The 71,943-nt window shown below is 41.9% G+C and overlaps 2 protein-coding genes and 2 pseudogenes across 2 annotated transcripts; 3 read left to right on the top strand and 1 right to left on the bottom strand.

Moving 5' to 3' along the window:
* The first annotated feature begins 13,255 nt into the window (after window positions 1-13,255).
* On the top strand, window positions 13,256-13,846 carry LOC147861158 (uncharacterized). Its single transcript, XM_087323349.1, has one exon. It carries the CDS (start codon window positions 13,256-13,258, stop codon window positions 13,844-13,846), a length of 591 nt encoding a protein of 196 aa, XP_087179475.1.
* Window positions 13,847-15,151: 1,305 nt separating this feature from the next.
* LOC147861157 (putative germin-like protein 8-1 pseudogene) lies at window positions 15,152-16,254 on the top strand (annotated as a pseudogene).
* A 1,849-nt stretch (window positions 16,255-18,103) lies between these two features.
* On the bottom strand, window positions 18,104-50,741 carry LOC147861156 (putative germin-like protein 8-1). Its single transcript, XM_087323589.1, has 2 exons — window positions 50,554-50,741; window positions 18,104-18,825 (listed from the first exon to the last, which is right to left on the bottom strand). The coding sequence occupies exons 1-2, from the start codon at window positions 50,711-50,713 to the stop codon at window positions 18,245-18,247; spliced, it is 741 nt and encodes a 246-aa protein (XP_087179715.1). The 5' UTR covers window positions 50,714-50,741; the 3' UTR covers window positions 18,104-18,244.
* An 11,288-nt stretch (window positions 50,742-62,029) lies between these two features.
* Window positions 62,030-63,075, top strand: LOC147861155 (germin-like protein subfamily 2 member 4 pseudogene; annotated as a pseudogene).
* The last annotated feature ends 8,868 nt before the right edge of the window (window positions 63,076-71,943 follow it).

Genomic DNA, 71,943 nt, shown 5'->3' with positions numbered 1-71,943 from the left:
TGACTGTAGGTGACATACTTGTCGCAACAAGATGCCATTTCCAATCGATAGGAATCATAAACTTCTCGACGTGTATAATTGTCAGAAAGATGCAACCTACCGGTAGTTGGCATTATCTCACAATTGAACTTGAAGTATGTCTTCATCCAGGAGATCGCATTTCTACCTGATGCACCCTTCATACTTGGCAAATTATCATCTTCAATGGGATTGTTGCCGTTTAAAACTCTTTGTCGCACTCTATGTAATCTTATGTTGCTAACACAAAGTGCGATCTTGAATGCCACTCTACAACATTGTCGTGCCGTAAAAAGGTAATACTCGAAAGAGATCGAGATATCTGAGGCTTTGTCTGACACCATTTGTAAGTGTGTCATAAGATAGGTGTCTTGTTCATCACCATTGAGTGAAAAATAGTAACGTCTCAAAGACCGCAAGTTTTGCTTTCCAATACAATTATTTTGATATTAAGTAGCACGTTCAGTACAATTATTTTGTGATTGGAGGATCTCACTTGGCGGAGGCAAGACGACAACTAGTCCACGAGCATTCCACAACGTTCTTCTTCAAATATGCGGAATGCAAAATTTATGTGGGGTTAACAACTGAGGAGGCGAAGTTGTTAGCATGGGACCACAATAACGACAATGACTACCGGCAGAAGATGTCCTCCATCGAACGCATTAGATTTTTTCACCATGAGTACCTCGACGGGAAAACCAAATTTGGAGCGAAATTATATCCAGCTCTACGACGTCAATGTCTCCACGAAGTGGGAAGTGTGGTGGACGATGCGGTGAAGTATGATGGAATCAGAAAGTATGAGCCGTGGTTTCAACTTGCATTTAGGGATGGAGGAGTCTGGGATCTTCAAGATCAAATATTTACGATGTGGGAGAATAAGGAAGTGAAGGGTCAAAGACAAAAGTAGTCTAAAGTTGACCCTCAATTAGAATTGAAGAGCTTAGCTGCGAAGAAGATTGAGCTTACCATTGAGGAAGCGGCAGATGATATGAAGTTGTCTTTATGGAGGGCAATGCAAGGGATCAAAGATGAGCAACTTCTTATATATGTGCTTTCAAGAGTTGTAGTGAAGGAGCTGAGCCTAGAGGAAATGGTTACGGAGTTCAACAAGTAAGGTGTTACTAAATTTTTTATGGTTGATCTTGTTTTAAGAAAGGAAATTTTAATGTTGGTTTATAAATTTTCAGCCACAAAGTCTATATGAAAATACAAGAAGTGATGATGAAGCAACTAGGTTGCTTATCGTGGGAACAAGTGACTGAAGAATATCCGATAACGTCTTCGTACAAGGCATTATCGGAATATTTCATTGCATTTAAGGATTGGGTGAGTATAACTCTTTGTTTGATCAATTTGTGGTGGTCCATCCTGTGTATCACTATAACTTTGTTGATGTCTTATTTTTTTTAGAAACCATGTCGGAGTAAGAGGCCTGGTGAAATAAAGGATATACATGACTTTCCAACATCCTTTCTTGCGCATCTTGAAAGGGCCAGAAAAGAGAAGGATCGACACTTGGTAAGGGTGTATGAGGTGGAAGATGACGACACCTTCAAGAAGTTCAGCCACAAAAAGGACATAACCAGAGATCTGTACTACAATGTTTATTGTGGTGATGTGGCTGACATGATCCAGAAGCTGCCAAAGAAAGAGTATACGTTAATGGTAGCTGATATTCCATACAGTTTTCGTATGGCTGGTTCAATCTACGATGAAGAACCTTTTAGGTTCAAGCAGTTGGAAAAAATTGTAAAAGATTTCGCCGACTTGACCACCACTTCCTTGTGGAGAATTGTAATATTTCATAGCATGAACCAGGGATATTCCGTGGCTCAAGCGTTGAGATCTCGTTGCCATGGAATTGAGAACCTGGCTTGGTAAGGATTTTATCGAAAGCACTTTATTTCAATAGGAATTATATATTATAATTTAAACTGCTTATAACTTTTTTCTCAATGATCAGGATTAAAACCAACGTAAATAGGGGACCGACTTTTTGGTTCGTCAACGCAATGGAATATATAACAGTTGGTTATTATGACGAGGTCAAGAAGCAAAGAATCAAGGAGCATTCGAATGAGGTGGGATGCTCAAACCTGCTCGTATACCTAGCCATGACATGGAAGCTTCGACATGTGACCACGACTGAGCGTGGGCTTGTGAATCCCTACCAGAAGCCCCAACGTTTAATGATGTGCCTTGAGGAGATGTTTTCAAATGAAGATGACTGGATATTGGACTTGTTTTCTGGCACAGGTAAATGGTCGAATAATTTTCCCAATGTGTTGAAGGTTTTATTTATATTTAGACATATGATAATACTCATTATTTCTTATTTATGGTGTTTAGGCACCACTTCAGCATGTGCTTTGAAGCTTTTCCGAAATTCGGTCGCATTGGAGAAAGATGAGGAGCTAGTGATCTTTATCAACATGAGGCTTCGTGCGCTTTGGGAATGCCCCGATCAAGATGAGGAGGTAGGGGCCAAACATATGGCAGATACCGAACGTTTTCAGCCTGCCTCCCGTGAACTGATTCCTCCTTTGGCTGGTGAACCTGGGGAACTCGTAGAGCTTGACGATGACTTAATGGAGGACCCCACGATAGCGAGTCTATCTGGAGTAAATACTACTGCGGTAAATGTGGATGATAGTTCACCAATTGATGATGAATCCAATGATATGGATACTCTCCTAGCGATGTAGTCAGAGTTTATAAAACAACTTTGAATGTATTTACTTCTGATCAAAGATCCTTTAATCAATTCTATTTCCTAAGATGATCCAATTTATTTGTTTATATGGTGTTATATTATGTTTTAATTAATGTGTTGCTATGTTTATATCTTGTGGCACATATTTATTAAATTTGTTGGCATATCATATAAGTATATAGTTAAGATGAAAGAAAATGTATGTTCATTCTTCATATTTACCCATCAATTGTGTTTATAAAACTTAGTTCCATGTTTACTATTGCAAATCACTTTTTAAATTTATTATACTTATAGAATAACTATGATAAATAATATTTACTGGGACTGAAGGAGGCATTTGTAGATATTGGGGAGTATTTGCTTTATTAGAGGGGATTGTACAACAATAATCATGTTTTTATGGTTGATGGTTGTCTGGACTGGATGTATGGAGGGCTATGAATGTGTGATCTGCATAGATTATTATTACTCCATTTGTATATATGTGTTTAACCTCTTGATTTAGTGTTTATGTGTAGACAATCAAATGAAAATTTTAATACATGATTTAACGTTAATACCAAAGAGTTATCTCTATTATGGCACCCAAAAATTTAGCACTGCCTATACCATAATAATAGTCATATATGTTTTGGGTATATTCTTGTATGTCTAATGTAATGTAAACTAATAGTTATGAGTACGCTTTCTACTTCTAATTTTCATGTGTTGCCATGAACATATACATTTGGTATTATATCCTAATGATCTTTACTAACTATTAGTCATTATGTATTGTATTCAATAATATGTAAATATCAATTTCTCAAATAGCATATACACCTCTCTTGGAAAGTTTAACCACTGTAAACCTATGCACTTTACATCTCGTGAAAATGGAATTCCTGTTTGTTAATGCTTTAGTCAAATAATTAATTTGTATAAAATGAATGCGCGGTAAAAACCAACCCTAAATTTGTAAACATTGCAAGAATAAATCTAGTACATTTATATTTTCTCAAATAAATAGCATGTTCTCTTGGTATAAAGATGTATCCGATTAATAAATCAATAAAAACACCCTCTGTGGTTTATCATGTGATACTGGTGCACGTCATATTTCACAAGAAGCTAAAATTGTGTAACTATAAAGGGAATCTAAAAGTGGAATGCGTGATCCTTCCACTTCTGAACGCGAACGTGTTGGTATACTCGATAAAGGAAGTGACTTTAAACTAATCCTAATTTTATTTCCACCCAAGCCTCTCGAAAAGAAGTGGGGGGTCAAAGGGTTTTGATGTGGGTGTGACCCGTGGTTCCAATGTAGAGAGTGCCCTAGCCATGGCTTCTAGGCGGTGTAGCTCATGTTCCCTTATTTTCATTATTGCTGCCACACCACATCGAGTCGCTTTGAAACCCGGAACCCGAGGACGTCTGGTTCTTCTTTGGTTTTCTGCCTCATCAAGGGAAAGGCCGAGTGGTGCAAGTGTGTCGACATTTGTTGGCTCCCCCTGTTCCTGAAAAACTTCATTTGTTACATGTTGGTGAACATTAGCAACATTATTGTCAACATTTTGTAACTTATTCTCTTTGTGTTGTTTTAGCTCTAGAATGTATTTGCCTAGTTTCTTTATATCTAGAGTATCTAATAGTTTGGGGAGGGTGGGAGAGGAACCAAGTATGTCTTGGTATTTTGCCCTTATCTCGGCGTAGATTGGGCTCTTGCATGTAAAGTGATACTCATCCTCTATCTCTATGTGACATAACCTACATATCCTTTCCTCCCTAGGGACTCCATTAGTACGACCATTCTCAATCTCAAGTTGGTGAGATGATATTCTAAGTTGTCCAATGGCAACCCTTAGTGCATGTGGTAAGAATACATCTAGATATTTTGGCCGCGTGATAAAACCTAACTCAGAGAAGTGCATGAAGTGTTCCTTATAGTACAACATTTTAGATGGGAGTGGCTCTCGTGCGGTGATCCATTTATACCGAGTGTAAATTTGCCATATGTCTTGGCATATTACTTTATTGCGGTCCTCATGAGAGATTAAAGTGTTACCAATCGTGTGGTTGTACCTAAGGGGAGGTAGGTTATTAATGTCTAGACCATTCACAAGAAGCCAACTCACCATCATGCCATACCATGAGCTAGTATAGCCGGACTCATACAATGATCGAGAGGCCTTAAAGGCTTGATGAGATATTCTATCATGTGGTTGGCTATGTATCCTATGAAGAAAGACTACAAGCTGGAAAAGTGCCTCTACTAACATTGGGGGTAATGTGAACTCAGCCCTAATAATGTCATGTGGTACTGTCGATTTGCTTCGGAGTCGGCGTGATAACATCATCACGAATGGTCTCTCTAATTGCGTCCACATGAAAGAGAGAGAGTCGGAAACCGGAGACATGTAATGTTACCTACCGGCGACAACACGCATTCAAATATTTCCGATATACTATTTATTAACATAATTGTATATTTTCACAAAAAGGACACAGAAACTAGAATGATTAATTTGACCATTTATAAAGGAAAGATTACAGAGGTGATTGTTGTGAGCGTCCAATGCCCAAAATGTATGTATTATTCAAACGGATAGACAAACAAATATAGTATGACGATGAGGTACTTTATGCTGGAAAGATTGATTAGGTCATGGTGCCGCTTGTTATTGATTGTACGTTCATACTACGGTACGAGTATTCAAGCTACTACGTTGGCCTTCTTCACGCTGGCGGCGAGGGCGTCCACTTCAGACTGCTCTATGCCGAACGTATTTTGGAGCACCATCCCTGGCAGTGGTGGGTTGGCGGCGAAGAGGGCCACAACGAGCTGGGAGAGTCCTGGATTCTGGCTGTTCAAGGTGGCGATGGCCAGAGCTGGATTCTTCTTGTCCAGGTTGATCTGGAAGTGGACGAGGCCGCGGGGGAAGACGAAGAGGTCTCTAGGGTAGAGCATGGCCTGGAAGAGCGTGTTGTTGGGGGCGGTGGAGACGAAGCCGACGGTGAGCGTGCCCTGCACCAGGAAGAGGACCTCGGTGGCACGCGGGTGGACGTGGGGTTGGTTCAGTCCGCCATTGGGCAGGAAGTCGATGCGAGCCATGGACAAGCCCTGCGTGTTGAGGCCAAGGTGACCATAGCCACCTTACTGCCATTGTTGTTGCGCTGGGAGCCACTAGTATAATGAGAATCATATGTGGCTGCTACTGCAGGTGCTCGCAGCAGCGTGGACGTGAAGTCCTGGGCTATGACTTTTTCAGATGGCTTGCAAGCTACCACATTGCTGGTGATGGCTGCAGCTGCATTGGCATCGGCCACACAGAAATCATAAACCTACAGAAACAAAGGAAGGAAGAAAAAGTAAAAGGCCTTCCTTCTTCAATCAATTGACTGGCAAACAAGACAAACATCTTCTCTTTCTCCTTTGAGAGACACATGGTTGGAACTTGCATAGTATGAACCATACGTACCATACGTACATTCGCATTCGCGAATGGTTCAATCATTCGCGAAAGAAAAACACCCTCAAAGAATGATAAATACCATACTTTTGGATTAACTATTTATTATGAGGTAGATAAGCCTAAAAATGAAAAAAAAAACATTAAAAAAATGGGAAAAAAACAAAAAAAAAAACATGAGAATGTTTGGATAACATTCGCATTCGTTTTCTAACGTAGGAAAACGAATGTTATACTAGACGAACACGAATTGGAATTATCGTTATTTATTGTTGTAGTAGATGTGTGCCTTTCTTCGAATATGTATATGGATGTGTGCAGCACGATATTTGCGAGCACAACATTGATCACATCCTACATGTGACTAATTCTCAAATGTGTTTTGAGAGTTGCAATGCTATGAACATAACATGCGAGACGCGAGGGCACATGCTTGAATGCTTTAGAGTCCCTTACTAACAATTTGCCTATTCCGTTTCACATATCAACACGATTTTGTCACGATCGAGGATATGCTACACATTAAAATGTAATAGGCTATATTGGTAGCATATTCTATAATGATTCCACCTAATTATGTGATAACAATGGACACGTGATGTAGAGAGTTGCAAGGTGGCAGTCATTAATGGTCTATCGTTTGCATACATAATTTTATAGAAAGCATGCCCTCTTACAATTTTGTTCTCAAGAAGCTCAACAACCAACCATTCTATTTACTTGTCTTTCTCATTGCTCGTGTATCTCCTTTTTTGTGCTTTTGTGATATTTTATTCACAACTCATCTCACACTTTGGATGTCATTTCACATCCCTACCATTTTGAACTTCGTCTAGCATCATGATCCCTATTACGAACCTTATTGACATTATGGCAAACTAATCAATTACAATTGGAAAGTGTTGTGCTTCGTGAGTCCTTCCTATAAGAACATTGCCCTTCTGTTGCACACAACCAAAGGCACAATTTAGTCTGGCCTCTCGTTTGGACCCAAATGTAGGATTTAATGATAAACTTGATGGCAATTAGAACCTTATACATGGTTTCATCAAACAAGTTCCACTTATTATGTGTCTCTAACCCTAGTGTATATTGACAATTTGAATTCCGTAGGTCTTGCCAATACACTCCTAATAGGGCCAACATAGGTAGGGTCTACTTCGTTCACAAAATCATCATCAACATTGTTGGAACACTTCCTCATGTTTTTGGCAGGCTAAGAAGGTACTTTCGGTCAAAATTACAATTCATATCTTGCAGTCAATAAACACTACCACCTACAACAAGGTTCTTCAATCAATTGGATTGAACAACCCCTTCTAAGACAACATGAACAATCCTTACCAAACCAATTACACTCAAATTTGTGACATAGGGATGTGTAATGTTCATTGTTTTAGAAATGCTTATTTGGGGGCTATCATACTGTAATATCTGAGTCGTCGGCTTTATTGGACTGACCTAATGTGTGTCATAGGGTACCCCGCACATGATTGGTCAGGTAGATGTCATTACATGGCCTAGTTCCTATAAATAGGGGAGACTCTCCTTAGTTGAGAGAGAGGCCCCATGAGTGGTTTAGACGAAGCTCTCTTTGATGTGGACTAGTCATCTACCAAGGTCTTGACGTGGAGATCCTGGCTGGTATGGGACAAATCGGGATTCCTCGTTTGCCCTGTCCACTCTGGCGCAGGGGCGGATGGGTGGTAACGCGTATTTTCAATATGATTGTGTCATTTATATCTTTATTTTAGGATTAATGATCTTGGTTATTACATATGGTATCAGAGCGGTTTTAATCCTAAAAAAATAATGTTTCATTGGATTCGCGTTATGTACTTTAGGACGGGAAAATATGTATTTTTTTTTTTACGTACTAATGTATGTTAAATGATGGATTGGGGAAGTGTCAAAAACGTCATAGAGATTCCGTGTGGGAGTGATATGTTGATGTGCGGTATATTGTAGGGGGTTATGTATAATGAATGTATTAAGGTTACCTTATCACAACAAGATTTATGTGATGGGTTGGTTAGTATATTCTTGTTCTAACCTTAAAAGTAAAGGCTATGAGTTTGATCCATTGATGCAAAAATAAATAAATATAATCAAGGGGTTAAAAAAGTGTTATTATTGTTATATGTTTGTTTTAATATATTTAGATATTTAATATATAATTATTCAAATAAATTCACCGTAAATATATTTATATTTTATTTTTTGTATACCCCTCTTGATCTAATGGCTATGCCCATGAGGCGGCCTTATGTGTGGAAATCGTAACTCTAGAGGTCGGCCACCTAAGATACCATAGGTGATGCTTGATCGTCGAATTTTCCAGGAAATAATTGATGATCATCATATATATGGATAATGATCATTCATAATCAATTTAATTAAAATTGGCCAATAGAACTAGGGTGATGATCGTTGATTGGCGATAATCAATTGATCATCGACCTTAAGGTTTATTCGAATGGCCATAATCATCCATTACCACGGGTGCATTTTGATTACGCGATGATGGATGGATAAACAATAGATCATTAGTGTTTATGGATGGATTATATGGGTGATATATGGTTGATTATAGGATTATAGGAATAAGATCATCATCAATTATTAATTGATGTAAAGGAGAGAGATAAAGAGAAAAAATTAGTTCTCTGAGAGGGAAGCATGACTGTGAGATGGATGGGAAGAATAGGGGGATGATGATTGAAGGGATGTTTTGATCATCACTCCTGTTTGTTAGCAGTGATTCTCGTGGATCACAAGCTATTCCCACCGACTTCCAAAAAGGGGGGATGTTTATTCCTAAAACCTAAACTAGGAATTTTCTTTAACTAAAAAAGGAGAATTTCCTAGTTTGGAAGAATTTGAGGGATTATCTTGAGAAAGGTGGTGACCGACTACACATCACCAACTTCCTAAAAAGGGGGGTCTTATTTCCTAATGTCTAATGTAGGAATCAAAATAGATAAAAAGGGGATAATTTCCTAAATGGGATATATCATAGGGGGATCTTTTATCCTCACCGACTTGAATGTAAAAAGGTATATAAGTATTATCTCTCATGATAATATATCATATTTCACTCCCTCAACCAAATTCTAAAGTCTTATAATACTTTAGTACTTTAGACTTTAGTATACTTATTTCCTTCCTCTCTCAACTCTCCTTATTTTTCATGGCTTCCTCCTCTTGTAATTCCACACATCACACATCTCCCAACCATCATCCCACATCTCCAACCCATCAAGGTCATCCAATTTCTCCTATGCGAGATGAGGACGACCGACCAATATCTCTAGTCCATGACGAGGATATTAACGACGATATCGAATTTGTCACAAGGGATGATTTCCGCAAAACGCAAGATGATATTGTCAAGTCAATGACAATGGTCACAACTCCGTTCTCCTCCAAACTTGAAGGGCTTCTTGATGCCAATAGGCATCAATTTGAAAACCTTCAACAACAAATTTTGGAGCTAAAGGCACACGCTTCCACATCAAGCAATACGAAGAAGCCTTCATTTACTCCTCAACAGTTCTCCGGAAAGGATAAGCAACGCAACCACGAGTTTGTGAGTAGTTGGATAAACCGATGGAATGCTCACTTTTGCCTCGAGAATATTTAGAATGACTTTGAAAAGATCGATATGGCGGTTCGTGAGATGATCGGTGCCGCAAACTCATGGTGGGAGCGGTTGGATAGAAAACCGGGAACGTGGGAGGCATTTTGAAAAGACTCTTAGGATGGACTTTGTTTGTCCCAAGACAACTTCTCAAGTGATACAAGATATGTGTCACTTGTCTGATAAGGGTAGGACTATTGACCAATTCAATCAGTATTTCTGCGACATGATAACAAAGCATGGACTTTTGTCGGCATCTAATGAGGAAATACTGATAGGATTATATATTAATAGTTTCCATAATAAAGATTTTCATTATGAGATCCACACTCATCAACCCAAGACCTTGGGAGAAGCGATGGAATGTGCCCGCATTCTGTTTGACACAAAAGCTCGTTACCAACCAAAAGAGTCAGAAGGAGAAAGCGGTAAACGTAGATACCAACCTTCTCCGATAGGTCAAGGCATCAATACGAAAAGGCAAGTAATAATCGGCAACTTTTGTAAGAAGCCTGGGCATAAAGCCAACGAGTATAGGCGGAGAAAGGAGAGCGGTAACTCCAACAATCCGCAAAGAAAGCCATCAACTTCCAAATAATCCAAGTATGTTCTTGAATTATTTGAATTCTGTTAGTTCTATTGCATTACAGAAAAATATTCTTGGACCACACGATTTACTTAAAACTTATGGGACTATCCACAATCATAGTGTAACTATACTATTTGACTGTGGTAGCACTCATAATTTTCTTGACTCTAATATGGTGCAGATGTTACGAATAAAAACCAAAACTGACCACGACTACAAAGTCCTTACTGCGGGAGGCCATGTTCAAAGGCATTCATTGATTGCACATGGTGTACCCCTAGTAATAAATAACTACATTGAAAAGTTGACTTTTCATGTAATGCGTTTGCGAATGGTAGATGTAGTTCTTGGTTACATATGGTTTTATAATAGACATATTCTTTATATCGATGGCCGAATCATACTATTTCTTTTGAAGTAAATAACAACCAACAAGTTTTTATTCATGGGATTGCGATAAACAATTTAATGTATGTTAATCCTCTTTATGGTTATGATCAAAATGTTGATGCACAATTTTATGCATGTATATTAGAGCCCAATGATCCTCTGTATCAATTTATAGATAAGAGTTCATTGGATGATTTTGAGAAAGAGGCTCTACATGACATCTTGTCGAATTTTAAGGAGATATTCCCGAATAAATTACCTCAAGGGCTACCTCCTTCTCAATCTATAGATCATAAGATAAACTTGGTTCCAGGCGCTAAACCTGTGAGCATACCCCCATATTGGTTGAGTCGAACCGAAGAGGATGAAATTACCTTACAAATCAAGGAGTACTTGAGGATGGGACATATCCGGTACAGTAAATCGCCATGGGGAGCTCCTATTATCTTAGCCAAGAAGAAGGATGGAACTCAATGGCAAATGTGTGTGAATTACAAAGGTTTGAATAAACTCACCATTCGCAATTCCTACCCTTTGCCTCGTTTTGATGACTTGATAGATAGACTCCAAAGTGCAAGATATTTTCCTAAGATAGACTTGCGCACTGGCTATCATCAGATCAGGGTTTCGGAAGAACATGTTTCCAAAATAGCTTTCCGAACCCGTTATGGTCATTATGAGTTTCGGGTTCTACCATTTGGGTTGACGGATGCTCTAGCCACATTCCAGCAATTGATGAATGATATATTCAAAGATCAGATTGGTGATTTCGTGGTCGTATTCCTTGATGAAATCATGGTATATAGTAATACATTTGACGATCATGTGCATCATGTCCGAATAATTTTGGACAAGCTTTGTGAATACAAGCTATTTGCCAAACTATCTAAATGTGATTTCTTTCAAAAGGAAATCACGTATCTTGGACACCACATATCTAGGTCGGGTGTGTCTATCGATAAATCTAAGATAGAAGCGGTATTAAATTGGCCACGACCTTCAAATGTTAAGGAGCTACGATCTTTCTTAGGATTTGTTGGATTTCTAAGAAGATCTCTTCAAAACTATTCATCCTACACTGCACCATTTACGGACTTGTTGAAGGGTATTACAAGAAAGTCCACTAAACCTATTGAGTGGAATGCCTCTCTTGAAGAAACCTTCAATAAGTTGAAGTCGTTAATTGTCAATGCACCTACTTTAACTATACCTGATCCTAATCAAACATTTGAAGTTGAGACGGATGCAAGTGATTATGCTATTGGGGCTGCATTATTTCAAATTGGGAGACTGATTGCTTTTGAAAGCAAAAAATTGGATTCGGCCCAAAGAAATTACTCGGTTCAAGAAAAAGAATTATTTGTTATCATTTACGCCTTAAAGAAATGGCGACATTATTTGTATGGTAGTAAATTTACTGTTTTAACGGATCAGAAATCCTTGCAATACTTCCTCTCTCAAAAGAATTTTGAGGGTCGAAAGGCAAGATGGGCGGACTTGATGCAAGACTTTGATTTCGAAATTAGATATCGAAAAGGGGCTTTGAATTCCGTTGTAGATGCCCTGAGTCGTATTCTAGAAATTAATGCCCTAAGTTTCGTGGAATTTAACGACGACTTATTTGATTTGATCCGGGGTAAACAAAAATACCTTGATGACAGAACATTTTCGAAGTTCTGGAAGAGAGCCGAAACAGGTATTGACGTCGATATTGGAACCACATCTACCCCGAAGAACCTTTACTATGTTGCGAATGGGTTATTGTACCGCAATAGTAAGGTTTGCATACCACATGTAAAGGACATAAAGAATAAAATTCTATATGAATGTCATGATGCCCCTTTTGCTGGACATCGAGGTGTGCAAAGAACATTAGCTTTGATTAAAGCTAAGTTTTTTTGGTAAAAAATGAAAGCTGAGGTAGAGTCCTATGTTATTCGTTGTCCACATTGTCAGGTCATTAAGGCCGAGCGACAAAAAAAAGCTGGCTTATTGCAACCTCTCGATATTCCAGCTGAAAAGTGGCAAAGTATATCCATGGATTTCATAGTTGGATTACCTCGTTCCATGGAGGGAAATAATGCCATTTGGGTGGTTGTTGATCGGCTTACCAAGATGGCAAAATTCATTCCAACGAAATCCACAATTACCACAAAGCAATTGGCTATTAAGTTTATTAAACATCTTTATAGCTTATATGGTCTACCGATGGAGATTGTAAGTGATCGAGACTCCAAGTTTACAAGTACATTTTGGTCAGAGGTTATGTAGAAATTGCAAACAACTTTGAGTCTCAGTTCTTCTGATCATCCTCAGTCAGATGGGCAGACTGAGAGAGTGAATCAGATATTACAGGATATGTTGAGAGTATATGTAGCGCAGAAACCCTCATTATGGGAGACTTACCTTCCTATGGTGGAATTTGCCTACAACAACGCTAAATGTTGATGTATGGTTATACACCACGTCCTCCTATTGATGTTTCGTTTGATTCGCATACTCTGGATAGTACAAAGGATTTTCTCTCTGATATGCTTGAAGCACATAAATTGGCAGAAGAAAACCTTAAGATGGCACGAGACAGAAATGTCTTTTATGCGAATCATGATAGAAAACCGAGGGAATTTCATGTAGGACAACAAGTTTTTCTACGAATTCCTAAGGACTCAGAAACATTGAGAACAAGACCGTGTACAAAATTAGCCCCACAGTATTGTGGACCATATAAAGTTTTAAAATGTATAGGTCCCAATGCTTATCGTTTGGATTTGCCTTCCATTGTTATGGTTCATCCCGTATTCCACGTGAGTCGATTAAAGGAGGCAATTGGTTATGATGATAATGTTGTAACACCGTCTAATTTATCGACATTGGAGGATGATCATTTTGCTCCACATGAACCTGAGAAAATCCTCGACCATAGGTCTAGAAACCTAAGGTCAAAGGTTGTTCATCGCTATAAGGTTAAGTGGAAGGATAGATTGGAAGAAGATAACATGTGGGAAACTGAAGAGACATTACGCAAACATTTTCAATAACTTCCCATTGCAAGAGTGCAATTAAATGGAGGGGGGGAGTATGTAATGTTCATTGTTTTAGATTTGCTTATTTGGGGGCTATCATACTGTAATATCTGAGTCGTCGGCTTTATTGGACTAACCTAATGTGTGTCATAAGGTACCCCGCACATGATTTGTCAGGTAGATGTCACTACATGGCCTAGGGCCTATAAATAGGGGAGACTCTCCTTAGTTAAGGGAGAGGCCCCATGAGTGGTTCAAACGAAGCTCTCTTTGATGTGGACTAGTCATCTACCAAGGTCCTAACGTGGAGATCCTGGCTGGTATGGGACAGATCGGGATTCCTCATCTGCGCTGTCGACTCTGGCGCGGGGGCGGATGGGTGGTAACGCATATTTTCCACAACCTTGATAATGTCATTTACCACAACCTTGATGGAACAATATTGGTGGTGCCCATTGTGGGAGAAGAATCAAACTTTCCAATAATTGGTAGGTAGACAACCCAATTTTGATAGACATCCTGATAGTTGAACATGTGCATTTAGGTAATTTGTAGAGGCCACTTATATGTTGAAAGATATTGCCTGCGTTTGTGACATTGAATGCAATTATAGCCGAGAGCCATGCATGTTAGATGTATTTACTATAATTGAAGAGGACGTTCAAGTTCTATCTTATAATGTGAAAAGTAAAAAAACTAGGTTACATGCTCCATACATAGTCTGATGGGATCTATAAAATGATGAGGGTGAGATTGTGTATTCTTCGTAGTGGAATGTAGGGGCATGCATTAGGAATCAATGTACAGTGGTTAGCAAGCCGGCAAGCAAGTACACACCTCACCCACACACCACTCGTCGACATAACCAATACACTATAGATGCCTTAAGCTTACAAATTCACAAGTATTACATGTAAAGCATCCGATACACCACGAAAAGGCTCCTCTTGAATGTTGTCAAGAGAGCTGCCCAAAAAATGGTAGAATATCTGAGAAAACATTTTGGTCCACCATTGATAAGAAGCATCTCAAGAGACGGAGACAGAGACACACACTTAGAAGTTCGGCCACACATTTCTCTCTCTCTCTCTCTCTCTCTCTCTCTCTCCCCTTAGATTCCGGACGAAGTAAGCAAACAAGTACGCACCCACCCACCCCCATCGCTACAGAAACACAGACACTCAAGAAATACAAGAGTATACGGCACTCAAGAAATACAAATACGTATATATATACATCTCCTAACCTCCTCGTCCATCATCCACCATTACACTCTCTCTATCTCTCACACTCCCCCAGCAAACCCTTCCACTCCTCTCGCTCTCCATCTCTGCCATAGCATAGCATAGCTTAGTGCATATACAACACATTGCTCCTATTATCCGAGAAAGTGAGGATATGGCTTCCCTCCCCAATTCAGTATTGCTAGCTCTCAGGCTTCTATTTGTAGCTTTATGTGTCACAGCTCCAGGACAGCTTGCGGGCGCAGCAGATGAGGATCCGTTGCAAGATTTTTGTGTGGCCAATGATGATGATGATGGTTATACGGCCATCACCATCAATGGGCGCACATGCAAGCCCTCTTACAAAGTCACAGCCGAGGACTTCACGTCCACCGTGCTGCGATCATCTGCCGCAGATCCTGGGCCCAACAATGGCATGCAGGCGATCGTGACCCTCGCCTCTGTCGACAACTTCCCAGGGCTCAACACGCTGGGCCTGTCCATCGCTCGCATCGACTTCCCGCCAAAGGGACTCAACCCTCCCCACGTCCACCCCCGTGCCACCGAAGTGCTGTTGCTAGCTCAGGGCACGCTCACTGTCGGCTTCATCTCCACCAACAACACCCTCTTCCAGGCCACACTGTATGCGGGCGATCTCTTCGTATTCCCCCGTGGCCTCCCCCACTTCCAGATCAACCCCGACGAGAAGATTGAAGCGTTAGCCATCTCTGCCCTGAACAGCCAGAATCCAGGGGTCTCTCAGCTTGCGGCCGCCCTGTTTGCCGCCGAGCCACCATTGCCAGGCATCGTGCTTCAGAACACGTTCGGCATTGACCAGTCTGAAGTGGATGCCCTCACCGCCAGTGTGGAGGCTACGGTGGGTTGAGCTAAGGTGGCTCAAATGTCATATAGCATGATGAGCATCATCATATACGCACCATCTATCCACTGAATAAATGATTACAGCAGTCTTGATTGGGGATCGTCTACCATTGGTAATTGTGGTTTATGAATGAACATCGTGGTTGTACTTGCATTGAATAAGACAGCCACAGGCCTCCCTTGTTGCTGACATACTACTGTAGTTTATGATTGACGTGTGCACATTCAATGAGCAACAGATATAAGTTATAACCACATTTTATTATTGTCTTCTAAAGTCAAATATCACCATATAGATTGCACATTAGGATTGTTATACATTTCATTGCTACATTGTTATACATTTCAAAGTACAAAAAGATACAGATAACATATCAGCATAACTAACTCGAAAAGATAATAAAAATACAAAAAATAAATATCGTTTTAATGTTTTTAAGCCAAAGCGCAAACAAGATATGTATCAATAATCATAATCTATTCTTGCAAAGTGAAAATTATACACATTGAATACTTATTAATCATAATATATTCCGTAAAGCCCAAAATCATACAAAAATGCTTATCATACCATGACTCGTCATACTAAGCATTGTGCAATATGTGTCTACTTCAATGATACCATCCTTCTCTCTTTTTCTTAAAACCAAAGGTTAAATATATCGCACCAACAAATGTTAGATGTCTCTTGAGCATTTAAGGATATAAACATCAAAGCATCTAAAGTTTCCAAATATAAACCATTTCTAATATCTTTTTTTATGATATTTTGACGTGAAAAGCCCCGTTCACATACAATTGTACTAATGGGCATAGTCATACATAGTTGTGACAATTGCATTATACCCTGAAATAATTGCCACCAAGATCGTGGTTTGCTACAAATATCCCATGCATTATGCATTCCTCTTCCTTTAGCAATTCTTACAAGCATACCAACAAAATTGTCGCGTTCATTGAAGCATCTTTTCACGCCAACAATTTGGTTCTCGATATTAAGATTCCCAATAAGTTTGTGCAACCATTCCTTCGTCTTTTTCTATCTTTCATTTTCCTCAATGGGATATAAAGATGGATTAAACAACTTGACAACATTGAAAAATGTAACATTTGGGAAACGATTCTTTAAGGCAGCAATGACATGTTGGACAAAGGTGACATATATATATATAATATATATGACATGGAATATAAAATTTGAGCAAGTCATTTAACATGTATAATTTTTATGGGCCTTTGACATGAAAATGAAAATTTAAACTTTATATGTCACTTGATGGACATTTTTATTTGGTGTATATTTTTTGTCGGGCAAAATGACCTTTAACGAGAATGACACTCGTCAAATTGTGGTTTTTTTGGTGTACTCTGATTTTCTGTCTTGTGGTTTCATCTATTGTTAATTGTGTTGGTAATCCAAGCTTATCTTGATTTAGTCCCATATTCCTAACAACCCAAAGCCCTTCCAGGATAAATTGATGAGATTTTTGAATAAGGCTCCATACACCATTCAAAATCTTTGAGAGGGGCACCTATTTTTTCCTTTATTCACGAAAAAGAAGATGGATTGACATTGTGAATACATGTATATTACCACAACCTAACCAAGAAACAGTTAGTAATCTTTCTTTCTTAACATTGATTGCTCCAAGAACTTCTCAAGCGATTATAGACTAAAGTCAACATTCAAGGAGCTGATAACCTAGTCCCAATCAAGCCTGCTCTCAAGTGGATTTTTTTTTTTCCAATTTCTATGGTACAACCATTTTGAGTACATTGTGATCTTGTTCTGCCTCACAAATAGACGGACCGGTCAGGTTGAACAGAATTTTGTGGGAAAATACATGATCCATTTATTGTCGTATTTTTACTCATACGCATAGTGTCTATCACGTGCACATATTGTGTAAGTTGGCTTTATTCTTTGTTTATCCATAATCTGTGTCACATACCTCGACATGCAATTACAACTAGAGCATCTGCAGGTTTGCAGATATTATTGTCTCGATTACGGCCATATTGCGATTGTAGTGTTTTTGGCATACACGTGTTACCATATGTACTTTGTTTGTTTGTTTGTTTGAGAGAGAGAGAGAGAGAGAGAGAGAGAGAGAGAGAGAGAGAACATACATAATGAATGATTTGACCATTTATAACGGAAGATTACGAAGTGATTATTGTGAGCACAATATATATATTATTAAATCGAATTCATTCCAGCGGACAGATAGATAGCTACATAGGTCGATGGTATAAGGATGATGAGGTTTATTTGCTATATTGTACGTTCATACTAGACTACAGGTATTCAAGCTACGGTAGCCTTCTTCACGCTGGCCGTGAGGGCATCCACTTCAGACTGGCCGATGCCGAACGTATTCTGAAGCACTGTGCCGGGCAGTGGTGGGTTAGCAGCAAAGAGGGCCACAGCAAGCTGAGACACCCCTGGATTCTGGCTGTTCAGGGCCGCAATGGCCAGCGCACGATTCTTCTTGTCCAGGTTGATCTGGAAGTGGGCGAGGCCGCGGGGGAAGACGAAGAGATCTCCGGGGTAGAGCGTGGCCTGGAAGAGGGTGTTGTTGGGGGCGGTGGAGACGAAACCGACGGTGAGCGTGCCCTGCACCAGATAGAGCACCTCCGTAGCACGCGGGTGGACATGGGGTGGGTTTAGACCACCGTTGGGCGGGAAGTCGATGCGAGCGATGGATAGGCCCAGAGTGTTGAGGCCGGCGAAGTTGGCTACAGACGCAAGGGTAACATTGGCCGCCTTACTGCCATTAGTATAAGAGGAATCATAAGTGGATGGTGGTGATCGCAGCAGTGTGGATGTGAAGTCCTGGGCTGTGACTTTGTCGGCTGGCTTGCAGGTGCGGCCATTGATGGTGATGGGTGCAGCTGTATTGGCATCGGCCACACAGAAATCTTGGAGCGGGTCCTCGTCCGCTGCGCCCACAAGCTGTCCTGGAGCTGTGATACATAAAGCGACAACAAGGCTGAGGAGGATTAGCAATATAGTAGAAGAGGAGGGCAGGGAAGAAGCCATGTCTAAGAAAAGGAATAATAGGAGTAGTGTTGTAACTTTGATTATATGCTCTAGGCTATGCGATATGCGATTGCAGAGATTTAGAGAGAGGTTGGAAGAGTTGGTGTGATTAAAGAGAGAGTAGGTATATGCGTTGGTTGGATAGAGCTCCTGTCCTATATATTATATATAGACAAGACACTCACTCTCTGTCTGTGTGTCGTGCCGTCTACGCTGTAGACCAACGGCCACGCGCTGTTGATTTTTGGCTAAAGGATGGGGATGTACCAAACGTCGCGAGATGATGAAGAAAAAGTAAAAGCAATGGCGAAGGAAAAAGTAAAAGGAAAATTGGGGAGAAAAAGGAAAAGAATTGAGCGAGTTCTTTATCATGGAAGAAGGAAGACGACATCTTCTCTCTTTTTTCTTCATGACGTCATAGTGTGACTCTTGACTTTGATTCTAGATTATTACCGTACAGTTTCTAGTATGTACGTATCCGAGAGAGAGGGGAGGGGGGCACCACTATAAACACGTTGATGCTACCCAAAATTCTACACGCCGTTGGTTTTGAAATCATATTATCCCACCAAACAAGTTCTATTGCATCAACGATCGCACCCCACATGTGAGACGAGAAACTCTCATCAATTATTTTCTTGCATGTGTAGTTGCAATTATGGATGTGTCCTTTACAATGCTTTGGAGCACAAAGTATATTCTCATATGGCATTGGACTATACATTGATCAATTGTCATATGTGTATTATGAGTTGCAAGCTTATGATGGTAGCTTGTTAAACGACACATGATTGATTGATTCACACTCAATTAATAACCACTTCACCTCTACCCATGTGCTCGTTGTCACAGATCATTATAATCCTTCTGCGAAGAATAGAGTTGTTTCAAGATACATATATGGAATGTCTCAAGTCGTTTCACCCCAACCCTTGTCGAACTGTTCGCCTCTCTATATTTAGCTTTAGAGATTCTTGCAACTCGTTTACATAAATCAATTTATGTGAAAAGAGTCTAGATCAAAACATCTCAAGTTGGATGTGCTTGAATGCTTAGTGACCTGGTAATTATCATCTGTCCCTTTCCACATGCATGATAGTACTACAAATCGAACAAAGGTTCATGATGAGAAGATGAGGAGACTGAGATAGTAGGTATCATTATTTGCAAGTGTGAACTAGTTTTCGAAGTTGAAGGAGATGAAGAGGAAGAAGTCCTAAACAACTTTTGTTCTTGTGAAGAGAAATAAGAGGGAGAATGTGATGAACAATAACTTTTCATATCAATGTGGGGATTTTGAAGGCTATAGTTTGTTAAAGAGTTGTATGAGATGGTTGACGATATGGTTGTGCGGCAGGAGTTCCAGTTCGTGTCGTTTGATTGTTCTTCAAAGACGTCGGTTGTAGAGCATTGTGACTACTCAAAGCTATGCAATCTTCTATATGAGGGCTCAATTTTCATCATTTCTAGGATTCATCCAAAGAACTTTGTTGTTTCTTTGTGTTAGTTTCAAAAATTGAGTATTAGATGTAGTACACGAACTTTAGGTTTGATCTAATATTGTGATGGTTTGTTTTTTCGTAAGTTTTTGTTGTTGCATTAGTTTTTGGTGCGTCCTGGAGGGAGTCTTGAGTTATAGTCAAGTTGTGGTTACATCTTGTAAGCTGTCATCGTTCATTTGTTCTGATGTTGGGTACATTTTTCTCATTGCATTTTCTTGTTATACGTCGTTTTGGGATTTACATTTTGATTTGAAATTTGTGTAATGAAGAAGTTAGTCTAGGAATTCTGCAAAGCGCTGAGTAGTAACAACAGTTGGAGTTAATTATTAATGTGGAAGCTTGTTGTAAAGTAATCATCGAGTTTCGTATTCCATCTATTTATGAATTCGATCATTCAGGCATCATTTTTCATTTTTCAAGTTTAATATAGTGTATTATCATAAGTTGATTTCCATTGGTTTTTTGGTTTGAATTGATTTTGTAGTTTAATCCACATTTTCACGTGATGGTTCAAATTTCCGTATTGTGTCAGCCTGTTGATCTTCAAGGTGAGACATAATCTCCAATTGGGTTGCCAGGTCTTTCTCTTCCCATGCTTCAAAGATGGCCAGCGATGGACAGGCCCAGGGAGGGGAGGGATGCCAGGGCTTCTGCATTAAACACAAGTATATATACACAGTGAGAGAGACAGAGACTCTGTCTGGTGTAACGTGTTTGTAGAGGAACAACGAGGTGAGTGAGGGGATGGATGAGGCAACGCGTTATTGAATGGAAAGTGGATTGGCGAGGGAGGGACGGAGAGATCGTGATTCGTAACTCTGCAGAAAGAAAGGAAGGAAGAAAAAGTAAAAGCCTTCATTTAATTGATTGGCAAGGAAGACGAAATCCTCTCTCTCTCCCTTTTCTTCATCCCGTCACGTCGTGGCTCTTGATCACAATGAATGCGTCAAGATTTATATCCAAACTCAAGAAACTTGCTGCTGGTTTTGAAATCTTGCTTATTATTGTCACCGCGTTTGACTACGACCAACAAAAGCTATGTGTGTGGTTCGATACTTTGGATTAACACAAGCTATACATATTCTCCCACAATGTCATCGAATTGTCTAATGTGCATTCCAAGTTGTAAGATTATATATAGCCTATGACCAAGAGATAACTTGCTTGAATGCATGACTTTGTGATGACCAACAAAACACTACACATTTTGTATGGCTCCACCTAAATTATCTTATCAAAATGGTCGCATCATCAAAGTGGCCACACGGTGACTTAATACTCAATCAAATGTAGATGGAATAAATATGAAGGTAATATAAAACATTTATTTTATGTATAGAATAAATTTAGAAAAAACAAAATAAATTACCCATGTTTTTTCTTTTAAACCCATGAAATTTTACAAATAACTTGTGAGGCATGTGCTTGCTCTTGTATTCTTCCCTACCAAACTCCCCTTCTCATATGTGTCCAAGGCCTTTCAATAGCTTATGAAGAAGGGGAGGGGAGGAGGGTGCGCACGCATGCCTCTGTAGATGCTCATGCTCTTTTCCCTTTTTTCTATATAAAATGTCAATGCTATTTCTGGAATTACTGGTTCACACCTTCGTTACACATATGCATTTTGATTTTACATTTATGTATGTTAACTACCTTATAAGACTACCTTACGAGTATAAGTTACGAGGTTCAAACATCACACCCTATATATATATATACACATAAAATTTGTTTACAAATTAAATTTTACATATGCAAAGATCCCATTTTTTCTGTTGTGCACCACTAGCAACATGACAATAAGACCTGTAATCCTCGACAATTCAAACAAACACATGATAGACAACGAGGCCTAATGCATACAAGTAATGACAAACAAGCATTTGATATGCCTTAGACCAATGTTGATGTTGATGAATATTGGCAACATATTAAAGGTAATCCTAAGGAGAAATGGGTGGATATACAACATATATGGTTTTGCCTGCTACTTGTTATACTACTTCGCAATGTAGTTCATGAACAAGGGAGTGGTATTAGAAATCTCCTTGGCAATGGGGATAATCCTTTCAATTTCAATTTGATTCACTTGGTTGCGCTGTAATTAGTTTTTGTCAGGCAACTAGCAAAGGACCTAGACAAAAGGTTCCCATAGGTAGCCCTCCGCAACTTTGGAAAAATTCTTTACTCTTTTTCTAGCATCAATTACTCTAAAAGAGAAAGGGTACCAATGAGATCATAGATTAATTAATGGAAGTGGTAGCATGGAATATGAAGGGGCAAAATGTACATTCTATCTATCAAGTTTTAGTTCACATGTGAACTTTGTTTTGGAAAAGAGTTTATGAAAGAGGGGGGTCAGGGACAGTGAATTGCATTATGAAGCCACCAACAAGCTCATAGGCTTCACATGAAAGCCTTTCTAGGCACAACTATTGAGAAGCAAAAACATTTGTTTTGTTAGGGAACGTATGGAAACATACTTTCTTCTAGGACAAGTGGGCCATTCCTCGTCCACAATAGCCCACCACAAATGAAATTCTTGGTGAGGCTCTCTAAGAGAGAATGCATTGGGGTAATGTAACTTACATCAACAATCCATTTAGGGTTCACACTATTTATTTACGTAATTTTCTTTTCCCTTTGTGCCCAATCCTATACAACCTTAACCTGTTACACACTCTAATAATAATGGAGGAGGAGCTTCATGCTCCCAATATATCCACAAAACTAACTTAGTAAGCAATGTATTAACCTTCCTCATCTCAAAACATATTCAAAAAATTTAAATTAAATGTGTAAACTTTTCAATCCACAAACTCTAAATTTTATTCAAAAAATTCTAAATCAAATTATATGCGTGACTATTCCAAATCTAGGTTGCTTGAGTCATTTTGTAAAAAATGTAAAAAAAATAGGTACAAAATGAATAACTCTACTGGAATTTTAATAAGAAAGGGTAAACACCATACAAAACAAATCACGCAAGTATAAGGCATGCCGTAATGGTTGTGATCACCATAATAATGACACAACATATCATAATGACCATAATTGCAATGAGAACAGTGGAGACTCTTTCATTGCCTTTTGTTGGGCCCTTACTTCACTTGATCATCCTTTGACTTCCATGTGTATCTTCGGATCTAGGACTTACATGTCACCTCGCATCAGGGGTAGAATGGCTTAAAGGTTATAAGAATCTAGAATATCCCTTTGGCCTAATATCTAGCAATAATAGCATTGAATACACCCTCTAACAACACACAACCTATCTTGAACTCTCTAATCGTGATTCGTAACCTCATTGAAGTCAAAGAAGCTCATTAATCTAAAGAAAAACTTAATATTTCTAAATAAAATCACAAATGATACTACATCAATAAAACTTTATCACAACCATTACATCATTTTCCATAAAACACCCTTTGATCAAGGTTATGTAGTTAATTGTCCAGACAAGGATGTCTTTGCTTATTAGGTCGCTCTATGGCATTTGTTGAAGAAACATATCATATAAACACATCCTGCTATGATACCCTATTATAGAATTATCAATTCGGTGACTTGAACCATTAGACAATGGCTCACATTGCCAAACATAGCCATTGGTTTTACTTTACTGCAAAAATCCAAACTATACCTTTGTGAAGGGTATATTTTTTATAAGCTCTCTAACTCCCCCTTTCCTTCGCATCCTAAGATAACAGTCAAAGTGCTCCAACTCGTATACATGAATATATATGGCCCAATTATTTGATTAAAATGCATTAGGGATAGATTTTGTTGGGTTGTATATTTGTTAACCTTTAGCAATGCCTTTACTGATTTCACAATGGCCACAGTCTTTCAAAAATACAAAATCTGTTAATCAAATCCTTAAAAATTTCAAGGTCTATATCATTACTTGTGGCAACCCAACAACATTGACCTTTAAAGCACTTTCATAAGAATGGTGAAGAATCTAAATCCCAAAATTTCCAAAACTATTTTTTAAAAATAAATTAGATTCAACAAATATTTACAATCCTTATACTCCTCAACAAAATTCAATCGTTGGAAGACAAACTAGCCATATATGGATATCATCAACGATCATTGTGTGCTCCCCATTGCAAATCTTTCTTGAATATATTGTAATGAGGCTTTATTGAATGCTTGTTATAATTCAATAGGAAATATAGTAGATACATTTTTGGACAGCTTCGATGCATTTATGGTTTGGAAAAAGACTAGATTATGAAAACCTAACAAATATTTGGATGTTTAACTAGTGCACTAATACCCTAATATAACCAATCGAAATTTGACAATCATGTGATTTGTAACGTGTTTGTTTGGTTTTGGGGAATGCTACAAGGGTTATTGATTGTATATCCCAAAAGCCAAATGATTTATATTCAGTGGGTGATTGATGTTTGATAACGATAGCTTAATACCTAGCACTCACACACACCTAGACTAAAAATGATTCAATCTATAAACACCCTACCAAACCCCTCAAAAACTAAATCGAACAAGTAAACAATACCATTAGCTAGTACTTCTTTAGAGCTTAATATTGATAAAGAAATGGAGAGTGTAGGTGATCTTGTGCAATGGAAGGAAATTGTGTGTGTGTGTGTGAAAGACAAATAGAGAGAGAGAGAGAGAGAGAGAGAGAGAGATAGAGAGATAGAGAGAGAGAGAGAGAACACAAAGCTATATTAGCAAGAAATAGTTATAACAAAAAATACATCCGACAATAACTAGGTTACAAAAGAGTTGGTTTAAATACCAACTAACTTAGGCCAATTGCCCTTTCTATTATTTACAAAATTAGCTTGAACCTAGTGTGTCTATTTACATCCTCAACTTGTTATACATGTTTGGGATGACAGAGTGCAAACCTGTGTCAACCCCTCTAGATCGAAACTTAAACGTCGATGCCGACTCTATGACAGAAGAGTGTGAGCCGACCAGGTATTGTCAATTGGTCGGTAGTTTACTCTATCTTACCATCACACGACCCAACCTCAATGATTCAGTCGTTCTACTTAGCCAATTCATGCTAATACCTCAAAATATTCATTTGGATTGCGCTAAGATAGTACTCAGGTACGTTAGTGGGATGATGGATTATGACAACTTCTATAAGTTGAAAACAGTCGTTTGACTCTAAGGGTACACAAATGTATACTAGGTCGGCTTCAAGGCCAACAGACGATCGACCTCGGGATTTGTCAAGCATAGAAGCAAAAAGCAGCCAATAGTTCCATTGTCAAGCATAGAAGCCAAATATAGGGGTGCAGACGTTGCATCATGTGAAGCCGTTTGGCTGAAGAGAACATTCAAGGATCTGGGCATTTGCATCAAAGATCCGATTCCCCTTACTATGACAACATGAGCAATATTCATCTGGCTCGGAACTCGGTGTTCCATGTAGGCACGAAACATATCTGTCAAATATGGGTGTATAATGGCTGTATTCACATTGTTCCTTAGGATAAACTAGGTTTAGGACAATTCTGTAATTATGTCAAAGGGCAACTACCCTAGCCCAGTTAGTATATAACTAGCTTTGTAACCTAGCTCATGTTGTTGTTGCCTTCATTTTGTTGTAACTCTAAGTTTTACTAATATAGTTACATTGTGTGCCTCTTTGCCTCTCTTTCTCACACTTTCTCCTTGATCTTGTTTTAACTAGCTAACTTGGTGATCTTCTTAACGTAGATGTTGTTCTTGTTTCTACACCGACAGTCTCAAACTCCAACATCTGGTATCAAAGCCACGTTCTTCAACTCACTGCCGACCGACATCTGTTTCCAACAACATCCTTCCCCCTTCTTCTTGAAGACCCTAAGTTTGGCAACCATCAAGAGAAGAGAAGAAAGACGTTAGTTGGTCTGCACTCCACCGAGCTAGATCACCTCCCAAGGAGGCTAGTCGGCCAAAAGTGCAACCTAATGGTCAAACCAAATGAACCCTCTTTTCGTAGTAGGCCCATGTGGCCCATCACATGGTTACGTCATTATGAATGCCTTTCGTAAGAATGATCTCATGGTGGCATCACATCCATGTGATGAGGGAGGGATGTTGGATATGTGTGTCATAGGTGCGACCTTACATGAAGTGGGTCAAGCCCTACGTTCTCAACATTATTGTGGCTATGATCGTTTCGTTATGTAACGAAATTGAAGAGACCACCGGGGATGTCAACAAAAAAAATTGTTGAAAAAAGGATGGTGACTATGCCATTCTCACAAAAATGTGAGGACGGCCACCAAGATCCTTTCCCCGAAAAGGACAACATTCGATATAGAAATCAAGTAATAATTAATATACACATATGTATATTTATCACATATATAGCCAACAATGATGTAATTGAGATACGTAATCGAGGCATATAACGTCTACGCACACGAAACATCCAATAATAAGGGTAATACACAATTGAGGTATTGACCTCTTACGCATACGACAACAAACACATATCATTTACTTTGTGTCATGATAACACTCACATCATGCATCGAAAGGATCATGACATTCACATTATGACTCGAAAGGATTTGAACCCAGGACCTTGTTGTACACATGTCAAATCCTTAACCATTGTATTAATATTCTTATATGTATAGTCTCTAGAATATGAAATCTAATATCATAGGAATATTCTATATTACTCTACATTCTAGAATATTCTAGAGTGTTCTATACCACTAGAACCTTCTAGAATACTCTAGAGATCTTCTAGATTACTCTACATTCTAGGATAACCTAGAATATTCTAGAGTGTTCTCTATTACTTATAAATAGGGATCTACCACCCATCCCAAACCTAAATTGGTTCAACGCCATTTTGTAGCCTACTCTTTGTAATCCATTTTACGCTTCAATATAATAATTCTCTTTCAATTATCTCTCTATCTCTTTTTCTCTCTCTTTCTCTCTCTCAGTCTTGACAGTTTGAACCAATTTTTGTCCTTTCATCTCTTCGTCTTCCACAAATCCTAACAAGTTCTCTTCTTCCTTCTCTTCTCCCCTCGTAAGCTATGGAGTCCGTGAGCAAACAAGAATACATGCGTGTTCTTTTTGAGCTCGACATGCTCCCGAATAAATTTGTGGCATTAGAGCATGAGAATCAAAGGCTACTTGGAGATCTACAACACGTGAGCGCTGAAAAAGCTCAACAATATGAAGAGTTATCACAGCGGGTTCATCAACTTGAAGCGACTATATTGTCATTACGAGAGCAAGCGTCAGGAGCTCAGAACTCCCCTTGAGAGCCAGATATCAGCCTCCCTGCCAAGTTTGATGGTACGAGGTCTTTATTTCGAGGCTTTTTGAATCAAGTTCGTCTAGTTATTCATCTACATCCCAATCGATATCCAACTGATGCTGCTCATGTGGGATTAGTGGGAACTTTGCTATGCGGTACGGCGTTAGCATGGTTCACACCACTTCTCGAGAAGAAATCACCATTGTTGGAGGATTTCGAGGCATTTGTTAAAGAGTTTCAAGCTAGTTTCGGAGACACCGACAACACTAAGACAGCGATAAACAAGATTCGAAGGCTCTGACAAGGAGATCGTTCCGCGTCGTCTTATGCAGCCGATTTCCGTCTCTTGGCATGCGATATCCCTTGGGATGAGGCAGCTTTAATGGATCAATTGCGTCAAGGTTTGAGAAATGATGTCAAAGATCTTCTTCTTACTTTCCCTGAAGATCCGCAGTCACTTACAGAAGCCATTAGTCGAGCTGTGCGATGCGATAATCGCCTATTTGAGCGACGTTCTGAGTGCCAACAAATGTTACGCTGCCAACCTGAGCAGACTTATGCTTCCGTAGTCGCAACACCTCCACAAGTTTCTAGACCCATTACAAGGGATGGCCCAACTCCGATGGAAATAGAGTCAACACAACGTCGTGGGCCGTTATCAGATGCTGAGAAGCAACGACGTCGAGCGCATCGCCTCTGTCTGTATTGTGGCGGTCCAGGACATATAGCTGTAAATTGTCCACATAAACCTAGGCATCAAGTATACCAAGTAAGTGCCCATGAAATCCCTACATCGAGTTCTATTGTTACTTCTAATAACATAAATAAGCCTCATAGTCCATGCCATGAGAATAGATTCGATGTCTTGAGTCAATTAGAGGATGTGTTAAACGAGTAAGTCCGGCCAAAATAGGAGCCATTTGGCTGGACCATCCTAGCTATGTAGAGTTAGTTCCTAGTCGTGGTTCCATTTCATCAAATCAAGTGAGTCGAGTTTTTTTAGCACCAGTCGAGCTTACCCCATCTGCATGTCATCGAGTCCTAGCCTTTGCCCTTCTAGATTCTGGAGCCAACTCTTGTTTCATGGATCGTGAATTTGCCTTGTCACAAAACATCCTCTTGAATAAGCTTCCCAACCCAGTAGCCGTAGGAGTCATTGATGGACATCCCATAGCATCAGGAGATATAGTCGAGGAGTCTGAGCCAATTAGGATAGTTCTTGGCAATTTGGCAAGCATAATCTCTTTCAACATTATTCGTAGTCCGGAACACCCAATAGTTCTAGGTCTCCCCTGGTTTGAACTCCATAACCTGAAGATTGATTGGATGAAAAGAACAATTGAGGAGACCCGGGAAAAAAGCACAAACCCTACATCACTCTCTCCTACATGTGATAATAGATCCCCGGAGTTATCGCCCATCTCTTTACGACAGTTGCGGGAGGAAGGGGGGAACGAGGCCATGTTCGTCTTCACAATAATAGCAACTCCATCATCTACTTCACGTGAGGCGGATATTAAACTACTAGAGAAATACAAGGAGTTTCCAGATGTCTTTGATAAGGTGAAGGCCAATACATTGCCGGAGCATCGGCCATATGACTGCCCTATTGACTTACAACCAGGGAAAGAACCTCCATGGGGCCCAATTTATAATCTCTCCCCTATAGAGCTAGAAACTTTGCGGGAATATATTGATGAGAATCTGGCAAACGGATTCATTCGGCATTCTAGATACCTTGCTGGTGCACTTATCTTCTTCGTTAAGAAGAAGAATGGGACTCTTCGGTTGGTCGTGGATTATCGAGGGCTAAACAAAGTGACTATCCGGAATAGATATGCTCTACCATTAATCCCGAATCTTTTGGAACGTCACAGTGGTGCAAAATATTTCACGAAGTTGGACCTTCGCGGAGCATATAATCTAGTTCGGATTCGCCCGGGGGATGAATGGAAGACAACTTTCCGCACTCGCTATGGACATTTTGAGTATACAGTGATGCCATTCGGTCTCACGAATGCACCTGTTGTTTTCCAACATATGGCGAACGATATTTTTCGATTTTCTTGATATCTTCAATATAGTTTACCTAGATGATATTTTAATCTACTCAAAGACCCAAGAGGAGCATGATGAACATGTTCGTCAGGTACTGCGTCGACTCCGAGAATATGGTCTCTACGCAAAATTAGAAAGTGTAGTTTTGGCCAGAATCAAGTGGAATTTTTGGGGTATGTTGTATCGTCAACTGGTATTGCTATGGACCCCATGAAGGTACAAGCAATTTTAGAGTGGCAAACGCCTCTTTCAGTGCGTGATGTGCAATGTTTTCTCGGGTTTGCAAATTTTTATCGAAAATTTATTAAAGATTATTCCAAGGTTGTGCTTCTGCTTACTCAGCTCACACATAAAGATCGACCATTTATATGGAGTTTAGATGCAGCCAAGGCATTCGAAAGCTTAAAACGAGCATTTACAACGGCACCTATCTTAGCATATGTCGACCCAACAAAACGCTTCATCCTCGAAGTTGATGCATCCGATTTTGCAGTAGGGAGTGTCCTCTCGCAATTTGGAGATGATGGACAACTACACCATGTCGCCTTTCATTCACAAAAGTTTGAAGCTGCAGAGATCAACTACGAGATCCATGACAAAGAGCTTCTTGCAATCGTGGATTCGTTTCAACAATGGTGACATTTCCTAGAAGGTTCTTCTCAACAGATCATTGTCTACAATGATCATAAGAACCTGACTTATTTCCAAAATGCTCGAGTCTTGAGTCGGGGACAAGCCCGGTGGGCACAATTTTTGACTCACTTCGACTTTATCATCATATATCGCCCTGGGATGCAGCAAGGCAAAGCAGATGCTCTTTCTCGGCGCTCTTATATGGAACTTCGTCTAGGGGAACCTGCATTTGAGCATAAAAAATAAATCCTTTTGGGTCCTAATCGATTACAATTAATGGTAGTTTACGCCATAACAACTCTTGAAAATTCCACTCTTCTTGATTCCATTCGAGATCACATGGCCACTGATGATTTCGCCAAGGATGTTTTGGATCAGATCATCCCGGATCGTGCTTCTTGCTCACGGTCGAAAAATCCTCGTAATGACTATTGTCGGTTCTATTGGCATGGTGGTTTTCTATTTCGACAAAATTTATTGTATGTTCCTGATGGTCCCCCATGGCTACAAGTTTTGCAACATTGCCATGACTCACCAATGGTTGGTCATTTTGGAGTTCACAAGACTCTAGAATTAATTTCTCGATGCTATTGGTGGCCTCGCCTTCGTCATTTTGTTGAGGAGTATGTTCGGAGTTGTGATATATGTTGTCGATCAAAGAATCCTCGTCACAGACCCTATGGCTTACTACAACCACTTCCCATTCCGGAAACTCCTTGGAAGTCTATATCCTTGGACTTCATTACTGATCTCCCAGTTTCAAAAGGTTTTGATGCAATTCTCACAGTGGTTGATCGATTTACCAAAATGGCACATTTCTTGCCATGTACAAAGTCGATTACTAGTCAAGAGGCGGCTGATCTCGTTATGCTGGAGGTATTTAAGCATCATGGTCTGCCGGATGATATTATTAGTGATCGTGGTCCACAATTCATCTCAAATTTTTGGAAGCACCTGTTCAAACTTCTCCACATTTCAGTTAAGCTTTCCTCAGGCTATCATCCTGAAACAAATGGCCAAACAGAGCGTACCAACCAGACATTGGAACAATATCTTCGTTGTTTCATCAACTATCAACAAGATGATTGGGTTGCTTTTTTGCACTTGGCAGAATTCGCTTACAACAACTCAACCCATTCTTCTACAGGATATTCCCCATTTTTCGCAAATACAAGCTGTCATCCTCGGTGGACGATGAATGTGCATCCAGAAGTTCCTACGAACCTTGCTGCCGAGGATCGTCTTAGTCGCCTCCATGAAATTCAAGCTAACATTCTCCACAATTTGCACGATGCTCAATTTACACACAAGAGGCTTGCCGATCGTCATCGTCTAGACTCCTCAAAAAAGTTCCGCATTGGGGATCATGTATGGCTTCTCCAACACAACATCAAGACCACTCGACCTTGCAGTAAATTGGATTACCAACGTTTTGGCCCTAACATGATCACTGGTAAGATAAGTGATGTTGCATTTCGTCTTGACCTCCGTCCGCACATGCATCTTCATCCGGTGTTTCATGTATCCCTTTTGGAACCTTATACTACAAGTTCAATTCCGGGCCGACTTACGACACCCCCACCACCTGTCGAGTTCTTGGATGGGCCTAAATTTGAAGTTGCTGCCATTCTTGATTCTAAAATCGTGCGCAACAAGCTGTATTACTTAGTCGATTAGCTAGGTTATACCCCCAATGATCGAACTTGGGAACCTGCCGCAAATCTTTCCAATGCTGCAGAACTCGTCAATGCATTTCATCGCCAATATGCTTGTAAACCAGGTCCTAATACAAACCTTACGACCCATGAGACGTGTCGTCGAAGAAGGGGGATAGTGTCATGATAACACTCACATCATGCATCGAAAGGATCATGACATTCACATTATGACTCGAAAGGATTTGAACCCAGGACCTTGTTGTACACATGTCAAATCCTTAACCATTGTATTAATATTCTTATATGTATAGTCTCTAGAATATGAAATCTAATATCATAGGAATATTCTATATTACTCTACATTCTACAATATTCTAGAGTGTTCTATACCACTAGAACCTTCTCGAATACTCTAGAGATCTTCTAGATTACTCTACATTCTAGGATAACCTAGAATATTCTAGAGTGTTCTCTATTACTTATAAATAGGGATCTACCACCCATCCCAAACCTAAATTGGTTCAACGCCATTTTGTAGCCTACTCTTTGTAATCCATTTTAGGCTTCAATATAATAATTCTCTTTCAATTATCTCTCTATCTCTTTTTCTCTCTCTTTCTCTCTCTCAGCCTTGACAGTTTGAACCAATTTTTTTCCTTTCATCTCTTCGTCTTCCACAAATCCTAACAAGTTCTCTTCTTCCTTCTCTTCTCCCCTCGTAAGCTATGGAGTCCGTGAGCAAACAAGAATACATGCGTGTTCTTTTTGAGCTCGACATGCTCACGAATAAATTTGTGGCATTCGAGCATGAGAATCAAAGGCTACTTGGAGATCTACAACACGTGAGCGCCGAAAAAGCTCAACAATATGAAGAGTTATCACAGCGGGTTCATCAACTTGAAGCGACTATATTGTCATTACGAGAGCAAGCGTCGGGGGCTCAGAACACCCCTAGAGAGCCAAATATCAGCCTCCCTACCAAGTTTGTGTTACAAATCCACGCTCCGATTCACCTTCACCGTTCGGCCACAACCGAGAAATCACGAATCAATGCAGCAGAAAATAGGAAACACAGAGAAAGACACGATAACACAGGGATTAACGTGGAAAACCCTATACGGGAAAAACCACGGGAGTGCAAGACTCCAAACCAAAACTATGCACAGAGAAATATACAATGGCGAGCTGCAAGGCGACGACCTTGAGCTCGCTGTCCTCGCCACAGGCGGCGGTATTACACAGAGGCGTCGACCTCTTCCTCTCTCACGCTCTATCTCTCTCACGGCTGCTCTCTCTTCACTCCTCTAGAGTGGAAAAACAGAAAAATGAGTAGCAACATAAAACTGTTTGCCCTAAGTCATATTTATACACATATGACTTTAGGGCTATTTACAAATATAGCCTCCAGGGCCCTTGGCAAAACATATTCACAAATATGTCCCCGCATCCGGATCTCTCTCCGGGTACATTCATCATCCGGCTCCGTAGCCGGGTCTTCATCATCCGGCTCCGTAGCCGGGGTCTTCATCATCCGGCTCCGTAGCCGGGGTCTACATCATCCGACTCCGTAGCCGGGTACTCTTCATCCTCCGGTTCCGTAACCGCAACCGGGCTTGCTGTCATTCATCTCCGGACATCCCATCCGGAGGGACCGAAAATCCCAACAAACTCCCCCTTCACTTCGGCATGGGATGTCTCTCCAATCCGATCCTCTTCCGGCATGCTTCCAGCTTGTCGGGTGTGAGCACCTTGGTCAGCATATCCGACCCGTTCTCGTTCGTGTGGATCTTCGTCAGCACGAACTCCTTGTCTTCTATCCTTTCCTGGATCCAGTGGTATCTACGCTGGATGTGTTTCGTCCGGGAATGGTAGGCCGCGTTCTTCGCAAGGTGGATGGCACTCTGACTATCGCAGTAGAGCCGGGGCCGCGTTCTTCGCAAGGTGGATGGCACTCTGACTATCGCAGTAGAGCCGGTACTCCTCCTGCCGGATACCGAGCTCTCTAATGAATTCCTTCATCCATATTATTTCCTTGCCGGCTTCAACAGCCGCCATGTACTCCGCCTCCGTGGTTGACAACGCAACCGTCTTCTGCAGCCTCGACTGCCACGAAACAGCTCCCCCTGCATACGTCATCACATACCCTGATGTGGACCGGCTGGTATCCGCATCAGCCGACATGTCCGAATCGGTAAATCCATCGAGTTCGGGCTTACCGGAGCCGAATCGGAGGCACATGTTCGAAGTGCCCTTTAGGTATCGGAGTATCCATTTGACCGCGTTCCAGTGCTCTTTGCCGGGATTGCTCATGTACCGGCTCACCACTCCGACTGCATATCCTATGTCCGGTCGGGTACACACCATTGCGTACATCAAGCTCCCGACGGCAGAGGCATATGGTACTTTCATCATGACCTCCTTCTCAGCCTTTGTCTTGGGGCTTTGCTTCCTGGACAGCTTGCAGTTTGCCGGGAGTGTTGACCCGACCGGTCTTGCTTCCGACATGTTGAACCGGTGAAGCACCTTTGTCACGTACTTCTCCTGTGACAACCACAACTGCTTCTTCTTCCGGTCCCGGATGATGTGCATCCCTAGTATTTGCCTCGCCGGACCCAGGTCCTTCATTGAGAAGGTTCGGTGAAGAGCCTTCTTCAGCATCCGTATCTTGACCTGGTCTCGTCCGACGATCAACATGTCTCCACGTACAGGAGGAGTATTAGAAAGTCTCCTCCTTCGAACTTCTTCACAAACACGCAGTGATCGGTCTGCGTTTTGTGGTACCCTTCATCTGTCATGAAGGAGTCGAACTTCCGGTACCATTGCCGGGGAGCCTGCTTCAGACCGTAGAGGCTCTTCTTCAACCGGCATACCAGGTGCTCCTTTCCTTTCTTCTCGAATCCTTCCGGTTGCTGCATGTAGATCTCTTCTTCGAGGTCACCGTGAAGGAATGCCGTCTTCACGTCCATCTGTTCTACCTCGAGGTCCATGCTTGCCGCTATGCTCAGCACCGTCCGGATGGAGGTCATCTTCACTACCGGGGCAAATATCTCGTCGAAGTCGACGCCCTTCTTCTGCTGGAACCCCTTCACCACGATCTTGGCTTTGTATCTCGGGGGGTTTCCGGCATCTCCCGGTTTCAGCTTGAACACCCACTTGTTTCGAAGTGCCCGCTTTCCTTTCGGCAACTCCACAAGTTCATATGTGTGGTTCTCATGCAGGGAATCCATCTCCTCCTGCATGGCACTTAACCACCTGCGGCTATGTGTGTCAATCTCTGCTTCTTCAAAATTCTCCGGCTCCCCCTCGTCGGTTAGCAGCACGTGCTCTGGTTCCGGAAATCTCCAGGGGGCCCTTCTCTCTCTTAGAGGATATCTCCGTTCCGGGGCTTCGGTAACCGGCTCCTCCGTTTCCTCTTCATCCGAATCCATTTCGGGATCGGGGCCGGTTCCGGTATCAGTTTCATCTTCCTCGGCCGGTTCTGTTTCTTCACCGTCTTCGGCCGGATCCTCGAGTGCTAACCGGTCCCTTGCCGGTCGGGACTGCTCTTCGTAGAGTTGATTCTCACCGGTCGACTTTGAGCTCTTCATCTTCTTCTCCGACTCCCAGTCGGCGAGTGTCTTGTCCTCCATGAAGATGATATCTCGACTCCTGAATATCTTCTTGTCGACCGGGTCCCATACTCGGTAGCCGAACTCGTCGTCGCCGTAACCGAGGAATATGCATGGCCGGGTCTTTGGATCTAACTTTCCTCTCCGGTCCTTTGCCACATGCACGTATGCGAGACACCCGAACACCTTCAGATGCCGGTAGGATACTTCCCTACCGGTCCACACTCTCTGCGGCGTGTCTCCGTCCAAAGGTACTGAGGGTGATCTGTTTATCACGTATGTCGCCGTCGACATTGCCTCAGCCCAAAACCCCTTGGGTAATTCCGCATGCGCCAGCATACTCCGGACCCTCTCCATTATGGTCCGGTTCATCCTCTCGGCCAGCCCGTTCAGTTCCGGCGTCTTCGGCACAGTAAACTCGAGCCGGATTCCCTTCGAGCGACAGTACTCCGCGAACTGCCCCCGGTATTCCCCTCCGTTATCCGCTCGTATCGCTTTCAGCTTCTTGCCGGATTCCCTTTCCACTCTCGCGTGGAGTTCTTTGAAGACGCACAACACTTGGTCCTTTGTCTTCAACGGTGCCGTCCACAGCTTCCGGCTGTGATCATCAATGAATGTTACGAAGTACTGGGCTCCGCCATGTGACTTCGTTTCTACCTGACACACATCAGTGTGTACCAACTCCAATGGTACACTACGTCTCGTCGGTGGCCTTGAGTGGAAAGAGGTTCGGTTCTGCTTACCGGCCAGGCAATCGGTGCACTTCTCCAGGTGCACATGCTTCACTGGAATAAGGTTGTCTTCTGCGAGCCTCTTCATCCCCTTCTCACTCATGTGGCACAGCCTCTTGTGCCACAGCTCACCGGCAGTGTCGGCTGCCACGTTCAACTCTTCCGGACACAACTGGGCATTCATCAGGTACAGTGTGTTGACTTTCCGGGCCCGAGCCACTATCAGGCTCCCCTTGCTGAACTTCATGACACCGTTCCGGATGCTACCCGTGTAGCCTTCATCGTCTAGCCTCCCGGCCGAAATCAGGTTCAATCGAACCTCCGGAACGTGTCGGACATCCTTCAACAGCATCTTGCATCCGGTTGATGTCATCAGCCACACGTCTCCTATGCCGGCAATCCGGCATGTACCTTCATTTCCCATCCGGACACAGCCGTGCTCACCGGCTGTGTAGGATGAGAAGTATTTCTTCTCCGGGGTCAGGTGGAACGACGCTCCGGAATCGACCACCCAGGTCATCTCTTCACCGGCAACGTTCAGCTCCCTCTCTTCGGTAATGAGCATTATCTCTTCTTCACTTGCCGCGAGTGCCGTCATTCCTTTCCGGTCCTGCCCTCGCCGATCCGGACCTCTCCGGTCCGTGGCTCCCCGGTATGCACCGTTTCTCTCCGGTGATTTCTTCGAATCGGTGTCGTCGGCTCCGTTGTCCTTTCGGTAATGCCGACAATTCTTCCGGAAGTGCCCCGGCTTCCCACAGTGGAAGCATGTGGGTCTTCCTCTTGACTGCGACCGGGTCCCCGACTTCTCCCGTCTTTGCGGACTCCGGTTCCATTGTCTTCCCCGTTCCGATTCGGTAAGCAGCGCCTTCGAGTCGGAGGCCGGTTCTTTATCTCTCCGACGCGCTTCTTCGTTCAAGATACTTGTCTTTACCGTTTGTAGAGACAAGTTATCTTCGGTGCAGGAGGTGCTGAGAGTCACCACCAAGTTCTCCCAGCTTTCCGGCAATGTACACATCAGAATGATGGCTTGCATTGCATCCTCCAGCGGGAACTTGATCGCCGCAAGCTGGTTCACGAATCCCATGAACGTGCTTACGTGTTCCACCATACTCTCGCCGTCCCGGTACTTGAGGTTCACTATCTTCCTCATCAGGGAGGTCCGGTTCAACGCATTCTTCCTCTCGTAGAGGCCCGACAGCTTCCGCCACATCTCGTATGCGTTGGTGTCGTTCGCCACATGTTGTAGAACGCTCACGTCGACGTATTGCCGAATGGTTGCAACGGCTTTCCGGTTCAGAAGCCTCCATTCCGTCTCAAGTACCCCCTTCGGTATTTCCGACCTGTCAATCGGTTCGTACAGGTCCCGAACAATCAGAAGATCCTCCATCTTGATCTTCCAGTCGGCGTAGTTCTGCGCATTCAGCACCATCATCCCCGGCTGCCCGCTGCTGCCGCCTTCCATTTTCTGCACTGCCGTCGCTCTGATACCACTTGTTACAAATCCACGCTCCGATTCACCTTCACCGTTCGGCCACAACCGAGAAATCACGAATCAATGCAGCAGAAAATAGGAAACACAGAGAAAGACACGATAACACAGGGATTAACGTGGAAAACCCTATACGGGAAAAACCACGGGAGTGCAAGACTCCAAACCAAAACTATGCACAGAGAAATATACAATGGCGAGCTGCAAGGCGACGACCTTGAGCTCGCTGTCCTCGCCACAGGCGGCGGTATTACACAGAGGCGTCGACCTCTTCCTCTCTCACGCTCTATCTCTCTCACGGCTGCTCTCTCTTCACTCCTCTAGAGTGGAAAAACAGAAAAATGAGTAGCGACATAAAACTGTTTGCCCTAAGTCATATTTATACACATATGACTTTAGGGCTATTTACAAATATAGCCTCCAGGGCCCTTGGCAAAACATATTCACAAATATGTCCCCGCATCCGGATCTCTCTCCGGGTACATTCATCATCCGGCTCCGTAGCCGGGTCTTCATCATCCGGCTCCGTAGCCGGGGTCTTCATCATCCGGCTCCGTAGCCGGGGTCTTCATCATCCGGCTCCGTAGCCGGGGTCTACATCATCCGACTCCGTAGCCGGGTACTCTTCATCCTTCGGTTCCGTAACCGCAACCGGGCTTGCCGTCATTCATCTCCGGACATCCCATCCGGAGGGACCGAAAATACCAACAGTTTGATGGTACGAGGTCTTTATTTCGAGGCTTTTTGAATCAAGTTCGTCTTTATTCACACGTGGCCTAATGGGTTGTCTCACTCCTGAGGATTAAAAGTAATCCTCCCCTTCTTTACACTCTCATTTAAGCCTCATAGTTATCCACATGTATAGAATACTACAGTAAATTCTCACCACGGAATATTATATGGTCATGCCCGTAACACTCATGGCAATACAAATACTAGAATTCTTAACACTCTCATCTACAATTGAAGCTAAATTTGTAGAAGTAGCATGGGCCGCTAAAGCAATACTTATAGGTATGATGACGTCTATATGCATTGTATTGTATTTCTATGAATTTAAAGTACTATCTAACCAAGTATAAAAATTATATAAAATAGATATAACATTATGATCATGGTAGGTGTTACATTTTATAGGCAGAAGAGATCATAGGGAAGTTTGTAATGGGAATGTTCATTGTGAGCAAATCTCACATGAATGTGTTGTAACCGTCATTATGAACAAGAGGCACAAGAATAGGTTACATTATTTATTCTCATTTTATTTATTTATGATACATTTATTATTTCTAATATTTACTATTGTAACACCCCTTTAATGTAAGAACCTATTTGTTTGGTTTCTCATATTTGAGTCATATCTTGGAACAACATATCCAATGCTTGTGTTGGGTACGGGTTTAGTGACAAAATCAGCCCACATGGTTGTGGTTGAAGTGTATTGGAGTGACATCTCTTTTGCTTCGACCAAGTTTGTGATAAAATGATGACGTGCTCAAATATGTTTTTTTTGACCAAAGTACCATAACCTTTCAATTAAAATTTGTTTGTTTGTACTTCTGACATGAATGCTTGTATGAAAGATGTGTCTTCACCTTCATTAGATATTGATGTAGAATGTGCTTGGGCATTGAACTTTATACCTTTCTTTCTTTGGTCATATTGCTTTTGATGACATTCTCTTTCCATGTGTCCCGGTTTGTTGCAATATCTACATATGATTGTGGAGACATTCATTTCTCCTTGGTTTGATGGTTCGTTTGGTTTGTATGAACTTGGAAACTTTGAAACTTTTGAAGTTGGATTTTTGAAATCTTATTATTGCACTCATTGTCATTGATCAATTGTTGCATTGTTGCCTTTTGACTGCCAACATTGCCTATCATGAGAACGGTATTCCAAAAAATTTGCCCGTCAAATAATGGTTTGTCGAAAAAATTGCCCTTCAAAAAGTAAATACGTTGAATATTCGTACTAAACAATATATTATACCCTTCTATCCTTTGCATCTTTCCTAATTTCATATACACAATCCCATTCTATTTCTTCAATGTGTGGCCCATTCAATGAGACTCACATTAAATCATCTAAATGTTCTATATTCAATCGGTTTCTTTTCATCTCTTTGATGAGATTTTGCTTAGAGAACCCTCTGTCACACGAAATTGTGCTAGATGGAATAACCAAAGTAGTGTGCCATAATTTCATCAAATGAGGGAAACTATCTTGCCAATCCTTCATTTTGCAAAACATACGCCAAGCTTCATACATAGTATAGGCTTCACAATTAAAACGTAAAGTGTCAACAAACCTATAGAGTTCCATTTCACAAGCCTTTACATCATGTAAAAATTGAAGACATGCATTGACATCAATGATAAATTATAACTTGTGTGTGAGAGTTGCAAAGTTATGGATGTGTTCCATCAATGATCAATTATAACTTGTGAGTGAGAGAGAGGATGGGAAAGAAAGAAAGAACAAAGTACAATTTGATCAACACAAAGAGCTTGAGAAAGAATTACAACGTGATCAAAGCAAGGGAGAAAGTGAGAGAGAAATAAAAAAAGAAGTCAAAGCAAATGGACAGAGAAAGAGAGAGAAAGAAAGAAAGATATAAAGAAAGAAACAAACAAACAAAAGAGCGGAATGGCCTGAAAATAGGAGAAACCGTAAGTTTATTTTCCTTTTCTTTTATCATATCATATAACATATGTTTTACACATTTACTTTTTCTTAAATAAAACTATATGTTATGGCCTATGAATTGTAATTTCTAACTACTAATACATGTACTATTGTTTTGGCCTTAGCAAAATTTGACGGTATCAACAAAATTTAAACCTTCATTTTTGCGTTTTTATAAAATATATGCCCGTCAAGATTGACGGTTTCATTTTAAAATTAACCTTCATATACGGTTAAATTTGCCAAAAACGTTTAGAACGGCCGTCAAAAGGCAACACTGAATTGTTGTGTTTCATGTTACCCTTTATTCTTTGGATCTTTTGTATTTTCATTTTTTGGAACATGTTCTTGATGTTTAAAGTGTCATCATTTCCATATGTGGTGACCAAAGTGAACCGTTGTCGTGAAGATTTTCGGCAACAGTGTGAAAATCCTGTGGAACGAGGGAAATCAAGAAGATGCAATATGCACACGTATGAAAGGAGTGATGGTTAGATGTGTTTGTTAAACACATGAATGTGCACGTGTAATGTGTGTTTAGGTGTTCATTACACATATATATATATATATATAATAAGCCTAACGCATACAATGAGGTACAAGTAAAGGTTTGAACCTTACACCTCTAAGATAGGAGGCAATTGACATACCATTAGACTTGGTTATTTCCTTTAAAACTTGTTTTTTTCATTTACTTTTCACACGAACTACTAGTACATGAGAACTTGGATGAGGTACATGGTCATCATGCATTGCATGTGATGCATGATTGCCATTTGGTGCTCATGCATCACATGCATATCATGCATTGTGTGCATGTACTACACCCTCACATGCACATATGCATGGGGGCATAAATATAAGAAGGAGAGGAAGGGAAAGGAAAGCAAGCAATGTATGCAATCAATAATAATTAATAAATCCTAGTTATCTCATTGGCAACGTGTCTTGTATCTCAACTTTGAAGTCAAAAATTTAAATCGGGAGTTGGGATTCTCGTCCATATCTATCTTTAATACTTCTCGCAAGCGCTAATCCTTCCACCATTCCATTGTCTTCAATGATCCTTTCGCTCCTCCATCACCACTTGCAGATAGAGGCCGGTGTTTGTCTGCGCACGTGTAACGCGCACATCGCAACGTTTGGCACATGTGTAGCGTGCTTCACGACCTCTTTGTGGTGCGGTAAATATTTTCACAATCACTTTATTCTCTCTCTCTCTCTCTCTCTCTCTCTCTTTCTCTTAGACAACCCAGACAAGCATCTTTGACAACAAGAACGACCTGATTGTAAACCTAAACAACGGTCGACTCTTTAGAAGCACAAGTCACCCGATCCATCCTCCTTGATCAAAGACCCTGGTGGTCTGGTTCGACTGACCCGCAGGCGCGGATTTTTGCGACATTAATTGGTGAACCCGACGTGAAGAACGGCAAGGGAGGATGCCCGAAACTTCAAGTGCTAGAGACTCTAATGATAGTCTAGCACAAGCAATGGCGAGGATGATGGACCAAATGCTTCAAGAGAGAGACAACGTCGCACGCCTTGACGTTGCCATCGATAGGATTGTGGATGCCAACGGATGCTTTGATGGTAGAGATGTGACACGATACCTTGACACCTACAAAACAGAAATGCGGAAAAAGGGTATTTCTATGGCAAGACAAGTAGCAAGCTTCTCAAGGATTGTAAATTCAAGTCTTTACTCTCGGGTCCTAGAGCTACAAGAGGCCAATCCTGAATGGTCATCTTTTGAACAAAGTTTACTTGAAGAATATGGGTTTGGTGACTCATCTCAAATGACGAAGAAAGATTTAATGGACTAGGTGGAGTCTTCTAACAAAGAGTTGAGTGCGAGTGCAATGCTCCACGAGTTCGAGCAAAGATTTGATCGTCTGCTTGCACTTGACAAAACGATTCTTGATTCCAGCAAGGTGCTCCTATTTATCAAATCAGTAGATGAGAAAGATCGAAGAGATCTTGGGCTACTATTAGAGAATGATGAAGACCTCATTTCTGACTGGGCAGCAGTGAAGAGAGCATGTGGACGTTTTGATAAGCGTTGACAATGGGACAACGAGACAAGATCGAATGTTGTAGCTAAAATTGGCCGGCAAGCTCACAACGTGAGACAAGAACCACAAGCCCAAAGACCGAGGGATGATGAAATGGCTCAACCCATAGATGGAGCAAGAATGGACGAGCTTGTAGATATGCTTCGAGAGATGAGAATTTCTCAAATTAGAAAGGAGGAAACACAAATTTTTCCAGGTCATCGCTTGGACTTTCCCCGTAGGTGTATTTGGTGTGACTCCTTGGAACACTAGTGGAGAGATTGCTCAGAATTCCAAAATGCCCTCCGACGAGATATCATTTATCTCTCCAACAATCGGATTCACTCCTCGGTGACACAACGTCCTCTTAACACCAACTTCGGCCGAGGAGGTATGAAGAAGTTGATGGAGGAAATGGAAGAAAACAAAGGGAATAGTATTTACTATTCCTCATCAGCTGGAATTCAGGCTGGACACGAGACGAGAGCCCAAGAATCTCAAGTAGGAGAATTTTGGCCAATCATATTGAATCAAGTCGGAAAAGGGAAGCTCTGCATGAATGAGGCACTCAAAGCAGAACGAAGAGTCCAAGAAATGATGGGATGGGAGGACCCTGTGAAGGAGAAGTCTAGCTTTGTCGAGGCCATGTGTCAAAACTACGACGTATTAGTTGAAGAGAAACGAAAAAGACCAGATGACTGATCAGGCCCTTCAAAGAAACATGACACAAGAGAAGCTGTTCGAAGAAGGGAGGAATCATCACGTCCTCAAACGATAACCGAAAGAGGGAAGGAAAGAATCGGACCAACATTCAAACTACGCTCGAAGATAGAGAAATCCACCGACCTTAAACATGTGATGGAAGAAAGAATCCTAGATAGCTGAATCGAGTTCACACTATGAGAGGACTTAGGAATTGCAAAGAAAGAATTTCATGATGTCATCATTGACTTAATAAAAAGGAAGAGACTAACGACAAGTGAAGAAGGGACTAGATCGGCAAATGTCTCAATGAGCGCTATCACAACGGAAGGTCTTGAAACTTAACAAGAATTTGTCGATAGCCATTTTGCAAGGCCACATTGGGCTAAGGCTACTACCAAGACACCGGTGCGGACGGGAGATTTGAAAGATTCAGTGGTGGCGCTCATTGATCATGGCTCGGAGATCAACCTCATGTCTCTTGACTTCTATCGAAAGGGTTGCTGGCCCATTAATACTAGGCATGGGTGGAAGATTCGAGCGGCAACTAGGGTGACGGAAGAGCGTCATGGGGCATGCCCTAACGTTAAGGTAACTATTGGTGACGTTGAGCATGATCAACAGTCTTTTGTACAAGAATCAGCGTCACATCCTGTCATCCTTGGCGAGCCTTACATAACAGCATCCCGAATGGAGACAAAGGTACTTGATAATGGTTCAACATATGCACGGATACGAAGTCAAGATGGGACAAGCTCGGTTCAATTCCTCACGGTACGACCGAACCATGAAAGAAATAGGCATAGCTTAGGGAAAGAAGTTAGGGAGGATTTTTAATTCGGGCTATTAGGGAGAGGGACAACAGTAGTCTGGGACATCTAACTATGTCCCCAATTCAGTGTAATAAAAGTTGTCACCCCATTAATGAAAATGAAGTCTTGTTTTTTGAAAATGGGATGTGTAAATTTAACAACATAAATAGAGGAGATATTAAAATAGGAATCCTAGAGGAACAATTTAGAGAAATCGGGATTATAAGCAAGGAAGAGGCAATAAAGGGGTACATGGAGATGATATCATTTGATGATACTCTTGGGGAAATGGAGAAAGTCATCAAATCGAAAGTGCAAGTCAACAAAATAATTCCAATAAACTCTATCGCCTTATACACCACCATCGACAAATACGAACAAGGTGTCGCAACGGATGAAGTCGAAGTTAATACCAAATACAAGACTATGGATAAGAAGGTCAAACTTGTGGCTGCTCCCTTGCTTGAAGACAGTTGGCAGCGAATAAAGGAGGTAGCATGAGATCCGTGCCTTAGAGACCTGAAAGGAGTAGGGCATGTCTTCACCGACGAAACTCAACGAAAGTTCAAAGTTGGTGGGGGTGAGTTTCTGCTTCCCAAAGAAGAGTCCAAGTTCCAGGAAATGTTGGAGCAACACGGGAAAGCATTTGCCGTTTCCCCACAAGAAATCAGATGTGTTGACCCAACGCTTGTGGAACCAATGGTTATCTTTACAATACCCCATGTGCCATGGAACTTGAAGCCAATTCCTGTTCCAATAGCTCACATTCCAAGATTGTTGGAGCTGTTACAAGAAAAGATTAGAATGGGAATCCTTGAGCCATCTAATGCGCCTTATTCAAATAGGTGGTTCACAGTGCCCAAAAAGAATGGAGCGCTTCGATTTATCCAAGATCTACAACCGGTAAACAAGGTCACCATTCGTAATGTTGGTATTGGACCTAGTGTTGATGAGTTTGCTGAAGCTTTTGTAGGAAGGTCCATTTACTCGATTGGACACTTGTATTCTGGATACAACCAATTTCAATTGTCTTTGGATAGTCGAGACATCACAATGATGCGGACTCCCATCGGGCTAGTAAGGATGTGTACATTACCGCAAGGGGCAACTAACTCGGTGGCGCACATGATGAATGCCATGAACAAAGTACTAAGAGACTGCATTCCAGATATTACGATGCTTTTCCTCGATGATATCCCTATAAAGGGGTGCCCCGAATCAGAGAAGGACGAGTCTTTAGATCAAGATGGATGTCAAAGATTTGTCTCAAACCATATTAAAGACTGTGGAAGAGTGCTAGAAAGACTAGAAGGTGCAGGGCTCACATTCTCCGGAGAAAAATCAGCTTTGTGGGACATCTTTGTGGACCATATGGACGAAAACCCTCTCCCGAGAAGGTGAATGCTATTCAAGAGATGCGAGAGGAATGTGGAATGCAGATGGAGGTCTGAAGATTCTTAGGAGCATGTGCGTTCTACCACATTTGGATTCTGCACTATGCTCATGTGGCTGAACCCTTGTATAGCTTACTGAAAAAAGGGAGAAAATTCAAATGGGAACCAATACACACAGAGGCGATGAAGAGGTTAAAAGGGCTACTGGTGGTAGCACCAGCTTTAAGGAAATCCATCTACAAAGAAGGGATGCCCATCTACGTCACAATAGATACGAGTCCAATGGGAATTGGATGGGTCAACAACCAAGAAGGAGAAGATAGCATACGGTACGCCATCCAGTTCGGAGCAAAGGTTCTTAGCGAACGACAATGAGGATACGCCCAAGTAAAGCGGGAACTCTGGGGTATCGTGTCTGTAGTAAAAGTACACAAGGACTGCCTAATCGAGTCAGAGGTGGTAATTGAAACGGATTGCCTCCCAATCCTTGGGATGATCTCCGGATGTGCAACACCAGATCTGGTTATGTTAAGGTGGATCGCTTATATAAAGTCTTTGAAGCCGGAAATCCGCCACATTGCTGGGAAGAACAATGCCATGGCTGATATGCTGTCAAGAGCAAGATTCGAGGATGAAAGTGACATGGTTTCAAAAGATGAAAACGTCGCCCTCGACTTCTTCAAGGCAGCCCAACTATCGGCAAAAGACAGAGGCACACCAACCCTCCACACTTTCAACGAGAACGAATATGAAGGGGAGTGGTTACTAATCAGAAGATTCTTGAGAACAATGATGGCAGATGCTTCATGGACAAAGGAGGAGGCTCTACAAATACGAAAGAAAGCCTACCAGTAGTTTCTGAAGGGAGGATTCCTCTGGCGGCATCCAAAGAGAAGGATAGGGATGGCACGACGAGTAGTGGTGAAGAAAGATGACCAAACAACAATGATGTCTGAATTCCACGAGAATCCATGGGCAGGTCATAGAGGAACGTGGGCAATATTTGAAAAGCTAAAGGAAAAGTACTAGTGGCCGAGCATGTATAAAGATGTACTACATTTTGTGTCCACATGCGAAAGTTGTCAAGTACATTCAAACGTACGTCATCGTGATGGGTTGCGACCAACATACCCACTCACCATACACTTTAAATGGATGGTGGATATGGTCTCGATGCCAATGGGAGTGGGACAGATGAAGTACTTGGTACTAGGAGGGAAGACCTAACAAACCAAGTAGAAGGACGAGCCTTAGCAAATAAGACGATGACAGCCGTATGCAAATTTCTACTCGAAGAGGTCGTTTGCCGATACGGATGTGTGGGAAAGATAGTGGCCGACCGAGGGGAGCTAGATGCACATGAAGCAATGGAGCTCTTCGAGCGATTAGGCGTAAACCTCTCCCTCACAACTGCCTATAATCCGGAAGCAAATGGGAAGATCGAGCGAGGGCATGGGCCGATAGTCAAATCCATCGTATGAGCATGTGATGGTCGAGTTGGGAATTGGCCGCGATTATTGCCCTATGCATTGTGGGCCGATAGAACTACGCACAGTTTCGTGACAGGCTATATGCCAGCAGAGCTCATGTATGGACAGAAACCAATAATGCCCATTGAGAGGACGATCGCCTCATGGGTAGCAATACCATGGAAGAATGAGATGAGCCAGGAAGAATTATCGACGGCACGAATTAGGCAACTCGAAAGAAGACTCGAAGACCTAGAGAATGCGTGAAAGATAATGGAAACAGCCCGTGTGAAGAATAAGATTTGGTTTGGTAAGACATGCCGACTATGTCCCAAGAAGATCGAAGAAGGAGATTGAGTATTGGTCTACGACAACAACGTGGACAACCAACACAGGGCGACAAGGAAGTTTGCAAGAAGGTGGTTCGGACCGTCTGTAGTGATGAGTGCCAATGACAACGCCACCTACCACCTCGTGGAGCTAGACGGATCAAGGCTGGTCATACCCATTGCGGGGAAAAGAGTAAAGATATTCAAGAAAAGACAAGATGAGGGTCCTAACCTGGATGACCTCAACAATGGAGATAGTATGACGGCACCCACAAATGTCAGCGAGGTTGATGAGGACATGGAGGAAATTGATTGATCACCGTAGCCGAAATCTCACACTCACTTCTTGGCACGTACCAGAGGACATGCGGTTTGGTGGGGGTGGATGTCATGAAGATTTTCGGCAACAGTGTGAAAATCGCGTGGAACGAGGGAAATCGTGAAGATGCAATATGCACACGTATGAAAGGAGTGATGGTTAGATGTGTAACACATGAATGTGCACGTGTAATGTGTGTTTAGGTGTTCATTACACAAATATATATAATAAGCTTAACGCATACAATGAGGTACAAGTAAAGGTTTGAACCTTACACCTCTAAGATAGGAGGCAATTGACATACCATTAGACTAGGTTATTTCCTTTAAAATATATTTTCTTCATTGTACATTTCACACGAACTACTGGTACATGAGAGCTTGGATGAGGTACATGGTCATCATGCATTGCATGTGATGCATGATTGCCATTTGGTGCTCATGCATCACATGCATTTCATGCATTGTATGCATGTACTACACCCTCACATGCACGTATGCAATCAATAATAATTAATAAATCCTAGTTATCCCATTGGCAACGTGTCTTGTATCTCAACTTTGAAGTCAAAAGTTTCAACTAGGAGTTGGCATTCTCCTCCAGATCTATCTTTAATACTTCTCGCAAGCGCTAATCCTTCCACTGTTCCATTGTCTTCAATGATCCTTTCGCTCCTCCATCACCACTTGCAGATAGAGGTCGGTGTTTGTCTGCGCACGTGTAATGCGCACATCGCAACGTTTGGCACATGTGTAGCGTGCTTCACGACATCTTTGTGGTGCGGTAAATATTTTCACAATCTCTTTATTCTCTCTCTCTCTCTCTCTCTTTCTCTTAGTCAACCCACACAAGCATCTTCGAAAACAAGAACGACCCGATTGTAAACCTAAACAATGGTCGACTCCTTACAAGCACAAGTCACCCGATCCATCCTCCTTGGTCAAAGACCTTGGTGGTCTCGTTCGACCGACCCGCAAGCGCGGATTTCCGTGACATCGCGAATCTAGTAAGGCACCCAAGATTAAATAAACTTTCATATCTTCATCAATTTTATTACCTACAGATAATGCTGGCTAAAAGGCTATTTCTCATGAATTATCAACTCCTTCGCTTTCTTCCATTTCCAATGTGACAAGGTGTCTGAAAGTGTTGATATCTATTGTTCTGTATGAGGATTTGTGGCGTTCCTTCGTTGTATGCCATCTTTCTTTTGATGTTTATACTTCTTTCACTAAACCTATTTGCTCATCTATTAAATGGATACCAATGGCGTGCATCCATCTAAATTGTTAATCTTCCATTCTATCAAATTTGGGATGGTTAGGTTGTGTTGTTATACCTTTTGCAATGTCGATTAATTGTGCTCTTTCAAGGATTAGGATCATCCTTAATTTCCACATTCTATATAATTTTTGTCGTTGAGTTTCTCCATGGTGTACTTTCTTATCATCGACGTTGTTTTGTTTGTTGAACTTGTGTTGGAATCCATCTTTAGAGATCTTTGAGGTCGATCTTCTTGATGATTCTGCTTAAGTTCGTAGGGCAAGGCTCTAATACTATGTAGGAACATAAAGTATTATCTAACAAAGTATAACAATTGTATATATATAACTTAATTTGATGATAAAAGAGAGACCACATTATGGTCTTGGTATGTGTTACATTTTATTTATAGGTAGAAGAGATCCTGTAAGGAAGTTTGTAGTGGGAATGTTCATTCTGAGCAAATCTCACATAATGTGTTGTGACCGTCACACTGAACAAGAGACAAGAATATGTTGTTATATTACTTATTCTCGTTTTATTTAATTATGATAAATTCGTTATTTATATTCATGTCTATTATTTCTAATATTTAATATTTTGACAGACCAAATGTTGTAGTAGTAGGTTTAGGAGCACTACTACAACTACAAGTCATGGAGAGAGAGAGAGAGAGAGAGTCGGAAACCGGAGACATGTAATGTTACCTACCGGCGACAACACGCATTCAAATCTTTCCGATATACTATTTATTAACATAATTGTATATTTTCACAAAAAGGACACAGAAACTAGAATGATTAATTTGACCATTTATAAAGGAAAGATTACAGAGGTGATTGTTGTGAGCGTCCAATGCCCAAAATGTATGTATTATTCAAACGGATAGACAAACAGATATAGTCTGAGGATGAGGTACTTTATGCTGGAAAGATTGATTAGGTCATGGTGCCGCTTGTTATTGATTGTACGTTCATACTACGGGTATTCAAGCTACTACGCTGGCCTTCTTCACGCTGGCGGCGAGGGCGTCCACTTCCGACTGCTCTATGCCCAACGTATTCTGGAGCACCATCCCTGGCAGGGGTGGGTTGGCGGCAAAGAGAGCCACAGCAATCTGGGAGAGCCCTGGATTCTGGCTGTTTAGGGCGGCGATGGCCAGCGCTGGATTCTTCTTGTCCAGGTTGATCTGGAAGTGGACGAGGCCACGGGGGAAGACGAAGAGGTCTCCGGGATAGAGCGTGGCCTGGAAGAGCGTGTTGTTTGGGGCGGTGGAGACGAAGCCGACGGTGAGCGTGCCCTGCACCAGGAAGAGCACCTCGCTGGCACGCGGGTGGACGTGGGGTTGGTTCAATCCGCCGTTGGCGGGAAGTCGATGCGAGCGATGGACAGGCCTTGCGTATTGAGCCCAGGGAAGGTGGCCACAGAGGCCAAGGTGACCATGGCCGCCTTACTGTCATTGCTGCTGCGCTGGGAGCCACTAGTATAATGAGCATCATATGTGGCTGCTGCTGGTGCTCGCAGCAGCGTGGACGTGAAGTCCTGGGCTATGACTTTGTCGGCTGGCTTGCAAGTTACGCCATTGATGGTGATGGGTGCAGCTGCAACTGCAGCTGCATTGGCATCGGCCACACAGAAATCTTGCAGCGGGTCCTCATCCGCTGCGCCCACAAGTAGGGTAGGAGGAGTTGTGACATATAAAGCGACAACAAGGCTGAGGAGGGCTAGCAATTTAGAAGAAGAAGAAGAAGAAGAAGCCATGTCTGTTAAGGAATAGGAGTAGAGTGTTGTTGTTTCTTATATGTGAGGCTGGAAGAGTTTGTTGTTGTTTACTGAATGTGCGTGAATGAGAGATAGGGATAGGGATGTATTTATATACAGACACAGAGAGAGAGAGAGAGAGAGAGAGAGAGAGAGAGAGAGAGAGAGTGTGTGTGTGTGTGTGTGTGTGTTGTGTGTGCAGAGCGTCGAGGCAACGCGTTGTTGAATTGAAGACACGAGAGAGAGGAGGGAGAAATCGTAAACCTGCAGAAAGAAAGAAAGAAATAAAAAGTAAAAGGCCTTCCCTCTTCAATTAATTGACCGGCAAAGAAGACGGACATCTTCTCTTTCACCTCTTGGAAGTATCATTCTTTATTGTCGTAGGATATGTGTGCCTTCCTTCGAATATGTATGGATGTGTGCAACACGATATTTTGCGAGCACAACATTGATCACATCCTACATGTGACTAATTCTCAAATATGTTTTGAGAGTTGCAATGCTATGACCATAACATGCTTGAATGCTTTAGAGTCCCTTACTACTAACCACTTGCCTATTCTGTTTCACATATCGGCACGATTTTGTCACGACCGAGTATATGCTACACATTAAAATGTAATAGGCTATATTGGTAGCTGTAAAGAATCGGGTATGATTCCTATGTAGCGGAATAGGTGTGAACTGTGTGTGTGTATGAGAGAGAGAGAGAGAGTGAGAGAGACGAGGAGTAAGACACAGAGAATACGCAAAGTAGATTGTATTAACAAATGAGAAAGACTCAACATCATACAAGGTGGGAGGAGGGTGCTTAATATAGTCACCCTCTCTCTTCATTAACTACAAGACTCATGGAGCATGGGGAATGTGAAAGATCATAAGTTATGTGTCATAGAATATGATTCTATGACTCATACTAAATGCTAGAATACAAAGAGGTGACATAATGGTGACTCTTGACCGTTGAAGTGTGTATTTAGTCTCAAGGTGAGTTCACACACTAGACCAAGTTGAGCTTGATTCTCAACACGCCCCCTGAAGCTCAAGTCGGGTTGGTTTCAAACGGTATCCGAAATCTGCTTCGACTCGCGTTCCGGAGCCCGGGTCAACTTGCGTCGACTCTCATTTATGCGGACTTGTGGAATCCGTGCCCTAGCTTGCATTGTGCGTAGTTGCGAAGTCTGTGCTTCGGCTTGCGTCTTTCTTCGAGGCTTTGCACGGTAGATTGGCTCTTCGCGGCTTCGTTGCACGGTTGCGTAATCCACGCGTTATTGCGTAGTGTGCGCACTTTGCGAAATCCACACGTTATTGCGTAGCGTCTTCAGTACTCCCCCTCAAGCTTGGTCGGTCAAGGATCGTCAATCCGAGATCGGTCATTAATTACCCTAGCTTGTTGGCTCTTAAGGCTTTAGTGAAGATGTCGACTGTTTGAGGATTGGTGCTAATGTGTTGTAGGTGGATATCGCCAGCTAGAACGCGCTCTCGGATGAAGTGATAGTGCACTTCGATGTGCTTTGTCCGCGCGTGGAACACCGGGTTCCGAGCCAGATAGATATTGCGCATGTTGTCGCAGTAAAGGGAAGTCGAATCCTTGATGGGTACGCCCAGATCCTTGAGTATTCTTTTGAGCCATACGGCTTCACATGCGGCCACTGCCGCACCCCTGTATTCCGTCTTTGTGCTCGAAAGAGCGATGGTTGGTTGCTTTTTGCTGCTCCAAGATATTGCTCCGCTGCTGAGGGAAAAAACAAATCCGGAGGTTGATCTTCTATCGACTTTGTAGCCAACCCAATCGGTGTCTGTGTACCCCTCGAGTCGTATTGGCATCGCGATCTTGTAGAGGATGCCACAATCCATTGTGCTGCTCACGTATCGTAGAACTCGCTTAGCGCAATCCAAGTGAGTATCACACGGTGTTTGCATGAATTGGCAAAGGGGACCGACTGGATAACTGAGATCGGGTCATGTGATCGTGAGGTAGATGAGACTCCCGATGAGTTGCCGATATTGGGTCGGCTCACACGCTTTGGTGCCGGAGTTCGCATTGAGTTTGAGATTGCGATCGAGAGGGGTTGCCGCGGATTTGCTCTCAGTCATCCCGAACTTGTATAACAAGTTGACAATGTAGTGCCGTTGAGAGATCATGATTCCGGCCAGAGTCCGAATCACCTCGATGCCAAGGAAGTAGTAGAGCTCTTTCATGTCCGTCATCTCGAACTTGTCGGAAAGGAGGGATTTGACCTTATTGATTTTGACGAGATGCTCACCTCCAATGACTAGGTCATCCACATATAAGATGATGACGATCAGACTTGCGGAATCGCTTTGTATGTAGAGGGAGTTGTCAGATTTTGACATACGGAAGCCAATTTGATGACGATATTGCGTTATCTTCGAATGCCAAGCAAGCGATGCTTGCTTGCGGCCGTAGAGTGGCTTTCTGAGTCGGCATACAACTTTTGGATGGGTGCTCGAGTTGAAACCGGGTGGTTGTATCATGTACACCTCTTCTAATTCGCCTTGTAGAAAGGCATTTGTGACGTCCATTTGATGGAGGTGCCACCCTTTCACCGCGGCAAGCGCAATTACAGTCCGTACCGTCGTCATCTTTGCCACTGGGGCAAAGGTCTCCTCGTAGTCAACTCCGTGCGTTTGGGCGTAGCCTTTCGCTACGAGTCGCGAATTGTAGCGGTTGATGGAACCGTTGGCGTTGTACTTCACTTTGTAAATCCATCTTCATTTGATCGCCTTTTTGTGTGGTGAGGTGGGAACGAGATCCCACGTCTCATTCTTGCGTAGCGCCTGCATCTCCTCATTCATGGCTTCGATCCATCGCGGATCCTTGGCTGCTTCGGAAAATGTTTCTGGCTCGCGTACTGTCGCCACGTTCATCATAAAGGCATAGTGATATGCCATGTAGTCGTTGTAGCCGAATCGGCTGACCAGATTCTTTTCACAGGTGGAGCGACAGAGCTTTTCATTTGCAGAGATGAGGGCTTTCTTAGCTCCAATTGGTACATCGAAGCCACCGAACTCACTATCGAGTGAGTGAGTCGACTCATCGTCGTCGAAACGATCGTCTTCGTATTCTGCCATTTTGCCTTGCCTTTGTCCATCTTCGGGCTAGGTCGTGATGTGCTTTGATCGCTCAAAGGCTCTTGTGGTCCGCTCTGTCAGGTTGTGATCGGACTTTCTTCGAACATACGCGTTGTCGTGCCTTTCGGCTCCGGATCGTTGCGTGAGTCGGGTGGGAACCGCCGAGGTTTTGGACTAGGAGAAAGAAGAATATGAGATGAGGCTAGTAATGAATAGATTATTAGAAAGAGAAGTAAGATAGAAATCTCGTGAATCCCACGAGTTTAGTATATTTAGTCAATATTTAGGTAGTAAGAGAGAATTATATTTAGCAAATTCGTGAATCCCACGAATATTTTAGATTGATTGATCATTATAGAAAAATAATCAACAAAAACTACAATGTGCTCCCCATCCTTATATAGTGATGGGAGAGACTAAGCATAGCTACATGCTTTTTTCTAATATGTTCATGCACACTAAATGTGCATGTGATGCTTTTCTAATCCTTGCTTTTATTTGCTAAATATAGTGCTCATGCACGCTAGATGTGCATGAGTCACTTTTTAGTTGCTTGCGTTTTTCTATAAAATATTCACGCACTCTAAATATACATGATTTACCTTTTAATAAAGGTAGGCGCAAATAAAGCACTTATAGTTATTAAATCTATTTGTAGAACACTAAATATAAGGTAGCATAATGGTAAAGTTGAGGTTTGGCTACGTGGAGGTACAAGGTTCGAATCTTGCCCTATGCACGTGATAAATATCTTGATTTTCTTATTTTATTTATTTATATGTAATTAAATCGGTTATATTATTTTTACTTTTTCACGTAGTGTACGAAATACACTACGACACTCGCCCCCTCCGAACCCGCACATCCTCCGGTATGTGCCGAAGTTGCCGATGCTCGTTGTCTCCCCTTCATCCTCCGTTTGTCCCGCTATGTCAACTTTGTCTCTCCATTTTGAGTAGACCCATTCTTTCCACCCGAACCATTGTCGCCATCCGATCCACCATATTCTTTGTGCTCTCTCGTCATATTCTTGGCCCTTGTCATTCGTGGTAGTGTCTTTTACTGGCCTCTTTCTTGTCTTCATCAACCTTGACTTTTTTCCGGATCGCTCTCGTCCGATCAACTTTCGGTTTGATCGGATTCGTATTCGGCCGAATCGGAATCGGTTGTTCAGTTTCGATTGAGTTGGTCTCCTTCCGGCCCAGTTTCGATCTATCGGTTTCGGTTTCGGTTGGCTTTCTTTTCCTCGTTTTCACCAGCCTCGACCGGTCCAACCTTCGATTGAGTCGGATTAGCTTCTTTCCGGATCGGTCTCGTCCGATCGGCTTTCGGCTAGGTCGGCTTCCATCCATATTCGCGTTCGGCCAAGTCAGACTCGGTCGATCGGTTTTGACCGAGTCGACCCCTTTTCGGGTCGGCTTTCTTTCGGGTCGTCTTTCGGCCGAATCCTCATTCGCCCGGTTCAACTTTCTTTCGGGTCGACTTTCGGTCGAATCCTCATTCGCCCGGTTCGGAATCCCGTCTGGATCACCTTCCATTCGAACCGGCTTCCGACTTTACCTTTCTTGCCGCCACCTCCCGTCTCTCCGGTCTCACGTTGGTTCTCGGACACAACCGCCGAAGTCTCTAGAATTAGTGGGTAGGAATCCTCGGTATTATCATCCTCTGTCATTTCAACCATAGCCTCCTTCTCGGCTATCTCTCCGTCGTATGAATCGGCTTCGACCTTTGTTTTCTCTCCACCACCTTCCGTCTCTTCGGTCTCACGTTGCCTTTCGAACGCAACCGCCGGAGTCTCTAGAATCAGCGGTGGAGAAATCTTGATATGGCCATCCGCCATTGATTCGTCCATAGCCACCTTCGATTCGATCTCATCTTTCTTGGTGACCTCCTCAATCAAGTCCTCCTTGCTCTCTTTCACTGCATCAATTATGGAAACATCAATTATGCTTACCCCTTTTTCACCTGATGTTTCGGACACTTGTATTCCGAAATCTTCTTCTACACTTGGGTTATCGGCCTTATCCTTCGCCGTCGTTCTTTCGCAAGACAAGAGGGTAGCTTGTTTTACACCCTCTTCCGTCGCACCATCATGCTGTATTTCGGCCTTCATATCGGCTCCATCGTTTGTCTTCAATCGACCATCCTTCATCGGCCATGTCGTTGACAAGATTCTCATCTTCCTCTCATCATGTCTCCGGCATACCCTTTGGACTTCGGCCCAATCTTCGGTAAGACCGTTCGCACCGTCATCGTCTTCGAGTTCGATCCCGATGTCCATCCTTTCTTTTCGATCGATCGATTTTACGAACATTAGGACTTTATCCTCTCCCACCAATCGTTGTTCCCGCTCCGAGAGTTGAACAAGACGATGCTCGAACTCTAGGAATGCTTGTGTTGCACTTCGGTGGGTCTTCTCCGATGCCACCCATTCGTCGAATTTTCGCCGATCTTGTCCCTTCGATCTCTTGTAATCATATGCCTCTCGTAAAGCTTCTTCGAATGACCCCCATGTCGAGTTTTGTTGCCGTATCTTGTGGATTCTCTCTTGTAGCTCATCCGTGGCCACCCGATTGAAGGATGTCACTTGCAATCCTTCTGGTATCCCACATCGTATCATCTCCGCCTTGTAGTCACGTAGATAGCATGACACATCGTTTCCGTTGAATTGTCCATTTCGTTGTACGAGCCGCTTTACTGCCCCCGTGATCTCCGACATCGCTCGTTGTTCTTGTAGCATCCGCTCGAACATCATCATCATTGTTATGCTCATTGCCTCTTGTTGATTCTCCATCTCCTTGCCACCCGTCTTCACGTCGGGTTCACCAACTGTGTCGTGCCTTTCGGCTCCGGATCGTTGCGTGAGTCGGGTGGGAACCGCCGAGGTTTTGGACTAGGAGAAAGAAGAATATGAGATGAGGCTAGTAATGAATAGATTATTAGAAAGAGAAGTAAGATAGCAATCTCGTGAATCCCACGAGTTTAGTATATTTAGTCAATATTTAGGTAGTAAGAGAGAATTATATTTAGCAAATTCGTGAATCCCACGAATATTTTAGATTGATTGATCATTATAGAAAAATAATCAACAAAAACTACAATGTGCTCCCCATCCTTATATAGTGATGGGAGAGACTAAGCATAGCTACATGCTTTTTTCTAATATGTTCATGCACACTAAATGTGCATGTGATGCTTTTCTAATCCTTGCTTTTATTTGCTAAATATAGTGCTCATGCACGCTAGATGTGCATGAGTCACTTTTTAGTTGCTTGCGTTTTTCTATAAAATATTCACGCACTCTAAATATACATGATTTACCTTTTAATAAAGGTAGGCGCAAATAAAGCACTTATAGTTATTAAATCTATTTGTAGAACACTAAATATAAGGTAGCATAATGGTAAAGTTGAGGTTTGGCTACGTGGAGGTACAAGGTTCGAATCTTGCCCTATGCACGTGATAAATATCTTGATTTTTTTATTTTATTTATTTATATGTAATTAAATCGGTTATATTATTTTTACTTTTTCACGTAGTGTACGAAATACACTACGACAGCGTAAGGCTATCTTCATCCTCTATCTCTTCTTCGGCAGATTCCGGGTCGAGCGGAGTCAGAGTCGGAGTTGTCTTTGGTGCGTACCAGGATGTGGACTCGTCGAAAACGACGTCTCGACTTACGCGAGATTTTCGAGTTGAGGGGTTGTAGCATTTGTACCCCTTTTGTTCGAGTGAGTATCCTACGAGGATACATTTCTCCGACTTTCGATCTAGCTTTTGCTACTTTTCATCAGATATGCACGTATGCTATCGCGCCGAATATCTGGGTGTGCGATAAGTCCGACTTCTTTCCGAAGTATTTTTCGTGTGGAGTGACCTCGTGCACTCTGGATGTTGTGCACCGGTTCATTAGGAAGACGGCCGTATTTGCAGCTTTGGCCCAATATGACTTGGGCATATGCTTCTCGTTCATCATGGCCCACACTACTTCGAGGATGTGCCGATTTTTGCACTCGGCTACTCCATTTTGTTACGGAGCGTGTCGGCAAGTGAATTCTCACATAATTCCTTCCTTTCGGAGATACGCTGTGAAATCGTCCGATAAGTACTTCTTGCCGCCATCCGATCGAAGACATCGTACATGTCGGCCCGTGGCTTTCTCGATTTCATTCTAGAATTTTTGGAAGTGTCCAAACACTTAACTCTATTACCGCTTTGGTATATCCTAGTGTGCCTGGAGAAGTCGTCGATGAAGAGCACGTAATATCGGCCTCCGCCGAATGTAGCCGTCTGCGCCGGTCCCCATAGGTCGGAATGAACTACATTGAGTAGACCTTTGCTCACGTTCCGCTCTTTCGGGAATGGGTGTCGGTGTTGCTTGCCGAATTAGTACGCTTTGCATACGCCTTCAATCTCCTTCTCTTTGAATGTCGGGAGTCCGATGAGGACTCTTTTCGATTTCATTTCTTTGAGTTTGTTGATATTGATGTGGCCGATTCGCTTGTGCCATAACTCTATGTTGGAGTCGGCTTTCGTGCTTTTTGCGAACATGGCAGATTTCATCTCGTGCGAATCGAGAATGAACATCCGGCCCTCTCTTCTTCCGTGCGCGATGATTCGGCCCTCTTTTTCGATGAAGCACCCTTCTTGGTCGAATCGTACTTGGATCCCTTGCTCAACCATTTGGGCGACCGAGACCAAATTCTTCGTGATGGTCAGAACATTCAAGACATTTTCAATGTATGTTTGCTTACCTCTTTTGCCGAACGGAATATTGTCGATGTGCCGAATCGGGTGCGTAGTGTCATCTCTGGTTTCGACATAGCCAAGTCGCTCCGGCTCTCGAAGTTCGAGAAACCATTCTTTATGAGATGTCATATGGTTTGAGGCTTCGGAGTCAACAAACCATACGTCCTCTGCATTGAGGGCACTAGTGTAGGTAGAGGCCGACATAGAGTTTGCTCTTTGTTTCATTATGAACATTCCGCCACGGTCGGAGTTGTGTGCATACATTCCGCCACGATCTTCGTAGTCGAAGTTGTGCCCGTACATTCCACTATACTCTCCATACTCGGAATTATGCTCGTAATTCGTGAGTTGTCGACTTGTGGAAGCCGATTCACGCATCTTCTTTCGGCACTCTTCTTCCTGGTGGCCGAGCTTTCCGCAATATCTGCATTCAGTTGCATTTTGACGGCTCGGGTCGGAGTGGAAGCTTCCCCGTCTTGTGAAGGTTCCTTGTTGGCTTCCTTTTGCGGCCGAAATTGGGAGTTGTTGTCGTAGGTCGAACCTCGTCTGCCTTGTCCTTGGCCGATTCAGCCTCTCGCTCATCCGCGTCCTCTTCCTCCATTCGACTACGTGTAGAGCATGTGGCCTTCCGACTCATTGCTCCTTGTACGCACGTGGTTTTCTTCGACCAATAACATTGATTGGAGCTCGAAGAAGGCGGGAGATTTCTCCCTTGCTAGAACGGTAGTTCGCATCGCGTCGAACCGTGGTGCGAGGCCCCTGAGGAATATTTGTACCATCTCATCATCATCGGTACTTACGCTTATCGAGTCGAGCGAGTCGCAAAGCTCCTTGATCTTCAAGGTGTATGTCGTGATAGACATGTCCCGTTGTTGAATGTTGTTCAACTCTTGGCGGAGTTGAAGCCTTCTTGCGGTTGTGTGCACCGCAAAAATCTTTCGTAGATTTTCCCTTGCCTCCTTCAGCGTCTTGGCTTCGCGAATGTAGCCGAGCATGTGATCGTGAACACACGTCACCAAGCAATACATCACGCGGCTTGGGGCTTGCTCCTATGTCGCGTATCCGGGAGCCGCTTCAGCGGGTCGGTCTTTGTGCTCTCCTTTGATGTAGTTCCAATAGCCTTGTCTGACAAGGTATTGGTGCATATTGTACTCCCAAGATGCGAAGTTGTTTCGATCCAACTTCTCGGTAGGGAGAGCGCTTCCCATTTAGGTATTCATTATGTCGATTCTTCTTCTTCTTCTTCTTCTTCTCTCTTCGAATGCGAGCTATGTAGCGAAGCTACAATAGCGATGAGCCGGTTCTTGGTCGTCGACGTAGAGCACAACACACGATCATAATGAGGCGAATGGGCTAGATCGAGCTACCAAATCGCTCTGATACCATGTAAAGAATCAGGTATGATTCTTGTGTAGCGAAATAGGTGTGAACTATGTGTGTGTGTGTGTATGACACACACACAGAGAGAGAGAGAGAGAGAGAGAGAGAGAGAGAGAGAGAGAGAGAGAATGAGAGAGACGAGAAGTAAGACATAAAGAATACGCAAAGTAGATTGTATTAACAAAGGAGAAAGACTCAACATCATACATGGTGGGAGGAGGGTGCTTTATATAGTCACCCTCTCTCTTCATTAACTACATGACTCATGGAGCATGGGGAATGTGAAAGCTCATAAGTTATGTGTAATAGAATATGATTCTATGACTCATACTAAATGCTAGAATACAAAGAGGTGACATAATGGTGACTCTTGACCGTTGGAGTGTGTATTCAGTATCAAGGTGAGTTCACACACTAGACCAAGTTGAGCTTGATTCTCAACAGTAGCATATTCTATAATGATTCCACCTAATTATGTGATAACAATGGTCACATGATGTAGAGAGTTGCAAGGTGGCAGTCATTAATGGTCTATCGTTTGCATACATAATTCTATAGAAAGCATGTCCTCTTACAATTTCGTTCTCAAGAAGCTCAACAACCAACCATTCTATTTACTTGTCTTCCTCATTGCTCGTGTATCTCCTTTTTTGTGCTTTTGTGATATTTTATTCACAACTCATCTCGCAGTTTGGATGTCATTTCACATCCCTACCATTTTGAACTTCTTCTAGCATCTTGATCCCTATTATGAACCTTATTGACAACTTGAACAATCCTTACCAAACCAATTACACTCAAATTTGTGACATAGGGATGGGCTCCATCCAACCTACTCAGTAGTCACTATGCCATGGGAGGAAGTGAGTGGGGAGGATCTTCTCACAATAAGGATTAGGCAACTTGAAATGAGGTCCATGACATAGAGATAACCATAGAGCAATCGAAGAAAGAAAGGGTCAAAGGCAAAGAATCGTTTGATAGTGACATTGCCTTCAATTGAGAAAATTTAACAACGAAGAGTTTATGTTGGTTTACTATAAGAGCTTCGACAACCAACACAACTCATACTAAAGTTTACAAACCGGTGGTTTGCTTCAGATATGGTGATTAGGAGTTCAAATGATAATGTCATTTACCACAACCTTGATGGAACAATATTGGTGGTGCCCACTGTGGGAGAAGAATCAAAATTTCCAATAACTAGTAGGAAGACAACCCAATTTCAATAGACATCCCGATAGTTGAACATATGCATTTAGGTAATTTGTAGAGGTCACTTATATGTTGAAAGATATTGCTTGAGTTTGTGACATTGAATGCAATTATAGGAGAGAGCCATGCATGTTAGATGTATTTACTATTGAATAGAACATTTAGGTTCTATCCTATCATGTGAAAAGTCAGAAGAACAAGTTACATGTTCCATACATAGTTTGATAGGATCCATAAAATGATGAGGGTGAGATTGTGTATTCTTTGTAGTGGAATGTAGGGGAATGCATTAGGAATCATAGAGAGGTTAGCAAGCCCGCAAACATGTACACACAGTTCTTTCATGGACACGTGAATATGTTGTATTGATAACGTCGACGAGGGGGTGTGTAGGTGAGGTGTGTATTAGGAAGGGGCGAGGTGAAAAACTTACATGGCAAACTCACAAACACTACATATGCCTAAAGCTTACGAATTCACAAGCGTTACATGTAAAGCTTCTTATACACCCCGAAAGGTTCGTTTTGAATGTTGTCAAGAGAACTACCCCAAAAAGTGGTAGAATATTTGAAAAAACATTAAGTTTGGTCCTCCGTTCATAAGAAGCATCTCAAGAGACGGAGACAGAGACACACACTTAGAAGTTCGGCACACATATCTCTCTCTCTCTCCCTCCTTAGCTTCCGGACGAAGGAAGCAAACAACTACGCACCCACCCACACACCCACCCCCATTGCTACAGAAACACAAGAGTATACGGCACTCAAGAAACACAAGAATATGTCTAAATACGTATATATATACATGTGTAGAATTAAGCCTGTATCCTCATCCATCATCTCTCTCTATCGTCCTTCCAACAGACCCTTCCAAGCCTCGCTCTCTATCTCTGCCATAGCTTAGAGCATATACAACACATTGCTCCTATTATCCGAGAAAGTGAGGATATGGCTTCCCTCCCCAATTCTGTATTGCTCGCTCTCAGGCTTCTATTTGTAGCTTTATGTGTCACAGTTCCAGGCCATCTTGCGGGCGCAGCAGACGAGGATCCGTTGCAAGATTTTTGTGTGGCCAATGATGATGATGATGGTTATACGGCCATCACCATCAACGGGCGCACATGCAAGCCTGCCTACAAAGTCACAGCCGAGGACTTCACGTCCACCGTGCTGCGATCATCGGCCGCAGCTCCTCGGCCCAACAATAGTGTGCAGGCGATCGTCACCCTCGCCTCTGTCGACAACTTCCCGGGGCTCAACACGCTAGGCCTGTCCATCGCTCGCATCGACTTCCCACCAAAGGGACTCAACCCGCCCCACGTCCACCCCCGTGCCACCGAAGTGCTGTTGCTAGCTCAGGGCACGCTCACGGTCGGCTTTATCTCCACCAACAACACCCTCTTCCAGGCCACACTGTATGCGGGCGATCTCTTCGTGTTCCCCCGTGGTCTTCCCCATTTCCAGATCAACCCCGACGAGAAGATTGAAGCGTTAGCCATCTCTGCCCTGAACAGCCAGAATCCAGGGGTGTCTCAGCTTGCGGCCGCCCTGTTTGCCGCCGAGCCACCACTGCCAGGCATCGTGCTTCAGAACACGTTCGGCATTGACCAGGCGGAGGTGGATGCCCTCACCTCCAGTGTGGAGGCTACGTTGCCTTGAGCTAAGGTGGTGCCTCAAATGTCATATAGCATGATGAGCATCATCATATACGTACCATCTATCCACTGAATAAATGATTACAAGTTACAACGCTCTTGATTGGGGATCGTCCACCATTGGTAATTGTGGTTTATGAATGAACATCCTGGTTGTACTTGCATTGAATAAGACAGCCACAGGCCTCCCTTGTTGCTGACGTACTACTGTAGTTTATGATTGACGTGCGCACATTCAATGAGCAATAGATATAAGTTATAACCACATTTTATTATTGTCTTCTAAAAGTCAAATATCACCGAATAGATTGCAGATTATGATTGTTAAACGTAGGGGATTGTGTGTAGGGAGTACACACTATGTGTGGAAAATAATAATAATAAGCAAAATAATAATAGTAATAATATTAGTAGTAGTAGTTGGTTTGTTTTGAAGACATAAAGGAAACTGTTAGAATTCTAACACTCCGACAAATTTCGATATCAAACTTAGACACAAACAGAAAAATGAAGAAGAGCACACTATTTACGTGGAAAACCCTGATTTTAGGGAAAAACCACGGAACAAAGATTTCCACTATAATAGAGGACAAAATACAACCATAGAATGAAAGCACCTGATCTAATCTGAATGTTCTCTGAAACTACAATTTCTGATGAGCATTCGAAACCCTAACACATAGATGTCTTTCCGTTCGAAGCCTCCTTAGCTTCTCTGATTTTAATCTCTCTTCTTTGCTGTTTCACCCATCTCTCTTCCTCTCACTTAGCTTCTGAGTATATTCTCTTGCACAACCACTACTGTGTATATACTTAGTCGTTCTCTGAGTCACGTAGCACACACCTCTCGTTTTTCACTCACACACATATATATATCTCATGCACTCACTAAACGATCTATATATTTTCCCCCCCTTTTCTCACTATTTTACTTCTAGTGAGTTATCCCACATATTGACGCACTACCACGCTTGTTAGTATATAGATAGTAAGTCATTTCATACATACATATATATATATATGTGTGTGTGTGTGTGTGTGTGTGTGTGTGTGTGTCTGAACTCCTATTCGACTAAGTTCGAATTCGGTCAATTCGGTTCTTTGGCAATTCGATTATTCTTTTTGCTCTCCGACCGATTTCGGCCAAATTCGGTCAGTCGACTCTTTTTGGCTTTTCAGCTGATTTCGGTCAGCCGACTCATTTCGGCTTCTCAGCCGATTTCGACCAACCGACTCTTAAGTCGACTTTTTGGCCGACTCCCCCACAAGGAGGGATGCCTTTACATAACAAACTCCCCCTTCACTCCTGTAGGGGGAGAGTTAACCGAACCAATCTTTTTTCGACACGCAACGAGTTTTTCCATAGACAGAATTTTTGTGAGCATGTCGGATCCATTTTCTTTAGTGTGGATCTTCGCTAGAACAAACTCATTTTCTTCCACTCGTTCTCGCAACCAATGATATCTTCTTTGAATGTGCTTTGTACGAGAGTGGTAGGTAGCATTCTTAGCTAGATGGATAGCACTTTGATTGTCACAATGAAGTAAGTATTCCTCTTGCTTCATTCCTAGTTCACTCAAGAACTCTCTCATCCAGATCAATTCTTTTCCGGCTTCCACTGCAGCCATATTCTCAGCCTCGGTGGTTGACAAAGCCACAACCTTTCACAGTCTTGATTGCCATGACATAGCTCCCCCTGAGTACGTCATCACATACCTTGATGTGGATCGGCTAGAGTCTACATCACCCGACATATCAGAATCTGTGAATCCTTCTAACATAGGTTTGCCGGAGCCATATCTAAGGCATACACTTGAAATTCCTTTGAGGTATCTGAGAATCCATTTTACGGTTGCCCAATGCTCCTTTCTAGGATTACTCATGTAACGACTAATTGTTCCAACATCGAATGCAATGCCCAGCCTTGTGCAAACCATAGCATACATAAGGCTGCCCACAACAGACGCATACGACACTCTCGTCATCTCTGCCTTATCTTTCTCAGTTTTCGGGCATTGTCCTGAATTTAACTTACAGTCCACCGACAATGGAGATCCAACCGATTTTGCATTGTACAAGTTAAACCTTTGCAAAACTTTTGTCACATATTTCTCTTGTGACAGCCATAGCATGTTTTCAGTCCTGTCCCAGACTATATGCATTCCCAAAATCTGTTTTGCTGGTCCTAAGTCTTTCATGGCAAACAATTTGCTGAATGATTTCTTCAAGCTTGCAATCTTTTTGACATCCTGTCCAACAACCAACATATCATCCACATACAACAACAGAATAAGAAAATCACCTTCGTTATACCTTTTCACAAATACACAATGATCGGCTTGTGTTTTGTGGAATCCATGTTCCAACATGAAGGACTCAAATTTCTTATACCATTGTTGTGGAGCTTGCTTTAGACCATACAAGCTTTTCTTCAACCTACACACGAGATTTTCTTTTCCTTTTACCTTAAAGCCCTCCGGCTATTGCATATAGATTTCCTCTTCTAACTCACCATGCAAGAATGTTGTTTTAACATCTAGCTGTTCGATTTCAAGATTCACACTAACGGCCATACTCAAAACAACTGGAGCAAAAATCTCATCAAATTCAACACCCTTTTTCTATTGAAAGCCCTTTACGACAATACGGGCCTTATACCTGGGTGTACTTCTGTCTTCACCAGTCTTTAATTTGTAGAACCATTTGTTTCTAAGTGCCTTCTTACCATCAGGCAGCTCCATTAACTCATAACTTACGTTCTCATGCAAGGAATCCATTTCTTCTTGCATGGCATTATACCATTTCTCCTTGTGTACATCAATCATGGCCTCTTCATAGCATTCTGGTTCCCCTTCATCAATCAAGAGGATATATTGACTCGCTGGATATCTAGAGGAGGCCTTCCTTTGTCTTCGTGGATATCTTCTTCCTTCACCAATCGGCTCAGATTCGGTTTCTTCTGCCAGCTCATCTTCCGACTCAGATTCGTGAGCATCTGTTTGTTGTTGAGTGTCAACCGACTCAGATTCGGCTTCATCAATCGGCTGTAGTCTACCGACTGGTTTTGTGGGAGTGGGGTCGACTAGTGTCGACTCCGTAGTAGTAGTCGATTGGTAAGACGACTCTGGTCTCTGTTTTTTCCAGTCTTCGATTGTCTTGTCTTCCATGAATATAACATCACGACTTCTTATCACCTTCTTATCAAGGAGATCCCACATCCTGTACCCAAAGAGTACCCCAAGAATATATAGGGTTTGGACTTGCTGTCCAGATTTGACCTCTGATCTTTAGCAACATGTACATAGGCCAAGCATCCAAACACCTTTAAGTGCTGATAAGACACATTCCTTCCTGTCCACACCCTGTGTGGTACATTCCCCTTTAGAGGCACTGATGGAGATCTGTTTATGAGACAAACAACCGTCAACATTGCCTCAACCCAATACGACTTTGGCAGTTTTGCATGCGCCAACATGCTTCTTACCCTCTCCATTATAGTCTGATTCATTCTTTCTGCTAGACCATTTAGCTCAGGTGTCTTCGGCATTGTATACTCAAGTTTGATGCCTTGAGTTTTGCAATACATCTCAAATTGGCCTCTATATTCACCACTGTTATCTGTCCGGACAACTTTCATCTTCTTTACAGATTCTCTTTCCACCCTTGCATGAAACTCTTTAAAGACCGACAACACTTGGTCTTTAGACACCAGCACATAAGCCCACACCTTCCTACTGAATTCATCAATAAATGTGACAAAATATTGTCCTCCACGATGTGATGGGGCATCCACATAGCACACATCTATGTGAACCAGCTCTAAAGCATGCTCTCTTCTCATCAGAGGTCTGGAATGAAAGGTTGTTCTATTCTGCTTTCCAGCCAAGTAGTCCACACACCTTTCCAAGTGTATTTGGCTATAAGGAGTATTGGACCACATGCATTTGATTTTATCATCACCTAATAAGGATTTTGTCACATATGCCCATGGGTAAAGCAAAGTCCATTGGTTTCTCTAGTTTCTTTTTTGTTTATTAGAAGAAGATCTCAATCCATTTGTGTTTGTAACAACCTCGTGCTCATTATTTGGAGTAATATTAATATGTGCTCACTTGCAAAACAGACTCTTGCTAGAATGTTGGTGTGCTTTATTCTTTGTTTTTCCCCTAAAAATATTTAAATAATAGACATCTAAAAATGTACTAAAAGTATTTCATTTTAATATGATAGAGGTAATACAAAAACTAAAAGTCATTGATTAGGTAATACAAAAACTATATTATATAATAACTTGTTGATATTACATAATATGATAGATAATAATGCTCATTTAAAAAATGTAGGTCCAAAATGTTGAAGCTTGAAGGATGCCTTTCTCTATTGCTTTGCACAACAACTACATATAAAATCAATAACTTTTAAGTGAACAATAACTTGCTACCTAATATTCACCTTTTCTATACTAACCTTAAAATTTTAATAAAGCATAGTAATTACTAATAAGTATTAAAAAAATAGATTAATAAAACATTCAAATCAAACCCAAAGTCTACATTCTTAGAGATTTTAATAAAGGTTATTGTTTAAAATTTAAATCGATTTGAGAAAATATATATCATCATGAAAATTTACATTATATTATTTTAAGCGTGTTATAAAAAGGCATATAATATATTATCATATATATTACACACTTCATAGTACATATTGATACTACTTTCTACATGCTACATGCTACATACTACATACATATATTTTATGACCAATTAACGAGAGTGGGCAGAATGACCTTCAACAAGAAAACATGCAAAGGAAAGAGAAGACCATACCATGTATAAGTATTAGCCAAATTAATTTGCCTTTGACAATTTTGAAAAGCCTGTTGAATCTGATCGCACATCAAACAACTCCCACGCAATGAAGATAAAAATTATGTTTTGTTCTCCTCCAAGAGCAGTTGAAACCACTCCCAAGCAACCACAAATTTAGCTGGTCCTGCGTCCATTTTTCCTCACGATAAACATAGTCTAATTCCTAAAACACAACTAGAGCTATTAGGAAACAAAGGATTCCATGACAATGGTTGCCTTAAATTTTGGGCTTCTGTCACTAGAAATTGAAATAGGATGCCTCTCTAACGTCCTTCCATGCCCTCAAGATAGTTGTAAAGAATCTCATAGAACCAACATGATGAGCCATAATTGGAAATTCAAAGTTAAACAACCATCGAAAAGAATCCCGCCACTGTCCTCCTATTGTAGGCTTAATGTTATGAAGAGATAACAACCATAACTTTTTCCACAACTCATTCCCAGGGATAAATCCTCTCAAAACATTCTTTGAGAGAAGGGCCTTACTTTGGAGCAAAGGATCTGCTAAGCCCAGTCCACCTTCACGTATTGGCCGGATTAAAACCGACTAAGCAACTTTTATAATAGCCCTTCATCCCAAAGGGGCACCCCAAATAAAATTACGAACTAAGCATTGTAGTTTCAATATAATAGAGTATGAAAATAGCAAGGTTAATGCAACATACCACATTGATGCAAGAAAAACTGAGTGCTCCTACTAGTCGTGGTGTAGATGGCGATGTTGTTTCTCCATGTTTTGTGGCTGATCACAAGGTTGCTAATGTCCGTGATGATGCTAGTGGTGGTCGTGTTGATGGTGACACCACTGTGCTGATGGTGGTTGCGTTGTTATTGGCCGTGTTGATGGTGGCCGAGCTGGTGGTGATGGTGGTCGAGGTGTTGGTCGTGGTCGAGTTGTTTATCATGTAGATGATCGAGAGATTGTTGACCGTGTGGAGGATGATCATGCTGATTTTGTGGAAGATGATCATGTTGAAGATGTTCGTCTTCATACGGCTTCATCATAAATGTTGATGCGGGGATGAATTCAACCTCTTTATTCTGTCGACTTTCAGGAATTTTCATTCGCCATCAACTTTCTCTTCTATCAGTTACCCTTTCTAATCTTTCACTAATATGTCTCTATAAATTTCACGATTTTGATGAGATTTCCGCGACCAATCTTTCTTTTCATTATCTATTGTCAGCATCTCTTGTATGTTTTCATTTCCCATTTGCTCGCGTAAATGATCCTTGTCCAATGATCTAGGAGCTTGTTTGTTAGCCTAGTAGGTTGGAATGTTGTATAGGTAATAAGTTACTCCTTCATACTCATCTTCTGCTAGAACTTCTGCGAGTTTGCGATGTTGAAACTGCTTCGAGAAACTCCTTGTGATCGGACCACTGTAAATTTCTATTTGGGAAACATTTGGAGAAATTAGATAATTAATCTTTAAATTTGGCTTAAAGTCACATATGTCATGTTGTTTTTGCGCAAGTACACTAATTTCATCAAATATGACTGATTGACTAAAGAAAAACTTGCATGTATGTAGATAAAATAATTTGTATGCTTTAAGTCTAGAACATTCACCATATCCAATAAAAATACATTTTTTAGTTTGAGGATCTAATTTCTTCCTTTTGTTTGTAGGTACATGACTGTAAGAGATAGAACCAAACAGTCGGAGATGACTAAGGTTAGTTTTAAGCTTAAACCGAAGTGAATATCGTGTTTCCAAACCAAGTATCTTATGTGGTGATCGGTTTTGGAGGTAACATGCAGTGGCAACCCGACAACTTGGATCAGACATGCATTGATTATTACGCTCAGCTATACCATTCTATTGTGGGTTGTATGGTATAGTATGCTCATGCCTTATTCCCTTTTTTTCACAAAACCTCATCCATTGATAACTAAAATACTCCCCTCCATTGTCGGTATGAATAGTCAAGATTAAGTTGACATTGAGTTTCTACATATGCTTTGTAACTTGTAAATGCATTGTACGCTCCTAATTTCTTCTTAAGAAAGTATAATACAATGAATCTTGTGAAATCATCTATAAATGAAATAAAATACTTGTTACCATCTATTGATAGAGATTGCATCGGTTCACATAACTCTGAATGAATTACTTGTAGCGGTCTTTCCGTCCTTTTCTGTTTGCCTATTGGAAACTTCTATCGACATTGCTTGTTGCAGATGCATCCCTCGCATATTGATATATAGCTAAATGACTTCTTTGGAATTGCTTTGAATCCTTTATGAACTTAACCAATCTTCATCGCCCTTAGGTTGACATGCCTGAGTCGATGATGCCAAAGCATTGTAGGATCAATGTGTGCAGTGCCTGACGCAAAAAGGCTTGTATAGGAGTTTTATCCATCATTTGTAAAGGGTAGAGTCTTCTAGATTTGGGGCAAATCACTCTTAACATCTCACCAATACATAATTCATGAGAAATAACCGTAAAATTATTATTGAATTGTATACTCGATCCATTTTTTGTTGCTTCACTTACGGATATTAAGTTTATCATTACACCTGGAACATAATAAACATTTGGAATGCTACCGTCTTTGATTTGTTTAGAGACAAGTGTACTTCCCCTTTGCCAATGGCGACTTTTCTGCCATGGTCGTTGAATGTAACTTGGAGTGCTTGTGGAAGGGGGCAATAGTTATGTAGAAGATTTCTATTATTTGTCAAGTGATGCGTCACCTCAGTGTCGAAGAACCAAAGGTTGTCATTGCCTTTCTTTTGATTCACTTGACTTTCATTTGCGTCACTTGTAAAAGCTTGTATAAAATTATTGTCTTCATCTTCTTCACAATAGGTCACATTATCATTTTGTAATGATGCACTATGAATTTGAGGATAATACTTTTCCCCTTTACTTTTAAGATCAAATTACTTCTTTCTACAATCTTTTTCAAAATGACCTTGTTTATTACAATACATACATGTGATTGTAGATATCGTAAACCCTCCCATTCCATTTGATTTATTTTTCTGTTGAAACATTGGTTGTTTGGAAACCATTGAAATTTCTACTTTGCAAAGTTGGCTCATTTATTTCTCATTGAGGCTGTCATGGCCATGTGGCTAGCCTTGTGTTGTGAACTTGTTCTTTTCCTTCGTAGTTCATCCTACTTTAGCTTTGCAATGAATACTTACAAAAGTCATCCATAGTTCTGTCAACGCTCCCATTAAACTGAGGACATGGTTGTATCTAATTGTTTTTGCCACTTTATTATAAATGTGTCAATCTATTCACCGTCTTTCATTTGTGAGTTCATCAATGATCTGAATGAAAAAAATTTAGTTGTCCCATCAGATGGTTGATGAATCTGTTGCAAATACTCCCACATTTTGTTTGTTATTTGTAAGTTTCGAACATAAGCAACTTGCTCATCACTCAAATGCATTATTATCTCCATTCTAGCATCAAAGTCTCTACTTTTCCACATGCACGTTGTTGAGAATCAAGCTCAACTTGGTCTAGTGTGTGAACTCACCTTGAGAGTGAATAGACACTCCAACGGTCAAGAGTCACCATTATGTCACCACTTTGTATTCTAGCATTTAGTATGAGTCATAGAATCATATTCTATGACACATAACTTAAGAACTTTCACATTCCCCATGCTCCATGAGTCTTGTAGTTAATGAAGAGAGAGGGTGACTATATAAATGACCCTCCTCCCACCTTGTATTTTGTTGAGTCTTTCTCCTTTGTTAATGTACTTTACCTTGCGTATTCTCTGTGTCTTACTCCTTGTCTATCTCTCTCTCTCTCATACACACATAAAGTTCCTATCTATTCCGATGCACACAATCCATCTCTTGATTCTTTACATGGTATCAGAGCAGCTTGGTAGCTCAATCTAGCCCATCTGCGTGCGTTGTATCCTACGCCGACAACCAAGAACCGGGCCATCGCTATCGTAGCTTTGCTACATAGCTCGCATTCAAAGAGAGAAGAAGAAGAAGAAGAAGAAGAATCGACATAATGAATACTCAAATGGGGAGTGCTCTCCCTACCGAGAAGTTGGATCAAAATAACTTCGCATCTTGGGAGTACAAGATGCACCAATACCTTGCCGGAGAAGGCTATTGGAGCTACATCAAAGGAATGCACGAAGACCGACCCGTCGAAACAGCTCCCGGATACACGACATGGGAGCAAGCTGCAAGCCGCATGATGTATTGCTTGGCGACATGTGTTCACGATCATATGCTCGGCGACATTCGCGAAGCCAAGATGCCGAAGGCATGG

The sequence above is a fragment of the Azolla caroliniana genome, unplaced genomic scaffold (assembly GCF_043228905.1).
Source record: "Azolla caroliniana isolate FFs.n. ecotype wild unplaced genomic scaffold, voAzoCaro1.0.p SCAF_8, whole genome shotgun sequence".
Taxonomy (NCBI): domain Eukaryota; kingdom Viridiplantae; phylum Streptophyta; class Polypodiopsida; order Salviniales; family Salviniaceae; genus Azolla; species Azolla caroliniana.
Note: the sequence above shows the minus strand (reverse complement) of the source record. Positions and strands in the feature narration are given on the sequence as shown.

What these genes read in the sequence shown, in the direction of transcription:
- LOC147861158 (XM_087323349.1), top strand. Translation starts at nt 13,256, where the DNA reads ATGTATGGTTATACACCACGTCCTCCTATTGATGTTTCGTTTGATTCG.
- LOC147861156 (XM_087323589.1), bottom strand. Translation starts at nt 50,713, where the DNA reads ATGGCTTCTTCTTCTTCTTCTTCTTCTAAATTGCTAGCCCTCCTCAGC. An exon ending in CAATGCAGCTGCAGTTGCAG is followed by an intron (nt 18,826 to 50,553) that starts CTGCACCCATCA and finishes ATACAGCTGCAC; the next exon opens with CCATCACCATCAATGGCCGC.